The sequence below is a fragment of the Mastacembelus armatus genome, chromosome 13, assembly GCF_900324485.2.
Source record: "Mastacembelus armatus chromosome 13, fMasArm1.2, whole genome shotgun sequence".
In the NCBI taxonomy this organism is placed as follows: domain Eukaryota; kingdom Metazoa; phylum Chordata; class Actinopteri; order Synbranchiformes; family Mastacembelidae; genus Mastacembelus; species Mastacembelus armatus.
Window position 1 is genome coordinate 14,647,813 of NC_046645.1, and position 72,089 is coordinate 14,719,901.

General features: G+C 38.7%; 2 protein-coding genes and 1 long non-coding RNA gene across 7 annotated transcripts in view; 2 read left to right on the forward strand and 1 right to left on the reverse strand.

The window, feature by feature from the left end:
* pou2af1 (POU class 2 homeobox associating factor 1) overlaps positions 1 to 9,252 on the forward strand; it is a 17,111-nt gene extending 7,859 nt beyond the window's left edge. Inside the window, exons 2-5 of the mRNA XM_026331030.1 lie at positions 1,156 to 1,283; positions 5,425 to 5,464; positions 5,575 to 5,861; positions 7,473 to 9,252. Coding sequence (XP_026186815.1) covers positions 1,156 to 1,283; positions 5,425 to 5,464; positions 5,575 to 5,861; positions 7,473 to 7,925 — 908 coding nt within the window. The 3' untranslated portion in view covers positions 7,926 to 9,252. The remainder of the gene's footprint in view (positions 1 to 1,155; positions 1,284 to 5,424; positions 5,465 to 5,574; positions 5,862 to 7,472) is intronic.
* Positions 9,253 to 29,298: 20,046 nt separating this feature from the next.
* Positions 29,299 to 32,620, forward strand: LOC113125721 (uncharacterized). Its single transcript, XR_003295172.2, has 3 exons — positions 29,299 to 29,635; positions 30,861 to 31,613; positions 32,307 to 32,620. It is a non-coding gene; the product is annotated as an uncharacterized LOC113125721 (long non-coding RNA).
* Positions 32,621 to 33,450: 830 nt separating this feature from the next.
* On the reverse strand, positions 33,451 to 53,143 carry pou2af2 (POU class 2 homeobox associating factor 2). 5 transcript variants are annotated; one of them, XM_026293140.1, is made up of 7 exons: positions 53,017 to 53,143; positions 51,156 to 51,232; positions 48,642 to 48,735; positions 42,803 to 42,903; positions 37,502 to 37,541; positions 37,026 to 37,330; positions 33,451 to 35,126 (listed from the first exon to the last, which is right to left on the reverse strand). In XM_026293140.1, the coding sequence occupies exons 2-7, from the start codon at positions 51,198 to 51,200 to the stop codon at positions 34,707 to 34,709; spliced, it is 1,005 nt and encodes a 334-aa protein (XP_026148925.1). In that variant the 5' UTR covers positions 51,201 to 51,232; positions 53,017 to 53,143; the 3' UTR covers positions 33,451 to 34,706. The 5 variants fall into 5 exon arrangements, with proteins under 5 accessions (XP_026148925.1, XP_026148906.1, XP_026148915.1 ...); XM_026293121.1 differs by having other exon boundaries at positions 37,463 to 37,541; XM_026293130.1 differs by having other exon boundaries at positions 37,463 to 37,541; positions 51,156 to 51,226; positions 53,017 to 53,100.
* Between the last annotated feature and the right edge of the window lie 18,946 nt (positions 53,144 to 72,089).

The following is a 72,089-nucleotide window of genomic DNA, read 5'->3' on the forward strand; positions in this document are numbered from 1 at the left end:
TGGGAGAGGGGGGACGCTCAGATGAAATTTTGTTCACTTTATCTGACTTCACCTAAACAATTAAACTGATCAAATAATGTCCTGAGGACTCAGGGATTCAATTGTTAAAGTGCATAGATAACCCTCTGTCTGCAGAAAGCCCACACTGCTGTAGTGCTGTGGAGGAATTACTGCCATTACCCTCTTGCCTTTGTAGCCTCAGGCTGTACTGACTGATTGCATCGTCTCCAGTTTCATGTGTACAGTAATGTTGTTTTGAATTCATTCAATAAAGACCATGCTGACAGATCAGGGTTGTAAACATTTTCTATGTACTAAGAGATGATTTAGCTACATAGAATATTCCACCATGTATATCAGTAAAATATACAAATAGAAATAAGGGCATAGGTACAGAAAATCCTTATGATGGTGTCATTACCAGGAAAAGTCATTTTATTTTTTTTCTTTAACAAATTTCACAACTCCACTCAACACTAACCACAGCTGGTGCCACCATAGACATGAACTCGCAATCAACTAAATATACTAAAATATTTTGTTAGTCGTCCCACATTCAAAAATGTTGTAATTGTTTTAATATTTATATTTCATTAATTTAAGAATTAATCCCATATATACTATATTACACATTAAGTATCTAATGTAAAACATAATACCACATACAGTGTTGTTATTACCCTTCATAATATAGTATTATGAGGCTCTGCAATAACAATCGTAGTATGGCATTGTAATGCAAGATTAGAAAAATAAAACGGTTACAAGTGTCTGCAATCATTCTAGTCACAATGCACAAAATTTGTACAGTCTAATGAGTGTTAATCATTTCCATGCAGTTAAGGTTAGAGGAGATAATTATGACTTTGCATTTCACAAAAGATTTCAAAATTAAGATTAAAAGATTTAACCAATAATAATAATAAATCACAATGTGTTTGTTTTTGGTGTAAATTGTGCAAATGTTATAATACCTGAAAACACATAAAACAAATACGCTAAGAAATAGTTTGTTTCATGGGTTTATTCCTCTCTCGTTTCAAGCTCTTTTCACTGCCTTTATTAATGAACTGTGTGAAGTCCAACATAGAGACTGTCTTAAGACAACTGAAGGTAAATTAATTAATAATCTCTCTTTGTGTTTGGTCTTTCAAGCACCCTCATCAGCACTGAACAGATCCAGACCATACCAAGGTGTCCGAGTCAGAGACCCAGTCAAAGAGCTGCTGAGGAGGAAGAGGAGCCTGGAGCCGCACACCACCAAGATAGCGCCTTCTACTGCTGTGAGGACACTGTGCCACCTGACATTATAACAGATTTACATGATGCTTTTTATCAGACACTTTGAATGGATAATAAGCATTTAGTCATTATTACAATTATCATTATTCAGAGATCATTTTTAACAGATCATTATTATATCAATCATTATTACATGTAAGATTTTAATTTAAAAAAAAAAAACATATATCGTCAACATCCTCAATTCTTAACAGACTTTTACACACAGTATGCTTTCTATACATAGAAATGCAAAGTTCCCTACATGTTTTGGAAAGGTTGGTCCTCCACCCTTACCAAAGAAAATCACTTTCCAAACAGTGAAACCACATTCTTCCCAGTACTATTATCAGTTCATCATTAATCATTAAACAAACAAGGAACATGTCATCCTCTATAGCAATATATAATGATTACTCATAACCATGCACTGCTGGATTAATCAAACATTGCAATTCTGTGTTATATCAGATTATTATTAGCTATTCCTTGAAGGAGTACTTGATTACTGAAAATAATCAGAATTGCTTTAAAACATTTTTGCCTTGAAAACAAGCCTACAGTCTTATCTTGCCAGGGCTCTGACAGTGACAGCTAGTGTTTAACTATCAAGTTCATTAGCATACTTACATAGACAACAGTTGTGGAAATGGATGCACTTTGCTTGCGGCTGTTTACAGCACATTTGTTGCAGTTTTCTTTGCAGTAGTTTTAAAGATGATGAAAAGTGAAAACAATCTGTCCTGGTTGTACCATGCCTCGCACTCCCTCTGTCGTCTGGGTTAGGTTCCATTCACAACGAGATACAGGATGTGTTGTGTAAATAATAGATGGGTTTATAGTGAAAAAAAATATAGTGCTGGTATTAGCAGTGTTACTGTAATTTATATTACAATAGGTGTCATTTTTACTCAATCCTATTATAGGATTATTGTAATCTTTATATTATCTGAATTACATGCTTAGTGTAACGAGATCATGTTACAATAATCAAAAGTTATTTATATAGTACATTTAACATGACATTAAGTCAACCAAAGTGCATAACATATGGCAAGAAGAACAGATAAGAACAAAACAGTATGAAGATAGTAAAAAAGACAAGACAATGAGACAAACAACAGTAGGACAGTATTATGATATACAACCATCTAAAAGCTCTGCTAAAAAGAAAAGTCTTTAATTTAGATTGAAATATAGATCTGTATGGGAGTGAAGTTCCAGAGGTAAATTAGTCCGCTTCTTCATGGGCCACTATAGCAAAGGCCCAATTACCCCAACGTTGGGCCCGGGATACTTCCAGAAAATACTGGGAGGTTGCCTGCAGTACCCCATATAAGGATTTAAAACCAACAAAATTTTAAAATCAGTTTGATCAAGTTCCAAGAAAAGTTGGGCTGCTGGAAAGCCCAAACAAAATGCACCCAGTTTAGTCATTGTTTTGACAAGGGGGTGTTTTCCAAGAAGGGCAACGGAAAGTAAATCAGAAGGTTGTCTGCAAAACAATGAAAAGAAAGATCATATTTCCGTATAATCCAACCAAAATTTAACAAGTAGAAAAAAGGATCGGACCAAGTGCTAAACCTTGCAGCAATGCACATGAATTTATTGCTCTTAAAACTCCAGAAATGATATACAATTGCAGTACCCTAGATATCATCAACATCAAATTACTGTTGAGCATACAGCCATATTACAACAGTATTATATTAACATTTTGACAGTTTGTTCTTTGATGTACTACTTTAATTGTATTCTGATGATTTATTTGTCTCTTCAGGCATTTGACTGGACTGTCAAAGATAAGTGAAGTCAGTGCTTTTTAGGCTGTCTGCAGCAGGGAGGTTACTGTAGGGAAATGCAAATGAACTGAACCTCAAAACCCATTTGGTGTTAAAAGTGAATTCTGCTAAGGAGAAACTGTAAAATGACACACCATTATTGTTTAATTTTGCAAATTGCAACATTATGGTTTCCTCTGAGCTGAAAGAACAGGGCCTGGATGGAAGCAGTGAGGAGCCAGGGCCTATCCCAGAGCAAAAGGGGGATTTTGTCCTTATATATTCCAGGTGTTTTTCCATGACAGTTAAAGCCATTCCCTGCATGGCTGCAGGGCTGGGCACACAGCCCTATGCAAAGTAACTTGGAGCCTTGCCAAAGAGCCCTCCCACTTTATACTTATTCCATCTAGCAGACCCGGAGAGGATAGATAGCAATTGCACATGCTCATAAACACATATATGCAAAAACATCCTTTGTAGAGACCTTGTGATAAGAGAAAATTATGGAACATCACTCAATTCGAAATTGTTTTTCTATGCTTTATTTCCAAATGCCTGCATGAAATTGATACTACTCTTTTTTCACTGAGATTACTTCTGAGGAACAGGGAAGCAGATTTTGATACTCCTGCTGGAAATTATCCAAAAAGTTTACTCCATTTTTTATGAAATTAATTTGTCTTGTGTATTTTTGATCTTTGAACGTCCTCTGAGTGTCTTTCCAGGGATAAAGGTTTTGAAATTAATCCAGTTGTTTCAACCACAGTGGTATCGCAATACTCACTGTCCACACACAGTTCACCTTATTTTAATAATAGTGTCACACTGGGGAAATTTGTCTTAGCTGCAGGGCTGGACTGGACAAAAAACTGGCCCAGGCATATTTTGTCCCGGACAGCCCACTGCAACTGGTCAACTGATATACTGCTGCTTCTTGTTTCACACACTGGAAACTGTATGGCTTACATGAACAATAAATTAACAACAACTTAATTAGTTGGATGGAGCCAAGTTAGATGTTTCCCCTCGTATTAGTCTGTTTGCTATGTTAAGCCAACCAACTACAGGCTTCAAGGCTTCATACACAATATGAGAGTGCAATGAATCCATCGCCATGTTTTCACTGGTTCAAGTTTGAACTATTGCTCTGAATAATCTACAACTGTGAAGCACTGCAGGCAGACATATCATGCAAGTGATAATTGTTCAACCAGAGAGATTTGGTTTTAGATCCGGGTGTTTGCAAATTTGTCTTTTTGAAATGCACTCACCCAGTTAATGCTTACCACAGTCGGCGGTAGGTTTGCTGATGCTTTAGCTTTACATGAGTGTTTTTCTTGTTGTTCTTGATTGAAGTATTGTTGCTCACTGTTTGTTCCTGTTGTTCATACTGATTACAAAGAATCTAAGTAATTGGTATAGTAGTCTTTGTCTTAATACTGGTTTGATTTAGTCAAGTCAGTGTTTCATTAGAGAGAATATCCACAATTTAGACAGCAACAGCAACACTTTTAATGAACATATAGATATGAGGAGCTATATTTAAGAGCTTTTGAAAATTCAGACTTTCTTCCACCTTAAGCCTTCAAATCTTTTTTAGAAGTGTAAACTTTACTTATCAGATCTTAGTATGTTCCGAGAATCGTTAATAGTCCTTCTAATCTACTTCCGTCTCTGGGTGCAGCCCTACTCCACCCTCACTCTTTGAACAACTTCTGCTGGTGTAAGACAAGTGTGTCCGTTGTGCCTTCAGGGAATATTATATCCACTTACGCAAGCTGATCGATTAGTAAGTTGCAGTTTAAAGCTTTCCACTAAATTGTGGCTTGTGGAAGATACTTATCCATTGTTTTTATCTTTGTGAACGTGTTCTACTATTTAATGTTGTAGCTCACACTTATGTAACTAATAACATCTATTTCTAACACAACACAGAACTGCAGTTAATAACTACACAATAAATCTATATGTGCAACTGACAGTAATAAGTAGTTGTATTGCAGAAGCTTTAATGTTAATGTGTTCAGCCTTGAGGTCTTCTATTTTATTTTATTTTGCAAGGAAACAGGTCAGTTCATTTGCATATTGTTTTTCATGCCAGGAATCTCAGAAAATTGACCTTTAGTTAGCGAACTCTGTCAGACCATGCTTATATGTGAATACACTAATAAAATCTTGCACACACACGCTTATTATTACAATCTTGGCTTCCTTATAATCTTGGCCCACCTGCAGCTTACACCTGTACTTGTCGAATCTAAGTATAAATACTATATATTTATATATCAACATTACAGTCTGGTATAGTTCTGCTGCAGCAACATGCTCAACTCACTTTGTTGTTGATATTCTTTTCTTTTAGGATGTGATTGCACATAACAACCAGTCATCATACACGCAAGGTACTTGTTCATACTTAACAGCTGCACAGTTACCAAACCGATTCCAGCAAGTAAAGCACAAATGTCATGTGTTTTCAAAGACTCACACTCCACTTCTTTTTGAAATTTAGCTCTCTTTGGCTCTGATGTTACCAGCAGCACCTCAACTGAATCTGCAGCTGGTGATGGAGGGCTGCAGTACACTGGATGGAAAGCCCCACCCCCTGCCACCAGTGCTGGCTTGCAGCCTGCCATGGCACCATGGTCTTCACCTGAGTACAACCAGCAGGAGCCCTCAGCCCAGACTCTGGCCTACCCAGCCACCCCCACCCTCACTGCAGACGTGTATATGCAGACTCTGTGCCCCAGCTACACCATGCTGACCTACACGCACACACCACTTCTAACTAATTTTGGGGTGAGTATGAAACTGTGTGTGAATAAAATAATGTTTTAGCAGACACAGAACATACATTAAAAATTACAAATACAAAAAAAAAAACAAACAAAACAAATCAACAATGATGAAAGAAAAATCAATCAATCAATCAGCTATGACCAGCTACTCTGCATTTTGGCAAAGGTAGAAATTTGTGCCAGCTTGCATGAAAATTCTACTTTGTAGATCACATCCTGTTCCTGACCTTAGAGTCATACTCTCTTCAAAATATCAATTCTATTTTTTCATTTTATCAAACATTGTCCAGTAACCCTAAAACCAAAATATTGGTGGATATTTGGAAATTACTCCTACAGCTTTGTGCCATTGTTAAACTACTGTTTCACCAAGCTGTGCCAAACTTTAACTAAACCTTTAATTACATTTGAACTATAGGTTCCGCAGAGATCAACCAACATAAATAGTTTGCCACACAAACTACAGACAGAGGCAGTCTAATTTGTCATTTTTGGTCAAAATAGTGTGTTTGTTACTGTACCAGTCTTAAGGAGAGGCAATGCTTTCTTTTCAGTAATTCTAATAGATTAACTACCTTTCCTAGCTTGTAGGTAGTTTTAGATACTTTTACAATCACAGTAACAAACTATTTTTTCCACTGGTTAGCACAGTTGCATAACACAAAACTACACTGCTACATTTTCTCTTGAGGTGAAAAGAAGCTTGCACTGAATCTCACAATGTGTTTCAGCAGCTCCCAATCTGGTGATTTAATGGAGAACTCAATCCATTTTAGATATCAAAGTCTATTCACAGTACTACCACAATGTAAAAGTGGGATTTGTCCCCAGTCTTGGTTGTAGCTAAAGAGTACAAGTTTAAAAAGGAAGAAACACCCATGTTGAAGAAGCAGAAGGATGTGGGCTTAGTGGAAATATGTAGTTCATTCCTCCACCCTTGGTTTGAGTTTTGCAGCTTGAGGCTACATTAACCACAAATCTGTCTTTAGTTGAGTTGCATTGTGAGTAATGGTGCTTAGTTTTGAAAAGAATACAACATTTCTGCATCAGTAGCATTAATTTGATCATTTAAGTGTAAGCAATAATAACAATTCAATATGTAATCAATGGCATACACTTGGAGTACTGATGGTTTAATGCTTTGGATTAGAGATAGCTGGGAACTACCCCAGTTCGATTCCAGGGGACACACTCAGGAGGTGCTCAGCTAGTGTGTGGCCCCAGTGAAGGTACTATAGGTGAAGTGGTTTTGATGCTTTTTCCAGTCAGTCATTATTGTAGTGGATTGATACCGACATGAAAACCACCACTGTTCTCACTGGTCTCAGCTTAAAAAGACACTTTTCAAATCTCCAGTGAGTGGGTCCTAAATAACAAGACAGACATCACTAAGAGGATTTTGATTGGTTGAATTCGTTGCTTAGTGTTCCTCACAACATCACTCTAGCTGTACTGCTCATTGTAGTTTCCTATATTTAATTTACTGCTGATGACAGAGTTGTGTGCATTGTGTAATCAGAAAAAATGTTCACCTAAACAGCATAAACTATTGAGGTTTCATGTTCATGTCCTAGCTAGTTTTAGTCTAGTAATATTTTATTTCCTTATTCAGACCATACCAATGGCCCCTGCACCAGGATCCCTCCCTCAGATGGAGCTCCCAGACTCAGGGTTGACCTATCTCCCCTGGGCCCAGCCTCTCACCACTATATCTACCATGCCCAACCCAGGGGTCCAGTTTGCTCCCACCTCTGCAGCCCTACCTGGGTCACCTCTGGTGCACATGCCCTTGTCCATGTCTTTGACCACCATGATCCCTCAGGTGGAGGCGCAGGGTGTAGACCTTCAGCCGCAGATTCTAGACCTCGCACAGCGTTCAGACCACCAACTACACCATGAACCACAAGGCCAATCTCTGAATGAAGATCCAGAGTCACAATCCCCAAAGTATCCAGAGTCGGAATCACCAAACTTACTGGATAAACTCCTGGAGGATCACAAGGAAGACGGTGAAGAGGAGGACAAAGACTCGTACAGCACCTCACTGTTCATACCCAACGTCTAAAAATATGAGCTCATTTTGTCTGTAGAAAGCAGCATTTTTACTCTTGTTATCTCAGAATCCATGCTCTATTAGATCTTTTGCAAAAATTTTTAATTGTTATTGTTTAATGAAAAAAGATAAATCCAGTTTATTATAACCTGGGTCTTGACATTGTTAACTGTGGATGCAGTAACACAGTAATACAGTAATACAGCAATCCTGGATTGAACAGGTAGATCAGGCAACTGTCCTGGACCCCCAGAACTTCTGACCCTGAAGCCCCCAGTTTTTCATTTATTACAAATTTGTCTAGTAATATTACCACTAAAGGACAATAGAAAAGGAACATTGAACACACCAGTGACACATTGTAGTTTTAATATGTTTATTTAAATTTTCTTACTATGCTTATATAAAGCATATTTTTAGACAAATATGTGTTTAATTGAAATTATTGCAGAAAAGTTGAGAAGAAAATAAAAAAAACAAGCTAAATGACCTAGGATTATTGGTTGGTTTCTGATATTATGGGAAAATAGGTTTGGGAAACATGCATATAACGTAAGAGGATATCATCTGGCCCACAGGTCATCTGAGACTGTAGTAACATTGCTTCTGTGATTTTGGCCAGGGTGTAAACAAGCCCAGGGGAAAAACAGTGGTTAGCTTGCAAATTTGTGCTGGTGGGAAGGAGAACTGTTGACTGTGATCAGAGAAGTCATTACATGATAGAAGGATAGAAAAATTTTAAGGCTGCTCAACCGTTAGGAGTCTGGTGTGAACAAATCACGACATCCCACTAGACTTCTAAGGGTTAACCAAACTAACATCTTCTGAAGAGAGGGCAGTCTGAGGTCTCATGGGAAGCTTCACTCCTATCTCTGGCATGGGTCACAGAGGTTGTTACAGGTGATTCCGTCTTTGTATAACTGGAACCAGACACATTTCCATTGTTGTTGCTCCCTGTTAGGTTTGTCCCTTGTCACTGATCCTGTTTGGGATTTTCAGGGGAAGGCAAGTGTCCAATTTGGGGACCTCAGAATTGCTTCTCTGGTTTTTGCATCTGATTCTGTTGGCTTCATCAGGCCATGACCCAGCAAATAAGCCTTAGTTGCATTGAACCAGAATTAACAGTTATTAGTTACATTTCTCCCTTTTCTTCTGCAAATATGGCAAAAATGCCTTCCTCTATTATTGTTTTTAAATATGTATATAAAGATACAGCAAAGAGAAAAACCACCTACTCTTTTATTTGCTGAATTAAATTTACTTTATTTTTTATGCTTAGAAACTATGGTGTGTATGTTAAATTGAATCAGACTGATTTTTAAAATGTTTCTAATTTTTATTTGTTTTGCTGATCTTGCATTAGGATAATAATATGCATAAAAGTGTTTCCTTTCTAACCTGTATTTGATTAATATTCTTTTTAGTGGCTGTTTACAACACAACTGCCACTGGAAAGCATGGGGAAAACAATGGTTTCTTAATTAATAGGACTCAGAAACAGAAGTGGTTGTCCATCTACACCTGAGGTATTTACTTTTTATAAAAACTGCCATGAAAGTTGTCAGTTAATACGAAGCTGAAAAAAGATTGCATATCCTGCACTGCTAGTTTTCTTTTATCCCAGAAAATAATTTGCATTGAATCAGAAGATGAGCTGGACAAATGCTTGTGGAGACATGTTGACTCAGGCAGAACAATAATTAGCTCAGGTACATAGTAGCAATATGTCTGCACCATTCCTGAAAATTGTATATTTAAATGTGAGGAGATTTTCATAGCTGACAGAAATATTATGTTTGAGTCCTAGAAGAATATATGAAAAAGATGCTCATGTGCAGAGACTAAAAATTGTATATGTTCAAAATGTGTACCAGGGTGTCACCCAAGGTCAGTGAAACCAAGTGAGTCATTTTAACTAACTTTAAACTTACCCTTCAGGGTTGGGGGCAGGGGTACACCCAGGACAGATCATCAGTCAATCACAGGGCTGACACATACAGAAAGACAATCACCTTCACACCCAGAGGCAATTTAGAGTCACTAATTAACCTAACCCCAAACTGTATGTCTTTGGACTGTGGGAGGAGCCAGAGTACCTGGAGAGAAGCCATGTAGACATGGGGAGAACATGCAAACTCCACATGGAAACAGGAATGAAACCTGGGGCCTTCTTGCTGTGAGTCAATGGTGTCAACCACTGCACTGCTACACCACCAACTGTAAACTTAAACTGCATTTTTCTGTCAAAATGCACCCATGCATGTAAAGTACCTACAGAAAAGCTTCTCCAGTGTTTAGTAATAAAGACACTGCACATTAATCATCTAGATAGACTATTTTTTGATAACATTTAACAAGTATTTCTCAAAGGAAACTGTTAGTGAAACACAACACATTACATTTCCCTCTAGCATATGATGTGTTAACACAGCAGTGCCATGCATGGTGGAGAGGGATATAGCAGGATAGTAGTATTGTAAATCGTAAGATATAGTACAGATGCTTTACCCAAGACAAATAAAAAACAATTTCGTAATTTTGTTTAGTATGAAGTGTTCTGTTGCAGGTTTTCTTGGCATCAAACATTCTGTCATTTTGAGCTGTCAGTATGCTCACTTACTTGGATCAACTTTAAACTTCAGGAAATGTTTTACAAACCTTTTTCTATGGGCAAATGGTAATTTAAGCTTTCTCATTCCCAAGGCTTTTAATTTTTTGAATACAGCATACTGGACATAAGCTGACAACTCTGCCCCAGTGCTTCTGCTTGCTCTTGGCAATGAAGGCCTCTGAGTTTCAGGGGTTTTCCCCCAGGGGAAACTGACATTGTGAGTGGGGCTGTAACTCATCTGTCAAATTTCACACCTGGAAACACCTGAGATCGTATCACATGAGGAGAAAATGTGATGGGCCTTCACCCGTGATGGGACTATTTGGAGAGAAGTTCAGTTTGCCTGTTGTCCCATGCAGAATTGCAAAATATGAGAACAAAACAAAAATGCTGAGAGAATACACTGACACTCCAATGACCATTGACAGATAACAGTCATGAAAACAAGACAAAGAAAAGAGAAAATGATTCAAAATAACAGAATGTAAGAAAAAAATTGCATATTTCTCATGCAAAAGAGGATTTATATGAATTGAAGCAGTGGAAGTTATCAGAGTAAATATGGAAATATGCAAAAGTTAAAAGGATTTGGAATTGAAAGATGTTTTTTTTTTTTACAGTTCATGTTATTGTCAAAATCTTTGCTTTTGGCTGACGGAATTACAGTAATGTTCAGTTATGTTGAATGTTATGTATTGAAACTTCCCTATATATCATAAGAGGGCCCCTCGGTCCTCTAGTGCCTTCCTTCCTGATGACAGCTGATATACACATATCGCTTACAGTGCTTCAGCAGGTACAAGAATAATAGTGTTGAAAAATAATGTCATGTGTGACAGTTTGCTTGTAATTACCTGTAGGTTCTCAGATTAGCATTTTCTTTCTCCTCCTTCTTTCAGTGTATCAGCCTAGTTTTTTTTTTTTTGTCAAAGGCAGCGCTGCTGCTGTAGTGGGTTGTATCATATAGAGTCCCTGTAAAGTGCTCTATTATAGGAAAGGAGGTGTAAACATGTCTGTACACCACACAGGTGTGGGACATGCTCTCACAAGGCCAAATCATGAAATAGCTCCAGAGTCTCTCAAATCAGCACCCCATGAAAAATACACATTTCACAGTTCATCCAAATTAGAATACTCATTTCATTCTACACTATTACAAATTTATATCTTGGTAGTACTTTCTACTCAATGGTCATTTTTAATGGCTGCTTTAGGCATCAGCACCAAGTCATTGATAAGACCAATCTTTGAATAGCAGCTTTTATAAATGATAAATAATCGAAGTTTTCTCACTTTCTCTAATAAGAAAGTACAGTGAATACAGAGATGTACTGGTTGACTATTGTCGACTATTGTGCTGGCTAAGATTCACTGGCATGGTTAATTATACTTAGTGGCAACAGGGCAGCTTCTAGCTATTCAGGCTTATGCAAAAAAAGATGTTACAACTGAACTCAAAATTGAGTAGTGTCCACATTTATGTACGTGTGCCAGCCTAGTCTTTGGGTATTGAAAAGTTCAATGGCTTATGGGAAAGAACTGTTACACAATCTGGTTGTATGGGCCTTAATGTTTTAGTACTTTTTTCCAAAATGCAGAAGGGTAAAGAGTGTGTGTGATTGGTGTGTGTCGTCAGCCACAGTGCTCATGGCTTTGTAGCATGTGGTGTAAATGTCTAAGACAGAAGAAAGAGGATCCCTAATGATCTTCTCTGCTGTTCTCAATATGCACTGTAGGGTCTTGCAATCCCTGATGGTGAAGTTCCCAAACCAGGCAGGGATGCAACTTCTCAGGGTGTTCTCTATAGTCCCTATGGAGAAGGTGGTAAGGATGGGTAGTGGGAGTTGCGTTTTTCTCATCCTTTGCAGAAAGTACAGGTCTACAATTCAATTCAGTTCAATTCAGTTTTATTTGTATAGCGTCAAATCACAATTCAATCATTTCAAGGCATTTTACAAAAAAGAAAAAAACCCAACAAATCCCTTATGAGCAAGAACAGTGGAGAGGAAAAACTCCCTTTAATGGGAAGAAACCTGCAGCATAATCAGGCTCAGTCTGGGCTGCCATCTGCCTAGACTGGTTGGGGTGAGTGGATAGAGGAGAGAGAAAAGAACAGCAACAATAAACAACAAATAGACACTGCAGGTTGGTGGGGCCAGTAACTGCACATCAGCAATATACAGTTCCAGGACCAGGGACACCTGCAGAAGGTACACAGAGAGAGAGAGAGAGGACAGAGAGAGGGAGAAAGCACAAAATAGGGGAGAAAGAGAGACAGAGAACAGAGAGAGAGGGAGAGAGCACAAAGTTAGTGACATTCAATGGTGGAATATACATGTGAGGGGGATGAGATGAGGAGAGGGGAAGGGAAGGGAGGGGAGGGGAGGGTTAGGGTAGGGTAGGGGAGCTCAGTGCACCGATGGAGAGTCCTCAGGCAGTCTAACCCTATAGCAGCATAACTAAGGGATGGATCAGGGTTACCTGAACCAGCCCTAACTATAAGCTTTGTTAAAAAGGAAGGTTTTAAGTCTAGCCTTAAAAGTACAGAGTGTCTACCTCCTGAACCCAGACTGGGAGCTGGTTCCACAGGAGAGGAGCTTGATAGCTAAAGGCTCTGCCTCCCATTCTACTTTTGGAAACTCTGGGAACCACAAGTAGACCTGCACTCTGAGAGTGAAGTGCTCTATTGGGATAATATGGTACTATGAGGTATGAAGGAGCTTGATCATGAAGGGATTTGTATGCGAGGAGAAGGATTTTAAATTTTATTCAATATTGTACAGGGAGCCAATGAAGTGAATCTAGTATAGGATAAATCTGATCTCTCTTGCTAGTTAGGACTTGCTAGTTGTCAGGACTCTGGCTGAAGCATTTTGGACTAACTGGAGGCTTTTTATGGAGATACTGGGACATTCAGATAGTAACAAGTTACAGTAATCTAGCCTTGAAGTAACCTCAGGTAAGTGAAGTAACCTGACGGAGGTATTCAGGCCCAAATACAATAAATTCTGTTTTCTCTGAGTTTAAAAGTAGAAAGTTACTGGTCATCCAGGCCTTTATGTCCTTTAGACACGCCTGAAGTCTGGCTAACTGGTTTGTGTTATCAGGTTTCATAGATAGATAAAGCTGAGTGTCATCTGCATAGCATTGGTAATTAATAGAGTGCTTCCTAATAACATTGCCTAAAGGAAGCATATATAAAGTGAACAGAATCGGTCCTAGCACAGAACCTTGTGGAACTCCATAGCTAACTGTGTGCACATGGAAAGTTCATCATGGAGATGAACAAATTGGAATCTGTCTCATAAATCAGACTGGAAACATTTTAAGGCTGTTCCTTTGATTCCAGTCACATGCTCCAGTCTCTGTAATAAGATGCTGTGGTCGATGGTGTCAAATGCAGCACTAAGGTCTAGCAGGACAAGTATAGAAATGAGTCCATTATCTGAGGCTAAGAGAAGATCATTGGTAACTTTTAACAGTGCTGTTTCTCTACTATGATGTGCTCTAAATCCTGATTGAAAATCTTAAAATAGTTCATTTTTGTGTATTATTTCTGATAGCTGCTTAGCAACAGCTTTTTCAAGGATTTTAGAAATAAATGGTAGGTTGGATATTGGTCTATAATTAGCCAAGACTCTTGGCTCAAGACTAGGCTTTTTGAATGGGGGTTTGTTTACTGCAGTCTTAAAACCCTGTGGTATGTAGCCTGATACTAGAGATAAATTTATCAAGTCTAATAGAGATGAGCCAAATAATGGCAGGATGTCTTTAAGTAGTCTAGTCGGGATGGGGTCTAAGAGACATGCTCACGATTTACATAAAGAACTGCAGACGTGAATTCAGAGAGATCTATTGGAAAGAAGCAGTCTGAACATAACTGAGGTCTTAAAGACGATTCAAGAGCTATTGTAGTAAAAAATTCATTTATGGCAGCTAAGCGTCTGATAAATTTTATTTCTAATAGTTATGATTTTATTTGTAAAGAAACTCAAACACTGGGCTCAGCAGAGCTGTGACTTTTTGTCAGCCTGGCTACAGTGCTGAAAAGAAACCTGGGATTGTTCTTATTTTCCTCTGTTAGTGATGAATAGTATGCAGTTCTGGCTGTATGGAGAACTTTTAATGACAAGGCTCAGGGTATTAAACATGCAAGAAACTGCACAACACAGGTAACAACTTTTCAGCCATCCAGGAAACACTTGGTAGAACTGACACATTTTACACCTGTAAATGACAGAACAGTTGAAGAGATCATCTCCAGTCTGGGTTCATCCACCTGCCGCCTCGATGTTTTACCCACTAGATTTCTGAAATCAGTACTAAGCAGTTTATTACCACAACTCACTCAATTCAACAACTTACTGACTTTCTCCTTTTAAACAACTGCTTTGTTGAGTTTCAGTCAGGTTTTAGGCTCCATTACAGCACTGAGACTGCACTCATCAAGGTGACAAATGACATTCGTCTGGACACCGACGTTGACAGAGTCACTGTCTTAATACTGTTAGATCTGAGTGCTGCATTTGACATAGTGGACCATGTGATCCTGTTACAAAGGTTAGAGGACTGAATAGGCATTTCTGGTACGGCCCTTAAATGGTTGAAGTCCTATCTTGAAGACAGGAAGTACTTTACTGAAATTGATAACTGTGTCTCAGACCAAATGGCATTGACATGTGGGGTCCCCCAGGGGTCTATCCTGGGACCCCTTTTGTTCAATCTTTACATGTTTCCTTTAGGCCAGTTAATACACAGCAATAATGTGTCCTACCATAACTATGCAGATGACACTCAGATTTACATATCACTCACAGCAGGTGAATATGGACCAGTCAATTCACTGTGTAACTGCATAGAACAGATCACTCAGTGGATGCAAAATAGCTTTCTACAAATAAACAGTGACAAGACTGAAATAATCATCTTTGGGCCACAGAAACAAAGAGAAACTGTCAGCAGTCACCTCAAGTCTCTTTCTCTAAAATCTAAAAATCAGGTTAGAATTCTAGGGGTAATCATGGACTCAGATTTGAATTTAAACAGCCATATCAAATCTATAACATTGTCAGCTTTTTACCATCTCAAAAACATTGCCAGAATCAATAATTTTTCACTATTTGCTGTTTCCTGTTATGATTTTTGCATATGTACTCTTAACTTGTCTTTTATTTCTGTAAAGCACTTTGAATTACTCTGTGTATGAATTGTGCTATGCAAAAATAAACTTGCCTTAATAGACTGTTTTTCCAGTGGTGTTGGTGTTGATGGACCTGTTGTGGCCCTCCATCAGGTGAACACCAGGTGAACCATCAAGTTAGTACACTTGATGATCTTCAGTGGAGGAGCTGTTGATGTTCAGTGGTAAGTGAACCTACTGTACTTCTCTGAACTCAACAATCATCTTTTTGGTTGTGGTCCCATTGACGGACAGGTTGTTGGTTCTTCACCAGTCCGTTAGCTGATCCTACCCTCTCTGTATGCTGATTCTTCATTCTTGCTGATGAAACCCACCAAGCCCATTAAAAACACAGACTCTGCGTCTATGGTCTATGTTGATGAAGGAGAAATAAGTACAGCGGTTTTACCTGGGGCTGTACTAGTGACCTTTTGGTTACAAGCTTGCTTTTCTAACCTTTAGGCCACCACTCCCCTATGTAGAAGAAGCATTACTTATATGAAAACCCTTAACATTGTAGTTAAGAGTTTATTATTAGATATTCACATCCCAAACAAAGTTAGCATTTATTAACAATTATCAAAATTATGACCAATTGCCATGCTACTCACTGACTCACTTCAATGGCAATGTCTGTTTTCTCTTTTTGTGGTTTGTTATTATTTCATCTTCTTTCCACTGACAGTTAAAGTGGATAACACTTATTATCTTGTTAAAGTGGCACCAGTGAGTGTGTGAGGTATATTAGGCAGCAGGTGTTAAAAGCAGGAAAAATGGGTAAGTGTAAGGTTCTGAGTGATTTTCAAAAGGACCAAACTGTGGTGGCTGGATGACTGGGTCAGATCATTTCCCAGACTGCATGTCTTGTTTGGTGTTCCTGGTTTGCAGCGGTTAGTGCCGACCAAAAGTTCTATGGGGAAGGACAAACAGTGAACAGACGACAAGCATTCAGCAGATATAGTGGTGGTCTCAAAACTAGAGTAAAGAGGCTGTTGAATTTGTCTAAAAAATGATCTCTAACGTTTTTCACTGGTGTGTTGCTCTTTCTGACTGACACAATGAGCTGACATGAGTGCCAACTAACTGCACTGACACATGTGGAGGAAGTGTTAGGCAGGTGATCATAGTGCTATGGCTGATCAGTGTTTAGGACATAGGATGTTAAGATTAGATAAAATTTCATCACCAATTTATGCAGAAAACCAGGAAATTGCAAACACTGCTATTGGTTTTTCTTGCAACTGAATGTGGTACATTGACAGCACATAAAGGCAGCCACACTGATCAGGCCTTTTATCTTATGTGTGGAAAGAAGGACAACAAGAGAATATCCAAAAATGCAATTTTTTTCCTTTAAAAGACCAGTATTGAGTGTTTTACTGTGGATACAGAAAGTCTGTTAACTAATCTCTAAGAAGTGCAGTACAGAAACACCAATGTGACAACAGAGACAACATTTATATTATAAATTTACGTATTATTAGTACGTGTGTTTTTGAGATTCTATAACATCTTATCAAAGCTCAGGTGACTTCAAAGTACTGCACATATTGTACAGAAAGTGTGCTGCTATGATGACTGCTTTCACTGCTTGCACATCAGCTTTATCTCGCTTTTCATCTGTGAAGAAAAACAGCCTTTTGCAGGAGCCACAACAACAACATAAAGATGAGTGGTACTGGTACCAGTCCTGCCAAGGCCTGTTTTCCCTGCTCTGAGAATATTTAATTTGAAGGTTATCCTTAAACACTCTAAGTGCCATAGATCAAGATAGCAGGTCACACATGGGAGAAGGAGGAGGTCCACAGGAGCCAGCATGTTGTTGTTTTCTCACATTTTTCCTTTCTTCAATTGTTCTCACATATAGATATCTCAACAGTTATCTAATAAGAGGGATGATGCAGGTAGGGTCTTAATGCCAGGAATGCTGTGGTTAAATAAGTAAGGGGTTAATGATTACCTCACATTGGTGTTTTTTTAAGCTCATTCTAAATATTATGAAAAACCTGACTGGCTTTTCCTTTACATAGAAATTCCTCCATGTGGTGCTTCCCTTTCTGTGTGGTCAGCGTCTATCTGCTCTGCCACATCAGCTATAATGGATCATGGCAGGTAAGAAAACAAACTATGATCATAAGTGTTAACAAAGACCCAATAAAAAAACAAATAAAAAAAAAACATGAGCTTTGATGAATTTATTATAGGCTGAATCACCTTTTTCCTCTTTTTTGCAGTAATAGGTTTTTATAAAAACTATGACTTCAGTCCACTTCCCAAATAAAAAAAACACTATTACCTCAGATGGGGTGTGTTCAGACTCCACTTATTCTTCTGTTTGATGTGTAAAACTGTCACTTTCTCAGTGTGGTGCACAGTGTGTGACCTGCCAACCCAGTTTTGTTATCAGGCCTCTGTGTGTGTTTGTGTTATATGCAGAAATCATGAATCAGTGTAAACAGCCCTTGATTTACTCAATAATTTCTCTGATATGAATATACACAGATGAACTGCTTACTTATCACCTGTTGTGCAATGCAGTGTGATGTTATTTACATTGTTTTCCATCCACTTTTTCTTCCACTGTGATAACGCTGCATTCACTGGTTGTCAAAGTTAAACTGTAATCTGACATTGTAAATGTTTTCATATCTGACCTATCCAGTAATCAGAGGACCATTGTTACATGGCAAATATTTTTGGGATTCAGTAGAGAGTACCGTTGCTTAAATATTAACAAGGACCAAAGGCGCACAGTTTCTACACACAAAGGATTTGTCTCAATAAATCTCAGCATAAAACTTCAAAGGAGTCTCATAAAAGTGTGCAATACCATCACTGTACAGTGCACAATGACCAATTTCATTTGGAATAGATAGACAGTGTCATGGTAGCTATATAGACACTAGTCATCACTGTTCCTCTGTATTGTACCATACTGAGAGTAAAAAAAAAAACTGCCTGACAGCTAAACATTTTAAGAACACATATCTTTTTCTCAAGGAGTAAATTAATTGTAACACAGATTTCATGATTTTTTTTTCAGCTGGTCCTGTTAGGGGTTGCCACAGTGGATCAATTGATCCACATGATTGATTTGGCACAGGTTTTACACCAGACGCAACCCTCTCATTTACTCAGGCTTGGGGCCGACACTACTGCACTGGCTTGTACCACCTAAGGGGCTGAGTCTGGCAGCCCCTGGTCTTCCAAGGCAGTCTCTCATCCAAGTACTAACCAGGTCCAGCTGTGCTTAGCTTCCAAGTTTGGATGGTACCAGGCATTTGCAGGACGGTATGGCCTCGTAACACAGATTTTATGACATTATACTGAAATTTTAGTTGCTCTTCCCTTTATATATTGTTTCTATACTGATTTAGCATTATGCGTTTTTAAGAAAAAATGTTGCCAGAGAGGCAGATTTTTCTTTCTTGTTAAAATCTGGTGTCTACTTTATCCATAGTTTGTTTGGAGATTCTGGTGTGTTATTCTGGTACTGACCACTTTTAGCCTTGTGCCTTCATAGCCTGATCCGGTGATCAGCAGGCTGCACCACAATAACACCACACCCACAGATTTGTCTTAAGGTTTAATCCATAAAACTATCCATCTGTATCGTTTCAGTATATTTTTGACCTGACAAGTGTTGTGGTAGATATTTTGACACCACATAAAGAGTTATAATTATTATGTGTATCAGTTGTATGAATGCAAAACAGTGACCGTCTTTCCCCCTCTGTATCACAAAGAAAATTCAGCCTCTCCACCCACACACATGCCAACGTTGAAGTTCAAGGTCTTCTGACCAGCTCATCTGATACCGCTGAGCTACAAAGCTTTCAGATAACCCCGGACTTTTATGGGCCTGGCACGTTATTAATCAGTAGTGGGCAAAGGGTTGTTATGACAGTTTTTACTGGGCATGCTCACTAAACATTTTATTGGGATAATAACCAATGGTTTTTGTGACAACTTGAACTCCAGCACCTTCGTTAGTGAACTCTTTTTGAACACTAAATCACTGATAAGCCAGACAGTACACAGGTGCGCATTTTTAATGCGGATGGGGAAAGTCCTGAAAATCCCTTTTAAAGTCCCAGGTGTAAACTGCTGAAACATCAAAATTAGGGGTATAAAAATAGCCCCAAAAAGTGACAGTGTCAGTTAGACCTGGCCTGCAAGACTTGGTTTATTGTCATTTTTGTTCAAGGAACACAACAAACTCTCCTCACTTCTTTAGGGGAGGCTGTGGCTCAGGAGGTAGAGCAGGTCGCCCATGAACCAGAGGGTTGGTGGTTTGATCTTTGGCTTCCTTTGTCCACAGGCCGAAGTGTCCTTGGGCAAGGCACTGAACCACAAGTTTCCACCAATGTGTAGGTGAATGGACAAATAGTATAAAAGCACTTTGAGTACTAGCACTATACAAGTATAAGACCATTTGCCTCACTTTGCTAATGCTCCAGTCTTTTATTTTTGAGAAGAGTCTTTTTTAAGTGTGGGCACAGAGACTCCTGTACAATTCAGCAACAACCTGAGTTTTTCTTCCATACAGGCTATGTAGCAGTGTGATTTTGTTGGCATTGCATTATTAATACACACTTACACTGACAGGTACAAGCAATTTAGAGCTGAACCAGAATGCCTAAACTAGAGGGGAGAGGAAACTGCGGTACTCAGGGGAGACCCACACAGAAAGGCCCCGGTTGGCTGCCATATTTGAACCCCCTTGCTGTGGGGCGACAACTGCCACCCCTCACACCCCTCACATTACTGCAAATCAATAACCAAATGAACAATGGTCTGCTTGTAAATGAATAAAAAAAATTTTTATAGTTGCAAAATCTTCCTATAATGGTGTGTAGAAAAAAAATCTGTCAAAGTATTGTCTTGTCAGTATGCTTAGTATTGACAAAGACAACAGTGCCTGGAAATAAAAGCTGGCTAAGGAGCTCTGCTGAGGCCGGATTGTAGGCATGCTGCCAGTCCTCTGCAGGGGGATTTCCACACGTGTTAGTTGAGCAGAAGCAGGAGGGGAGCTCGCTAACAGGATCTGTGGAGTACACTATGTACACACACACCTTGCAAACTTTGCTGTGACCAGTGTCAAATACTCAGCAAGCCTTTTCAATACCCTGAAACTCATCTCAGTCCAGAGGTTAAAGTCACATTTTCTTAGGAAACTAATAGGGCGTCAGTTTTCATAACTTGATTCAACTTGCCATTTGACATAAGACACCTGTAGAAAAATATTTCACACGTTTATCGTGCTGCTTTATCTACCTGAACGAAGGCCATGAGCCATGTTTTAGAGTGGAACTTGCAAAGACAGGTAATAATCTATTCTTAAAGGAGCTCTGCATCTGGTTTGGCTTTTTTGCATTGTTAGCTAAATTAAGATTACATGACATAAGAAAAAAGTAAAGTAAAATATAAGGCTGGGGTGTTACAATAAATTTCAAAGTGTATTTACTTCAGCAAACAAACTACAAGTTGTTTAAAGAACAATCTGGGTAAATCAAAGTATGTTTTCACACACACACACACACACACACACACACACACACACACACGCACACACACACACACACACACACACACATTTCTATCTATCCATCTATAGAGAGTTGGTGGAAAAGGACTCACTGGTACTTACTTCCAAATCCAACTAACAAACATGTACATGAACATTACATTTTAAAACTGCTGGTTATCTTGTCAATGAAGACGAATGCCCCTGACGGTCCTGGACCATGAGGCAACTGAGGTCTGTGGTTTCACCGTGTGGCAATTACTTTCTAATAGTCCTCTGCTTAAAAATAGTTTCCTAATTACCTCTGAAGTTAATATAAAACAGCAACACATGAAACAAGTCCAGAGCATTTTTAGTATGCACAGTTCCCTGTCTATGTTGTAATCCATCCTTTGGCAAGGCAAGGCAAGGCAAGTTTATTTATATAGCACAATTCATACACAGAGTAATTCAAAGTGCTTTACAGAAATAAAAGACTAAAGTACATAGGCAAAAATCAAAATGAGAAACAGCAAATAGTGGAGGATGAACTTGAAATAAAACACTGTCAGTTGTCATATGTTATATGTCGTTCTAAAAAGAAACGGTTTTAGCTTGGACTTAAACATTGCCAGAAATGAGGCTTGTCTAACATCATCAGGAAGATTATTCCAGGTTTTAGCTGCATAGAATTGAAACGCTGCTTCTCCCTGTCTAGTCCTGACTCTGGGCACGAGCAGAAGGCCTGTCCCTGATGTTCTCAGAGTTCGAGATGGTTCATATGGCACCAACATGTCAGAGATGTACTGTGGTGCTGAGTCATGAAGAGACTTATACACAAGCAGTGCTGTTTTAAAGTCTATTCTCTGAGAGACAGGAAGCCAGTGCAGCGATCTGAGAACTGGAGTAACGTGGTTGTACTTCCTGGTTCTAGTCAGGACCCGAGCAGCAGCGTTCTGAATGTACTGCAGCTGCCTTATAGCTCTTTTTGAGAGCCCCGTGAACAGGCCGTTATAGTAATCTAACCTGCTAGAGATAATGACGCTCAGCAAGGAAACTATTTCTGAAGAAGCACATCCAGCTCTGTGACAGTTTTACCAGAACAACTAGTGCATGGTCAGTGCTGTACCTCAGCACTGACCATGCACTATATCTGAGAAAAAACATGGATGTGGCTAAAAAATCTATAGATTGTAATAGCCACAGTTTTCATTTCATGCACTAGCTGTGGTTTCTGGAAGAGGGACACTCAAACATCAAGGGTCACCCAGTATTACAGATTAGTTAAGTTTACTCATCAGTTTTTGTGGAGAATCTCCCAGCTCTAAGGTATAATTTGGAAATCCATGGTGTGTGATGCTTGACTGAAAACTTACAACAGCCTAGACAGTATGAACCTCTATCGTAATTCCCTGCTTTATCATCAGATGCTATTAGAGCCTTATCAGACACCTGAAGGGATGAAGCATGTTAAAACACACACATATACACACTCACACACATCACCCCGCTTCTGCGGCCTCGTTGAGCCACTTGCCAGTCTCAACAATGCTGCAAGAGTGACCCTGGAGGTAAACTGGGGGGACTTCAGCAGAATGCAAACTTGTTTATAGTGAGAGATTAGAGTGACAAGCTGCAGACAGATCATATCTTCATCTGTTCAAACTCTGTTGGTGTCAGTTAGGAGGCCAACATTCCCCTGTCCTTTGACTTTAATGCCTGAGAGCCCTAACCTTGTCTCTGTCTGCAGCACCTTAAGGTATGCCTTGCAGGGAATCACAGCTTTGACATTCAGCTGTCAGTTAGGCTCAGTGGGGAAATACTGTTACAATACTGTTGTTAACAGTTTATAAGTGTTTATATGTATGTCTGAATTTCTTGGAGGTAACCTCAAAAAGTCTTGAAGAAATAGTGCAGCACCATAAACCTTAAAAGTGTTTTTAAATCATTGTCTTCTGTTATATATTGTAAACCTCTCTGAGGCATCTTCCCACATATTCTGCTGAGGCTAGGATACTAACACATACCAAGAAGAAAGCATAGCATATGCATATTATTCAATTCTCATATCTCTATATTGGCTTCCAGTTAAATATAGAATTGAATTTGAGGGTTTGCTTATACAGGTTTCTCAATATTCTGGGCCCCAAACGCTTCAGGGATATGTTTGCAGAGTACAAGCCTGTTATTTGTCTCAGATCTGCAGGGACTGATCAGCTGGTGGTGCCCAGATCATGAAACAAAAAAACAAACAAAAAAATAAATAAAAAAACATGGTGAAGATTATGCTACTCACTGAAGGCAACAGCTCCGACTGTAGCCACTTTTAAACTAACTGAGTACAACATTTTTCCACAGTTTTCAACTAATATGTCACTTTAAATTCTGGTACAATTTGATAACTGCTTTTAAAACTTATTTACATGTGTTTCTATCTGTTTTATTTGACATTTTCTCTTTTAACTCTATCTTGTGATGTTTTTTTATTGCTTTATGTAAACCTATTTGAATTGCCTTTTTGTACGAAATGTGCTATATAAACAAACTTGTCTTGCACTGCCTTGCCTAGAGTCCAGGGCAACAAAAAGCTACGCTCCATCAGGTTTGAACAGCTCAGCTACGGATCAGGGTTTCACACTCAACCCATCTGAGAACATCACTTAAAATTTGTCACTTTCAATGATAAATTTGGTATTTCTAAAAACAAAAAAAACAGGAGAACCTATGTGTGAGAATATCTGAGAAAAAACATGGATGTGGCTAAAAACGTTCACGTGCCATTTTAACAGAGGTGGAAGTACTTAGATACTTATGCAAAAATAGCTGTAAGAGAACTTAAGTACAAAGGTATTATTATCAGTAAAATGTACTTTACATATTAAATGTAAAAGTCAGGCTTACAATTGCTAATTGTTAATTGTGGTTTATGAGAGGGCACATTTATGATTTGTCAGTGAGTATCAATCTTAATTTATTGCCATTGGTGCTAATAAACTAATATTTCAGTTTCCATCTGTCAAAGTCAAAGGATTAACTGGTCACTCAAACGTTTTTGTTGTTTACACCAAAAAGTCTTAAGCTGGTTTAAATTTCAACACAAACATTTTTTGTATTTTGTGCTTATACAGACCTACAGAGGTAAATCATTACATTTGATTTGGATATTAAAACTATTCAGGCCATGAAGTCATGTGAATGTGATGTCTGAGGTTAATGTTTTTTATACTTGGTCACTGAAAAATAAAATTTAACCCCAATGACCAGTCCTGGTGGCATGGTGATAGGTGCTTGGCACTGTCGCCTCACAGCAAGAATGTTACAAATTTGAATCCCCTGGCACTTTTCTGTGTGGAGTTTGCACGCTCTCCCCATGGCTGTTTGGGTGGTCTAGTTTCCTCCCACAGTCCAAAGACATGTAGTTTTTGAGTTAGGTTAGGGTGACTCTAAATTGTCCGTCTGTGTGAATATAATTGTTTGCCTGTCTCTGTGTGTCATCCCTGTGATAGACTGTGGATCTGTCCAGAGTGTATCTCACCTAATGTCAACTGGGATTGGCTCCAGAGCCCCATGACCCTTAATATCACTAAAATTGAATTTTATACATTTGATTTTCTTTTAATCTGACCTCACTATAAATATATTGTTTCAAAACAATTCAAGCCAGAGTGTGTCCTCACACCACTGAGTGCCTGACCTTGTGCCCATACTGAGGATGGTCTTTTTCCAATGATTGCTTCTTTCTTTTTATCTTAGTATCATCAGCAATGCACTTTGGAAGTCAGTTTTATATTACAGATGTCATTAACACTTTCAGATTTTCAAGAATTTTTATGATGGTGGTAGAAATAGTAGAAAGCAGACTGAAAGCAGTTTTGCTGTCCTTCATGTACATTTGTATTGCAATAATATTTTTTGATAATGCAGCAATGGAAACAAAGTTAGAAATTAAGACTGACCTGCAAGAGTAGATCAAGTACCTTCTAGATCAAGTAGCTTGATGAGCCAGACAGATATGATGTTATTACAGAAGCTGACTAGAAGTACTACAGCTTTTTTTTTTGGAACTGTCTCTTGTGCCTGTGAAAGTGTGTAGTTTGTCAAATGAACAATGAAAAAAATAAAAACAATCCTTCAGACTATCCAGAATGGATATGGTACTATGAATATGGTTCATTTCATCATGTTTCAAATCTAATCCTTCAATAAACATGCTTTACAGATCTGTTCTCCACTTAGCTCTCTTATCTTTGATTCCTGGTGAACTTTCTCTTCAGGTCAAGTTAACACTTTCAGGATTCCTTCTCTTGAATGCAAAGAACTTAAGTGAAGGGCTGCCACAGTTTAGTCCCAACATGTTGTAATGACTCTCCTCCCACATTTTTACAGCTTTCTCTGACAAACGTACAATAAATGAAGAAGGTTAAGCAATATGAAAGGTAACTGCAGTGTAATTCAGAAGAAACAGTGATGAACTTGACCAAAATCACGACTTACCAGAAACTGTGACCAGTGACTGGTGCAGTAAACTATACCAGTGGATGTTATACTGAATAATAATGCACATTATCAATCTGTATCGTTATGGCTCTACATTATTATAGCTGCCAAGCAGCAAGTCGTGTTGCATTACATTACAAATATTTTGCACTGCCTGGTTTTGCACCTTGTTGCACCTTATTCACCATATCTGTGCACTGCACTGTCCTTAATTGTCCCCTTGTCTTGCACATTGTCTAATGTACTGTCTGCACTGCTTGTACACATGCACTTGTGCGTGTCTATTATTTAGCACCATGGTTCCTGGAGGAATGTTGTTTCACTTCACTATGCACTATATTATGCACTGTATTCAATGTACATGGTTGAAACAACAATAAAAAGCCTTTGAACCCTGAGCAGTCGTCACAACATGTTCTGCTTTAGACTTACGTCTGTGAATCCTAAGTAAAAAAAAAACAAAAAAAACAGTATGTTAGTGAGTTTGACACATTTTTATTTAGAATAGCAACAAGTTATGTATATGAAAATAAACTTTGGTACTAAAAAAAGGTAATTAATGCAAAAATATCAGCCTTTCCATACATTCAGCATTCATCATATTCATTCAAAAAAAAAAAAAAAAAGGCCAAAGCACACTGAAATGCAAGGGAGGGGGCATCAAGCAAATAGTCGTACTTAATACTTGAAACGAATCATATTTACAGCGAGAAGTCAAAACAACACTATTGAAGGTCTCATCATAGTACATTATAACACATTTCAGAGCTCATCTGCAAATCTCTCTTAAAATAGGTCTCTTCCATAGGACAGGCATATGGATAGTCTGTGGGGTTGTAGTAAGGTGCATATTCGGGGGCAGAGAAGCTCTCCTGCTGGCCCGGCCAACAGTGAGACATGCAGAAACAGTCCTGGAGGTTGCAGTGCTGATAGTGGTAGTGCTCTGAGGCAAAGCTGCGGTAACTGGTCTCCATCCTGGTGGGCGAGTCATAACAGGAGGAAGAAGAGGAGGAGAACGAGTCCTGCGGCGAATAGCTGTTGTGATCCATGGGGCTGCAGAGCTTCAGCGTCTCTGCTGGGGAGCAGGGAGCCTGACAGAGAAGAAGACAGGGAGGATGATGAGCGTTATTTTTAGCAGGAGTTTACAAATACGTCATGGGACGTGATCAAAGTGACACTAGACCACATATGCTCACCATGGATGCCTGTGAGTGGGGTGAATTACACTAATTATTCCTTTCTATTAAAGCCTCTGAAATGATAGTGTTCCTCCAGTGATGTGTGTCTATATTGACCTATGTGAGTATTAGCCTGTTCTATAAGCCCACTGGATGAAGTGGATTTTATCAAACAAAAATGATGTGATTACAAGCACAAAAAAATAAAAAGTCTTCTAAATGTACCTCGAGGCCACACAAACATACAGGGATTACTACATTCTTAATTCAAGTGTCGACACAGGCCTCTGCTAAGGACAGGCAGCGATGCCAAACCTCCATCCAACAACCATAAACTCTGACAGTGCCTGAGGTGCTAAAAACCTTCATTACTTTAAGATTACAATTTGGAGCGTTTACCAATGATCTGAAACCACTCTCTCCTATTTAGGAACACATAAGAAATATTTAATTTCCAGTACAGTTTTGTTTTCAAAATTTTAATTTCTAATACCAATAATCATAGAATAACACATTTTATATCTGTCAAATTGTTTTTTTTTTCATATTTATAACACACAAAATAACAAAAACTTAAAAACACACAGTTTAACGGACAGTTCGGTCCGTGTCAGAAACCTACCATCTCATGCCCATAATAGTCCGCATCTGAGGAGAGTCCGTGGCACCAGGACAGCGGGAAGGTGGGAGGCGGAGGCAGGGAGGCGTTGAGGCTGCTGCCGCCGCCGATGTTATTGTTGCTGTTGTTACCACTGTAACCGTTGCTGGGCAACATCATGTAACCAGCCTGTTGATGGATGTCGTTTAACGCGCTCCCCTGCATCTGAATGGTGCACGAACTGTCAGGTACCGGGAACGAGGCGGTGCGTAGCTGGAACGCTCGCGTGCCACAGCTGCTCGCGTCCTCTTGAGGAATGGAGGGAGGAGGGTCCACGTAGCGACCTGATGGAAATAAATATATAAAAGCACTGAGTGCCAAAATTCCACAAAAAGTAGTATACTGAAAAAGTGAAATCGTATATGCTGCAGGTGAAATATTACAGTCCTGTGATAAATGTTCACCGATACATGCTGGGCGAGCACAAAAAAGTTAGAAAAAAACAGAGCCGCACAGGATGCATGTATGCTTTGCAAATGAAAAGTTAAGCTTCCTCAAAGGCAAACGGAGCGATTTGACAAAGGTGCACGCCAGTCTCCGCGTGAGAACAGAGCACAGGAAGACCTTTAAATAGGCCTATAAGTTCAGAGAGTGATGTCACGACACCATCAGCCAGCACATTTGAATGTAGCCTACGTTTATAAGAAGGGACCCTGCACTTCAAGAATAGAGCTGTCAATTGTTGACTAGAGTTGCATTCCAAGTACACTTTTCTGAGTAGAAGGGCAAAGCTGGGGCTTTCATATTAGTATTTTATTCCTGCTGTGTGTGTGGGAGGGGGGTACAGTAGGTACTACCGGTCATCAAGGACTGCTGACTTTACTTTTACACAAAGTCAACGTCAGTATTCGCTTTAGCTGCTTCGCGTCAACCAGTGCGGATTGGTCCAGCCGCTTATTGTGCACTGGGTATATTACATTGTGCCATGGCTGGATTTCTAATGTGAATCACTGCGCGCGGCATAAACATACAGACCTTACTTTGCTAATTGTGCATAGAAAATGTAGGTGTAGTAAGTCAAGGCTGGTTTCAAATATTGCAGTAGATCTTGGATTGGATTTTGTTGCGTGGGTAAACTTACTTGAAAATGTGGATCCACAAAAATCTTGAAGATCCGCGCAAGTCTGGGGTATGCAGAAAGAAGAGAAAAGATGTGAGCAGGAGGGACAAAGACAAGGATATTTTTTATCAGAACATTTGGTTGTGACTTTGAAATACACTGATTTTGTTGTGAGATTTTTGTGTTTTCTTCCAAAGGTGTGTGTCTGTCTGTGTGCAAATGTGCGTGTTTATGGCTTGGATGGATGGCCAGGACATCATTTACAGGGGCAGTTTGATTTTAGTTCATTTTGACAGTATATGGACCTGATGAGAGGGTAATGTGTGTGTGGGGGGGGCGGTGGGTGGTGTTTACCGTTTTAACTTTTTTGCTGTTGGCCTCCCGGGCTCTGTGCCTCTGCAGCAGCTCTTTGACCGTGGTCCTCACTCGGACGCCCTGGTACACCCTCGGCTTATCTGCATGAAGAGAACAGCATGTCCCTCATGTTTACTAAACAGCCTGCGCTGGACAATAGCAGATAATGACTCCTTCTTCTCTCCACCCAACACAGCTCCGCACCCCCTCCTCTTCTCCCCCTCAAGCCCACAACATGTTCTTCAATCAAATACACGAAATACATGTTTTTAAGTTTCAGGCATTATTGATTATTGATTTTCATTCAGTTGCATTCTCTGCACAAAGTGACTATATCAATATATTGTCTTATATACTGTTTATCTAAATAGCTTTAAGGTAGAAAACTTTAGTAACACATGTAATATAAACACAAAAGTGCATGGACTATGTGCAGTGCTTGGTCCTAATAATCGGTGCGTAAAGGCGCATTGGCAGCGCTGAGCTTCCAGGTATTTTTTGACCGCCTGCCTCGACCTTAGAGCTCCAGGTAAGGGCTCCATCTTTACTGTAACTCCCGGCTCGGCGTTTCCTATTACTCCGTAAGCAGACACTTTCAATGCAACTTGCAAGCGTTTCGCGCTCTCGAGCCACGACGCCCAGACCAGGAACTAAGGAAAACGGCACAAAACGCGCTACCGTAAGTATATATTTGTGATCGTAAACACGGATATAAAGGCGTAAATGTAGAAATCCAAGCATGGGTCGATCTAGACGACGATATACCTGTAGGATCGTTTGGTAAAGTTAAATAAAGTCGTCGGGCGAGGCGATAAAAGCACAAAGAGACGTTAATAGTGTAAAAAGAGATCAGTGACTAAAACGTAAAATATTTGTTAGTAAACGCGTTGGAGTTGTTGATCTAAGCTCCAGATATTTACAGTGGTCGATTCCAAAGTAAAGTTTGTATCGTTAACGCAGCTAAAACCAGTCAACTCTTTACGCATGTGAGCGCTGAGTTATCTGTCCGGTGATTTAATGAAATGTTCAGTTTGGGTTTCACTTTGATGAAATTATTGTCCTATAAAAATGCCGACAGCTGCTGTTTATAATTCAAACCTACAGTCTACTCCAACCCTTTGTTACTTTATTCAAATCACCCCTAGCCCAACATGGGCTATGTGACAATGAAACACTACGGCGTAGCGAATAATTAGCCGTATTTTCCCTATAGGCGAAGCTTGATTAAGGAACCCAGAAAGAACGCCTCGCATAGGTGCACGTAAATTAGGCCCAAAGGCGTAATTTAAAGCATTCAGGAGTGGTGAACCGTTTGGAAAAGGCGATTTGATAAGAGATTAAGCCTCGACTGCAAAACATCATCTGATAAATATTCATACAGTTAAATGCTACTTCATGATTTGTCTTAAATGTGGCAAATAGTGGCCCAAAATCACACAGCAGACACATCCCACTCTAACACGGTTACTCACAACGTCCTGTTACGCACAAGCAGCTAAGGCAGAAAGACTAGTTACTGAAATTTTAGTTTCAGTAACTAGTCTTTAACAAAAAAAAAAAAAAAACTCAGTACAGATCATGCACTTGTGACGGCTCGTATTAATAAGAATAAACTGTCATAAGAATTAACCATGAAATCCATTCATAAAAGTCGGTAAAGCTCTACAGGAGTGTTTGAATGCAAACAAACGACTCGGAACCACCCATCAGCAAGGAAGCTGATAGAATTAAACTACAATAATGTATTACTCTAAGTTTAATTTTGGGCTTGCTATAGAATATTTGGCTTCGTGGTGAAATGAACATCTGTAGGAACACTTACTGTACAAGTTACATTGATGTGCTTTTAATTTTGCCACTAAATATTTCTTTTTTTTTTTCTTCTTCTCTTTTCTGTCTAACAGGACAAATTGCTACAAAAAGATTTCAAGCTGAAAATCCGATATAATACTCACCAGACATGTTGGCAGAGATGAAGGGAGGCTCGCTGGAGAACACCTGTGGGACTCCACAACGTCCTTTTTTGCCTCAGCAAAATGGCTAAGAACGAAATTTGTGCAAAAGTCACCAAAAATCTCAACACAAATGTCTCAGAGTAGAGTCAGAGCATACAACAATATTGTAATATACCTGGGAACATATTAGTTTGAGATTTTCACCCTCCATGCCTACTATTTAAAACCCCTAGAACTCAATGATTTGACAATGATTTGATTGCGCGTTACTTTCAATTTGAATATTCAGAGGCAACGGAGTTATATCGATTTTTCAATAAAAATCACTATGCATGGACATTGTATAAGCCCCACTTTAATGTAATATATTAACATTTTTCAATTTGACCAAAATAAACCACATTTTTATGAATTTTATCCTCCTTTTGCAATATCAGAGCATCACACCCCCTCATTAAGCACTGCAGAACTGGATGCTTCATGTGCGCAACCTTTAACGCCGCAATTCCCCAAATATCTACCATCACATGTTTATTGGGGCCACTTTGCCTTAGAACAGTGTGTTCAACCATATTTTTATGCTTTATTTGAGAGAAATAACACATAATAGTGTGAAAGAAGTGGGCGTGGCAAAGGGCAGCAGCCATCTTTGGCATCGCAGGCCTCTGACAAGTGCTCTGTGAGCACTGCTGAAGACTGCAGGTAAAATACTCCGCAGCTTTTAGTGTTTATAAATGTATCTATTATATTTTATTAATTATGAATAAGAAACAATAACTTTAATGTGGTGAATTTTTTTTTCCCAACAAAAATCTACAGTTTGGCAAAATCCATCTGAATATAGACTATCTTCTTTATTCAGCACTGAGTCACATCATAGACATTTACCAGAGACGATTAAAACTTAAATGTATTAATGTATTAATAACCTACAGAAGCTTTAGCAGCTCTTCCTGTGCATCAGTCAGGGCCTAAATCTATTCACATCAGAGTATAAAGTGCTGCAACAAGCTTTTAGTTGTCTGTAGAATGGGAATCATATATAAGTTCAAGAAATATTAGAAATTACAACAAATATAGTGTTATATAGTGTTAATGTGTCATTTTCAGACAGCTGTTAACATTAGGAGCAATTTAGTCTCTCACACTGGTCAGATGTTATTAGTTAGACTTAATGACATCACTATAATTGTTGCAGTTGTCGCAACTATTATAATTATTATTAATACATCTATTTATTCATTATTAGTTTATTAGCTGCAGTCAGACCAGCAGGAGTAGTGGTAGTATTCCTACTAAGTTAAGAAAATGTAAGATCATGACCAGTATCACATGTTTGTGTGTCAGAGAGTTCTCAGACAGTTTTCACAAAGTTTCCTCTTCACTACATTACAGCCGTCAACACTTCTTCATCCCTGTCCTCTGGTCTCCATCACATCCATGTTTTATCTCCTGGCTCTTGCAGCTCAGCGGCTCCTCGCCTCCTGCTGCTGCAGCAGTGCTGGGCCCCCATCTAGTGGTCAAACACCAGCACCTCATCTCCTCGTTGCTCTGCAAATCAGCTTTTCAATCCAACCCAAACAGGATTAACTGAATAATGTCAAAGTCTCTTGTGATGTTTCCAACAACCTTTATTCCTCACCAACAAATACAATTCCACAAATTCTGAAAATGCAAAGTTTGCGAGTGCAATAAATGAATGTGCATCAGTTTGGCTGAGTTTGCTTTAAAAGCTTGATGAAAGTAGTTGGTGCTACATTATTTTGACCCCAATATTTAGCATTTATAAACAGTATCTTTATTTTGTATAGTTTCGACACTGCATAGATATGAGAATATTTATCTTTGTTAATGTTTTTGTTAAGGATTGTAACAAAACTGATGTATAAACAGTTGTTTGCATTGCATCACTGGGTGGATGTGAAACAACTTTATACAAATAAAGTGACAAGACTGAAATAATCATCTTTGGGCCACAGAAACAAAGAGAAACTGTCAGCAGTCACCTCGAGACTCTTTCTCTAAAATCTAAAAATCAGGTTAGAAATCTAATCATGGACTCAGACTTGAATTTTAACAGCCACATTAAATCAATAACATTGTCAGCATTTTACCATCTCGAAAAAATTGCCAGAATCAAAGGGATCATGTCTAAATCAGACTTGGAGAGACTCATCCATGCATTTATCTCTAGCAGGTTAGATTACTATAACGGCCTGTTCACGGGGCTCTCAAAAAGAGCTGTAAGGCAGCTGCAGTACATTCAGAACGCTGCTGCTCGGGTCCTGACTAGAACCAGGAAGTACAACCACGTTACTCCTGTTCTCAGATCGCTGCACTGGCTTCCTGTCGCTCAGAGAATAGACTTTAAAACAGCACTGCTTGTGTATAAGTCTCTTCATGACTCAGCACCACAGTACATCTCTGACATGTTGGTGCCATATGAACCATCTCGAACTCTGAGAACATCAGGGACAGGCCTTCTGCACTCATTCTCTTTTAATTTGATTTATTTACTATTTGCTGTTTCCTGTTTTGATTTTTGCCTATGTATTTTTAACCTGTCTTTTATTTCTGTAAAGCACTTTGAATTACTCTGTGCATGAACTGTGCTACATAAATAAACTTGCCTTGTTGAATGTTTGATACTATAGTATATCATTTTAATCTTTTTATCTTTTTTTTAGCTTCAAATACATATATCATTTTTTAATTTCTATTTGAATGGTTTGTACCTCTGTACATAGAATATTAATTGTAGCACACTTAAAAATTCAATGTGTAAATAAACTGTTAGAAATTCACTTGTTAGAATAAATTTGAAGTTAGCAATAATAAATAATGTTCACATTCAAAGGACTTTTTTATTTGCTACAAGTTATAGGGTGTTTGTAATAGTGTCTTTATGTGTATTGCGTTTTGAATTCAACAATTGGTTAATGCATAATTGCATTATCAGCATTGGATCCAATGGAAATCAAAATTGTCATTGTATCATATGGGAAAACTGAATAAGTGTTCTAAATGTATTTTTCAGGCTATCAGTTTCTTCGCTTTTTCCACTTAAATTATATCCACATATGTGGTTCTGAAATAAATTATATCTAACAGTTTTCTTCTCAGTGAGTCATTTTATTTATTTCATACTGGATATTTTAACCATTTCTTTAGCTAGTTTTCTAGTTTTTACAAATTTTCTAGCAAGCATGTTGTCTCATAATGTTTCACTGGACTCCCCTGTCCTGTGCATTTGGTCTGCCATAGTTGATATAATAAATATACTAAAGATCAGTCTCACAGCAGTCTGATTTCACAATTTCTACAGATAGATTCTACACACAAATATGTGGGAGTATAGATTTTACAAAATCATAATTTCTACTACTCCACAACCTTGCCCCATACCTAATGGTAAAGATAGAAGGATCCTCTGTGGTGCAAGAACCATGGACCACAAATTCATCACCATCCTATTTTATGAACTTTACTATATGATTGTTTTATTTATTTTTTCAGGTTTAAGGCTTATGATTACTTATGCTTTTCTGAACAAGTGCATACTTTTCACTCCCTTTTCATACAAATCAAAGAAAAAAGACACACTTTTTACACATTATAGAATTTCCCATGAGACCAGGCTGTGATATGGGCATCTTGGTCTTTGGAAACGCATTGAAAATTGTCCTCTTAACAAATCATCTTCCATTGAATCTTCTCTGTACTGTCGAGTGTTTGTTGAGTTTGTTGTTTCACTGTCTGTGAAACCTACAACTTCCTCTAAACTCTATCATCCAGTCAGTAGGCCCTCCTGATCTCATAGGAGGACCAGGGGCTTACCCCATCCTCTTTAGCCCATGAAGCGTGGGCGTCGCCATTTGGCGCAAGGCTGCTGTGGCCGTTGGCCTCCTCTGTCACCATCTTGGATACCAGGTCGCTGACGGGGCTGCTCATATAGGGTGGACAGGGGAAGGAGGAAGAAGGCACAGGATAGGAGCTGCTGGTGGTGAGAGAGTGGTAATGGGAGTCCTCCAGGGAGTGCAGGGTGTAGGGCTGGTTGCTGGAGGAGCCCCTGCTAGGGGCACGATACTGAGAGGGACTACCCGGGGCTTCTGGGCTGGGCATGGAGGGCGGGACGCTGATGGAGGGCAGGCTGTCCGGACAGAGGGCCTCCACCTGGGATATGGGCTCTGGAACTGACTGCTCCCAGGAGTCTCTCTGAAGCAGGAAGAGAAGAGAGGACAGGATGAATCGTTCATTCATTTATTTCCTCTTCTGACTAACGGAAACATTAGCTATCAGATACTGACATAATGGCAGCTTCAGATCAGAACAGGAGGTCTTTTGTAATGATGTGATGCAATTTATATTGTCTGAGACATCACACAACTATGTTCCCCAGAATGTCCAGAAAGAAGAAAAGTGAAGGGCAGCTGATTTTAAAAGCTAGTTTCACCCAAATAAACACAAATTACAATGCAGTGATACTAAGTTAATATTTGTTTTGTTTGCATAGATTTTAAGATATACATTTAAAAAAAAAAACAACAACAACAAAAACAGAATTATACTCATGTCCATATTTCACCACAGCGGAAATGTAACTCCAGCAACTCATTACTGGACCTCTCTCAAATTGAAGGTAACTCATGAGAAACATTTAAGGTGCATCTAAACAGTAACAATAATGCATCAAGATATACAATAGACATACAAGAGCCAAAAACAGAGCTGAAAGTGAGTAAGTATGAAATCAGGAGTACCACTTCACATGAATGCCACTGTTAATCCATTCAATCAGCACTGTAACTAAGACATAACTTGCTAACAAGCTGAATATCAGCCTAAAAGACAACAACAACTGTAACAGGAAATATCGTTAAGATGCACATTGCAACCTGGACCTGTTACTCATTCAGTGGGAGCACACTAGTGTGTGTGTGTGTGTAATGTACAAGAACCAGCACTGCCAAGTTTAATAAAGTTCATTGCACAGTTGGACTAGAAAAATAAAATACTCTGGAGTCTTCATCTGAGAGAAAGATGAGAATATAACAACGACTTTCGAAACAGCGTTTCTGTTGGGTCACATTTTTTCAAACCCTAGTTTAAAGGTGCTAACAACATATTGAATGTGTAAAACAGTACCAAAGCCAAACAAAGAGACTGCCATAGCGCCTGTCCATGATCGCCCACCTTTTCAGCTCAAACTGGTAACAATAGGTTTCTAGTTTCCATATCTTAGTTTCACTTTTCATACTAACACAACACCCTGTTTTGGCAGGATGGCCATGAATATACATAGATAACAAATCAACATAGCAGCTAGACAACTGAGCTGCAGTCCAGTGGTTTGTATTTCAGAAGTCAACTGGAAGTACTCTGTGAGCTCCATTGTGCTTCTCCACAAGCTAGTATGGTTAAAACCCTCAGGGCCCTTCCCAGCATGCACTGGGTTTAAAGAAGAGGTTCATAATATTTCAAGTCTCTCTAACAATAGTTGGGTTCCTGTATAAACACTGAAACTGGTTTTCCTCCTGTTCATGCTGCTCATGAAGAGAGCCCTACCTGAGGCACTTTCAGTGGGAAAACAAAATCCACAGTCTTTGTTTTGTGCAAAGATTTTTTGTGAAGCTAATACAGGGCTTTAGTCTCTGTTAAGACTATTCCCAGTGTCTTTAGCATGAAATTCATTCTTTGTGTGGACAGTGAACTTGTGTTATGCTGCAGTTACACAAAGACGGAACTTGTACTGAGATTTCATTTGACCGGCTCAAGCCTCATCATACTGGTAAAGTCTGGAACAGAATCAGGACAGTTTACTATGGGCCGAAAATAAAAGAAGAGGTACATTAAAAGGAAGGTATACTATTGACTACAAAACAAATAAAGTATGTCATCAAAAATCTATTATAGTTTCATAGAAAAAGTTTGTTTTTCTCCCAAATCTATCATTTATTTTTATAAATCTACACTATATGATATCAAAGTTAACATTTCAAATCAAAAACTGGAATTACCCTTTAAGTAAATTCCTGTCAATCATGCATGTGACTCTCCACCCATTCAATCACCTTTGCCATAAAGATAAATAGAGATGCTAATCCTGAAACCTACCAGAAACAAATGCGAGGACTCTCCGCTGAAGGAAGGCAGCAGGGATGAGAGGGCTGACGAGGACAGGAAGGACCCTCCAGAGCTGGAGAAGGCAGTGGCGCTGCGGTAATCACCGAAGGTCTCTGGGTAGTAGCTGTCAATGAGGGAGGAGTAGCTGGTCATGGTGGATGCCTCACAGCCCAGAGGTTTACCACTGAGGGTGGAGGAATAGACGTCAGGGGAGAACTGCTTGGTGGATGAACAGAAGTCTGAATCGGAGATGAAGGGACGCCTCATGCCATAGTAGCTGGGCAGCATATGAGACCCTGCAGGGAACAGCATAGCCTCATCATGACACTGCTCACTGGCATCAACCGCGAACCTCACATTCTTCAAATGTTAATGGGGGTCCTCCAGGTATTAAATATAGTAATAGTGCTGACTGAGAACATACTAACAGCTGTATCCTGCATGCAGTGAAGAGTGCAGAGTCTCACCTGGCATCTGCACAAATGAAGGCGGAGTGGTCGAGCCTCCCTATGAGAGAGAATAAGAGATAAGAAAAAGCAATCAGTCATTTTAATCGTGTGTAGATTTTGGAGAAAATATCAGAAGAAATTACAGGAAAGTCATTGTTTTTTTCTTACATGCCACTCTGTGTTGACTGTTCACATTGTAGCTAGTTTATATATATATATATATATATATATATATATACAGTATGTCAATACGGATACCCACCATTCATATTATGACAAGTAAAAATGCAGTTTCAGATATCCACGAGTGTATTGTCTGTTAATGGGTTGAAACTAAATTTAGGTTTTGTAAAACTGGATAGCAGATGTGTGAAATGGGTGTTTTTCCTATCAAGACTTTCAAGATTTCCAGGATGGCAAGTCAAGTCATTTGTCCTGGGAAGAATGACGCTGTGGATATATAACATGTTCTTTTGGACTAGGGAGAACTGAATTATGGGTATCTGAAATAGGAATTAGTTTTAATTTAGTTTTGACCAGTAACATCAGTTGTATATATCATGAAATGCAATTTTGTGAGTACAGTATCACATTCTAATTTTTAATTACCAACTAGTGAGAAATGATGAATTATTTCATTTTTGGATACCTAAAATGTACATGCAGACAGGAGTGTGGTTCCAAAAAAAATGCCTGAGAAAAGTGTCCAACAACCTAACCATCTGTTTATGAATCCATGTAACCATGACAACCAAGGTCCTGTAACCTTAAAGAATAAGTTTTAACATAAACCACGATCCTTTCCCAGAGTAGTTTCTGTTCCTGAATCTAATGAAATCATGAAATTTCCAAATCACAACTGCGCGTTTTCAATTCTTACCATGACCACAAATGTCTTATAAGTGTGTTGCTGGAAAAATCCCATGCCACACACAGGTAAAGGATATTTTGGAACAAGGATTTCCAACATGAAATAAAGATGAACACCTATAAAACTCTCATTATGAAAATAATAATAATGAACATTTTATATGACTGAGTTGTGTTTCAAGCTCTTAAATTATTCCAATAATATTGTTTCATTGATTTATTTTACACATTTTTGTCATATGCCTATTTATTTAATATTTAGTATTGAAAACTTTGGGAAAATTTAAACAAATCCAATTTGCGCTATTATACATACATATCCTACATATGCCCTACATTTGGCCACAGAGCATGGATACAGCACGCATAATTAGACAAACTGTAGATATGTAAATTCACCTGTTGCCTTCATATTTCCATATACCCAACTGCTACTCATGTTGTATTAAATTTATATGCATTAGACTAAGTACTTTTGCATTCAGATGGTCAAATTAGAAGACAGGCTGTCCTTCAGGATGAATTATCTGATAAATTTGTGAAAATATTCACAAATTGCTGCACCCTATTATATTTTGGGCTTCTTATAGAACCAATTTTGTTTTTTTTCTCTGAAAAATTGACAAAATAGTGGACCCTGTGTTTATGGGATGGCTCACTTTTCACAAAATCTTCAGTTATGAATAATATTAGTATTAAATGTATTATATTAAATAATATTAGTATGAGTATTAAACAAATATGATACAAGAATACTTAATAATTGAATGACTTTTGAAATCTGAACCACAAAATCAATCAGCATGAGAGAATTATAGAAATTAACATATGGTCTGATGAAGAGCATTATTGTACAAGAAACAACAAATGTAGTTTATAAAAATGTGTTGACAGTAAGAAGTTTATCCACTGCAACTAAATTATCACACAGGGGTTCCCAGCCTAAGGGGCATGACCCACACAGGGTCACAAGATTTAGCTAAGGAGTCAAAAGAAAATCAACATGACAGACAAGCAGAAACTGTGCTATGTGTACTGAACATATTTAAGTCATTCACGATTCTAAAACATCCATGCATCGATTATCTATACCTATCTATCCACTCTTTACTTGTACCTGCTTATTCCTAATTAGGGTCACGGGGATCTGAAAGGTAGGGGTACACCCTGGACAGGTCACCAGTCCATCACATTGAGACCAACAACCTCATACACTCACACACTCACACTCACTCCTATGGGCAATTTAGAGTCACCAATCAACCTGACATACATGTTTTTGGACTGTGGGAGGAAACCAGAGTACCCGGAGTAAACCCACACAAGCACAGGGAGAACATACAAACTCCACACAGGAAGGTCCCTGACGGGTTGTGAACCAGGGCCCTTCTTGCTGTGAGGCAAAAGTGTTAACTGCCAATCCACCGTGCTGCTACATTCAAATAAAATAAACAACCCATATTATCTATTATGTAACCTACATTAATATATTTAGACATGATGAATACATTAGATATGTTTTTTTCACAAGACAAAGTATAAGATTACTCTGCTGAAGACTGGTTTTATTCTGAGTGTATATCATGTGTACTGCATATGTTATTCTTCTTTGTCTATATAGCAAAGGTAGATGCAGATTTGTGAAGAGTCAGAGGGAGCAGAGTACACAGAGATGCAGCACACAGGGTTTGACAGGACAGGCTTGTTTACATACTGCTAACATGAAAGAGTTGATATTAAAGCCGAGTTGGCTGGAAGGCAAGCAAATTTTGAGGGCAGAATTTGAATGTGATTTGCCAGAGCCAAGACTTCCTCATGTGGCCCAGGTACGGCTCAGTGCATATCTGAAGGCTGCATATGGAAATCAGCTCGCTCAAGCTCAGACAGTCAGACAGGGTACATATGCATGTGTGTGTTTGTGCTGGAGGCCTGGGGTGCTGGGGTAATAATGATGGATTTATTTTACTTTGTTTCATTCTAATATTTTATCTATGTTATAGGTTATTACAGGAACACATGCCCATATATATTGAAGAATATTTCTACATTACATGTATTGTTCTTTCTTGATCTCTTGCTTTAAAGGTAGTTCCTTTACTTACTCTACTTAGCATGTCCTTAATGTTTCAGGACTTTATTTTAAAATGAGCCACATTTTTTGCAGGTATTACATTATTTGTTATTTTATCTGTATCCATATAAATTTCATTCAGATTCAGAATTGTGAGTTGTTGCTGTTTACTCAGACTTTCACCAAAGGAAAAAAAAAATCATAAAATTGTCCCAAACTGTCCTAAAACTACATCACACACTTTCTTCTCTCATTGTCCTAGATCATTTATGTAATAGCAACAAGTTTGGGCAGTCCACCTCAATGGAACTGTTCTCTGAAAAGAAAACCTGATGAAATCAAATGATGTAAGATCTTTATATATTTACTGTGTCTCTCCATGTTCCGACATGTGGAGACTCACTCTGCGGTCACTGTTTGCTCTTCTCTCCTAATGGCCTTTTATTCTCACTGATAAAAGAGCAGCATTACAGTAACGAACATAAAGATGTGGGTGGCTTTAGCTGTTGTGTGTCTTTTTGTCTATTGTGTGTGCATCATTAGATCTTCAATGCATCATTTATAAACACACAAGTAAACCTCCTTGTATTGAAAAGATATTGCATGCAGCCCAATGGAGTGGAAGAACAGCCTGAATGTACACTATGTGCCAAATCGATTAGACTTGTTATATACAATATGGAAACAGTTTATTATAAAAAATGAAAGTTGTCCATTTCTCATTTCAAGCCAAATGTCATTGTTGTTGCTTTTAACAGTTAGCATTTCATACTTTTGTCTGTTTATTATTATAACAGTGACTTTAGTTTTACCCAAACCATGATCTTTCCTTAAAGCTGACTTCTTTTAGTGCCTAAACCAAACAACAGAGACCTAAAAAAAAAAGCTGTTCAGGACTGTTTCCATGAAATGTTCTTGTTGGAATGGTCGTCCTGATATGATGACCAAACTGTGTCCATAATGATGAAGAACCATGTATGCCTGCTGCCATTATTTCAGTATGCACATTTAAACTGGATGAAGAATTTTGAGGACTTTCATTCTTAAAGAGGCTGTTGCAGCCATTTTCAAAAGTAACACACACAGAAGTCAGTTGCTGTAGCTGTTGGGTACTCAGTTACCCACGGCAGAGAAACTTGTGTCCTCTCCGACCAACTGATGCTTCCACATGTAGTACATCTCTGAACAGTGGCATCATGTTCAAAAGAAAACAGGGTTACAGCATTTTGGCTTTTTGCACCATTCATGCCACTATTTAAAAAAGTTTGCAAACTATTTTGTAATGTACTATATGAATATTGTTATACAGAATTATTTAAGATTTCAAAGAAGTTCTTCCTCCATTGAATATGGGTTCAAATGAAACTAAAACCTTTCCCCAGCACAAGGGTTACAATAACTACTGTTGTTTTGCTGTCCTCTAACTCAGAACTCTTCAGCCTACTGGTTGTCATCTCTTTGCTACATGCACTGAAGCTCTACATAAAACCCTGAGCTGAAGAGTCAGGATGAGCATCGTGTTACAGAAGCATCATTGGTCTTTGTTGCATCTGATGTATTTTCTCTTCAGTCTTTCACAAAATCCCATCATTACCTGGGTCGTTTGTGGCCTGAATATCTATAGAGTGGACATGCCAACACTGAACAGAAAACAAACAGTTCAGTACTGTCCTGTAAAAGTCTATTGACAGGCGGTTTGTGGAAATTGAAAAGCCAGTCTTGCTTGTGCATGCAGACGTCTAAAGTAGTCTAAATTCCCTGACTGCATGTGTGTGTGTGCTAGCGTCTGTTTTTGAAACAACAATAGAAGGTTTGTCTGCAGCCCATACACAGCAGAGGACAATGTTGGCTGGCAGGTGTGCGAGGCTCAAACTTTGCATAGGCACCCTCCTGCACGGTCTTTTTTTCTGTCTCTGTGCTACATGTCCACCTCAGTCCTCCCAGCCTGCCTCCACCTCCACCTCCACCTCCACCTCCACTTTCAGGGAGTTTTTGGGAGATCGTGGCCACAGCCACGATCAATGCAGCATTGTGTCTGCATTCTTTTGTGAGGTAAGGATGGAACTTGGCGCTTTGTGCCTCTGTACATACACATCATGCTTAGTTATTTACAGATAGGCTTTGCGTACTATCTAGGGCAGTGGAGACAGAAGGGGGGGGGGGGTACAGGTGGTCAATCATTTATCAGCCATGGATTGTTAGTGCACAAAATAAGCCAAAATGTAAACAAGGAGAAGAGGTTTTTAAAAGACAACTACTTAATTGTGCGTCCAACAGAATGTCAACTGTGGTTGCCTTGTGTGGTTGGAGAGAAAAATGAAGTGGGAAGAGACAAGACAGGGACAAAAGCAGAGCAGTTTAGAGTAGAGTCTGCTTACACTGTATCTGGGCCCATTTGTCTGTCTGGATCGCTTCTCTGCCAGCAGGTCTTTGACCGTATGCTTGACTCGAACACCTTGGTACACTCTCTTAGAATATTCTGGACACAGCAGAAGGACAGTTCGTGAATACACATTTGGAGGAATATCTGCTACAAATTCAGAAACAGTTCGACTTGTTGCACAACTTCATACAAATTTTCATCGATCCCCACAAATGTGTGTTCATTTGAATGTTTCACAGTTTTATGCATATAGGCGAATGACGCTCTGGGATTGCTGTGTAAATGTCATGGAAATTGCCTTTGGTTTGGTCAATGCAAATGGACAGCTAAAAAGAGCCAATTTACTACAAACACTTGAAACCTCACAGTGAAGGACATGAGGTTGTGATGGTTTAAGAAACAACATATAAATTAGTAACATCTAAATGGTGAAAATTCTGCATGCATACATCATTTTGGATATAAAATTGGTTTTCTCAAATCTCAAATGTGTGCTGGTGTGATTTTGGGGACATTCCTGGGAGGCAGCACCATAAACTCAATGAAAATGCAAACTTTATTATGCAAACAGATGCAAAAAACTTTATGTAAAAGACCCCAGCTTTTTGAACGTATCTTTTAGATAAGCCCCAACCTTTCTCCGTGGAGTGAGATTCTTAAAAATATTAGATGTTGTTATAATTAGATCAAATTCAAAAATAATTTTGAGCATTTTTGCTTTGATCAAAAAGTTACAAAAATGTATTTTCTAAACTCTGATTCCATATTCAAACATATGTTATGAATGAATATATTAGCATAAAAGTGCTTGATGTTATGTAGCAAGTTTTCAAATGTAACAGATTAATGTAATCTGAGTACTTCCTGTATATTTCTTGTACCAAAACATAAAACACATCAGCAAAGGAAACTACTAATAGGAGCAGATGTCATTAATTAATAGCCAAAATACAAATTAAATTGTCACACACATTAAAGGGCACCTACTGAATTTCTTCCCAAAATTTACTTTTGCCGCAAACATTCTGTCAAACATTATTTACAATACAATTGTAATAATAGTAATACAATAGTAAAGACAGTAGGAGTAGTTGTTAGTCTGTACATAAATGAATGTGCCTTACCTGTGTCCATGATGCTGTTGAGCAGTCTGACACACACACACACACACACACACAAACACATACACACAGACACTCACAGGCCTCTCTGTTGTCCCTCTGCTCTATTTGCTTACAGAAGTTAAATCCCAGAGCGCAGCACCATACTGAGTGCTGTGGCGTGCCACGATGGGAGCTTTAACCACAATGTCAGGAGGGCAGGGACACATGGAACATGCCACCTCACACTGCAGTCATGAGGAGGCAGCTTTTCAAAATGACCTTTATCTATTTGCTTAAATGCAAATGTTTGGTATGGACGTTTTTTGGACTATTTGCATGTACAGTCAAGATTAGGGATTGGAAGCATTAGGAGCATGGAAGAGGGACTGGGAAGCTGCATGTCATTCCTCCCAGACACCCACTCATCATCCAAAGTTAAAAGGATATATTGTTTCCAGTTTTTGATTTGTAGCTGCAGGAGTCTTCTTGCTGCTGGTTTGTGGTAGAGAGTGTGTTTTTGTTTCAGTTTGAGCTGCGGTATGTTTGGAGTAAAGAAAACCTACAGCAATAAAAGTACATAAGCAAAGCAAAGCATCTTCTTGTGTCTGTAAGCTGAGGTTTGGCATCTCAGGTCAGACTGCTGATAAATGACTTTAATTGTCTTTTCTAAAAATTATTACAAACACATCTGAGGCATTGTTTGCATAAAAGAAAATTATTGTGCAGTTTTCTACTCAAATCGACATGCTTAACTTTGTATAAAACAAATGAGTCATCTCAACCTTGTTTTCAAAGGAGAGGGAAGAATAGCTGGGGGCATGCTTCGCTAAAATAGATGTGCCTAAGGATTAAAACAAAGCTCCTGTCGGACTTTTTAATTGTTTCCTGGGCAAACCTCAGAGAGCTCAGCCTTCTGATTCAGACTCCTCTGTTTTGTTCAAGTCAGTAAAAATTTACATCAGCTTCACATACCAAATGATGGCAACATTATACACATCGACAAACACTATTTCATAACGACACTGAAACCGGTGGGATAAACTATTAAATAAGAATATTAAAGTGTCACAATTAATGCTTGCTTGGCTTTGCATGTACAGACCCAAGCAGGCATAAAGTCATACAGCAACACCAAGCTGTAGTCAACAAGTCAACAAATTACACGCACTGAACATATTTAGCTTTTTATCTCTTCCACAAATCAATACAAATGATGTTGGCATGTGATGAAACAGCAGCAGTTCACAGGAATAGCAAGTTGTGAGACAGTACTGTTCTGTACTTTCAATAAATACACTTTATACACAATTCAGAGCATTTGAAACTAAAATATATATATATATATATATATATATATATATTTTTTTAATACAATACTAAAAATCATGTTTTGTGGTAGATTAATCCTGCAAACTCATGGGTTAATAGTCATGAACAAACTTCAACACCAAGCTTAGGTTTTTGGTATTTTACCAAGTGACTACAACTGAAGAGTTGAAACATTTGAAAGCCTTTTATTTTTCTGACAAAAGAGTCAGAGTTCAGTACACCGTGTAAAAGAAGTTGGGCATATGAACCAGACAGAGATGCTCGACATGTTAAAGTGTTTTTAACTGACCATGAATTTAGTGCCTCCAAATGGTCAGCTGAGGTTTTACCATAGAGAAAATACTGCAGGCACTCAGCATGCAGACTCTTGTCTTGCACGTCTCACTAACTGGAAAGAACCAGGGCAATAAAACAATACTGGTTCAATCCAATTCAATTAAGAAATTTAAAGCCCGAACCTCTGACTATGCAAAATCAAATCTATCATAGCTCTGTATTTACAGAGTATTTACAGTGTTTAGCTGGCAAAAGTATTTGCTGTCACTCCCTTGACTGAGTAGATGCTTTAATTTATTCTAGTTGGCTGATGTGTAACAATGTTTGCAGTGGTTCCACTGTGCAGTAGCTGCAGCCTAATCTTGTTGCACGTTATAAACGAAAAGCAATCAGGTTGAGTGATGTAAAGGAGAACTCAAACAAATGTAGGTCTACACATGAAATGCATATCTGAGAAAAGTAATCTTTTGTGTTTCCACATTGGAGATGTGTGAAGTGTGACAATGTCCTCCAGTACTGACACTTGTGGCAGTGCTAGTTTGGTCCAAAGACAACAAGTGTAAAATTGAAATAAATCTCCGGTGTGGAGCTTATTGGACGTTTGAGGCAAGAGGTTCCAGGCTACAGTAGCACACTAGCATCACAACAAGCCCAGATCTCCTCCTGTCAGCAGTCAAATTGGATGTGGATGATGGATAATGTAGACTCCAGGTACTGATGAAGAAGGTGAAATAAAAGAGATCAGAGAATCTCTCTGTCTATGCTACATCAATTTTGGAATCTTTTTTTAACTGTCCATTGACACTGTGACAATGTTATTACACAGCAGTGTTATATCTGTGGAAAGTTTCCAGAAAGCCTACAGGGAGTATCAGCAGCTCAGTGTGATATTCCTATACAGAACAGCTTTGCACCAACCTAAAGAATGTCCCAATATGTGCCTGTAGACATATATCCTTTCTTTGCAATTTAGTAAGGCCAGCACCTCAGTAAGCTCTGTAACAGTGGTGCTTTGGGCTAAATGTTAACATGTTCACATTGATCAATTTCTGCCTTACTAAAGTGAAAATTTAAAAACATTACATTTGCCTGCAGGGATGTACGAGCAAGCTCAGTGTTTTACCTGATTCCGGGTGGAGCCAGCTCCTATCAATCAAAAGATCCCTGAAGTGGTTAGACTGGACTGAAGAGACTAATTATAAGCAAGTTGTAAAACTTTTCATACTGAAGCAATTAGTCAATAAATGATTATTCAGAAATAAAATTCATCAACAACAGATGAGGTAATGAGTCAATAACTTAAGTGACTTATCTAGTCAAAAAGCCAACTATGAGCTAATTATCCATTGTAGTGTCTCGGTTCTGTAGGGACTAATGCTGCTGAGCATCATCAGTCATTTTATCCGTGATGTTTCTGAGGCATAATGTGAAAAAGCAACATGTATAAACACACTGTGGCACCATGAGGCTTTCAAATTTTGATAAACTGGAATATCTTGCTGTTAAATGCCATAACTATGTTATGGTTTAAGATTCGGTTTCTCATGTTAAGCAAACTTTACCTCTCTCTCTGCATCTACCACTGCATTTCTGCCAGCAAAGGCTACTTTGTCTAAAAAATTATAGGCATTATAATAAAAAGTTTAAAATGTCCAGAAACAGTGCACTTGTGTTGGTTATTGACTTGTCCAAAGGGCCCATATAGTGACACATGAGCAAAGACAAAGTGCCACTATTAATATATGATTTCAATTTTAGTTCTAATTTAAAAATTTGTGTTTAGTCACAAAATTCCAGATAAAACTATAAATGGGTTTTTTTTTTTTTATTGCACAAAAAACGGGTTGTGTTAAATGGAGGCATACAGAGTCATTTGCATTCCAAATAATCTATTTTGCATTATCCACATTTACATTTGTGTTCCAATTATTGTTTTTTTAAATTTGGAACTCTAGAACATGTAAATTCACTGCTGATATTAATTTATACCCTTTACTACCTAAAATTAAACCTAGTAAAATATTGTGTCTCTTTGTACCACATTAGCATGTTTTAGTATTTCTCCATGCTTTTTTCATGTGCACACAGTCAAACATGGTGGTTGTGTAATAAAACAATTTCTAAACAGGAGATAAATCACTATTTACCAAATGAATTTTCCTGGAAAAAGCAAGGGGAGGAACTGGACTTTGTTTACCTGATCAGAGCGCATTTAAAAATATATAGACATGAGAAAACATCAGGGCAGTCAAATTATTGCAGTCCCATCATGTAGATTGGCAAAATGAGACACTGTACAGATCAGCTAGCTCTGTACAGATCAGCTAGCTCTTTTCCTTCCTCTTCCATCCCAGACGTCCGTTGCAGAGGTGAGCTATACATCTCTGCTATCTCTGAGTCATTAACTGATAAAAACTCCACACAGGAGTCAGCGCATATCACATCAACTCATGACAAAAGTACAGGGAGCCTCAGTACTGCTGTTGACCAGGAAGTTGGCTCTCAATGGATTTGACACAGCTTTATATCTCCTGCATGGACAGAATACTGTAATAGGTTCATGGAACCCAAGACCTTCTGGCTATGAGGCCACAGTGCTAACCACTCAGCCACCGTACTGTCAAAGGAAACGAATATAATTTATAACTTATGTTAATGACCTTGTACAGATCTGTTTCCACTTTAGCATTATAGGGTCTTCATTGATTGTTCTCAGAAAAGCTAAATAGAAATAACTGAATTGATTGTAATTAAAATTCTGTAAAATGTCACCGATGACCCCTTTTAATGTCAACGATAATATGTTATGTGTTGCGACATGGTCTGAGCCCACCCAAACCCTGCGCACCTCCCTGACTTTATCACCACTGTTTACATCACAAGCCTGACAGGGTGGGTGGGTTTACACATGCATTTAAATACAATAAGCCTTTAAAGTAAATATAAGCTCATATTCATTATAAGATTTAAGAAGTAAAATCTTAGCAGTTCCTTGGTTGTTTTTTTTTTTTTTTTGGCCTGGTTCATTTCTCCCATTATTATGTTACAATGTTTGTTATGTCTTAGGTGTAAAGGTAAAATGATGATCAATGGTTTAAAAAAAAAGAAAAGGAATAAGGTTCTTACTAGAGTAGTTTCTTGTGTATCCATTAACCAAATGTGTGTATTTGTTAGCTGATCTCCAGTGGAATCTTCTAGTCATGCCAGCTGACTTTATCCACTAGAGGGCAGTAAGAGACAAGTGAAGACAAAAAGAGTCTGACAATGACACTGCAGTGACAGGTGAACAGATGGACTGTCAATATTCTAATATGTAACAATTAGACAGTGTTCAAAAATGAAATAACAGAATTGTCTGAGAAATGACTTTTAGACATGCATGAGTATATACATTAACCACACACAATAGATCAGACAGCCCTTAGAAAGCAACTGACAAGCAGCTAGATACAGTAGGAGGGGCAGAAGTACAGTTTCTCTCATGTCTCTGTCATCCGGGCTTGTTCAAACAGCTTTTGTTTATCATGCTACACTGCTGAGTCATGATTTATCACAGGCTTGGTCTGATCCCACATCTCCTCTGCTGCTATTAGTCTCCACTGTCAAAAAAGAACAGACTGTGCTCAGTTCAGGCTGATATATCAGCCTGAGTCTTCTACTGGAAACTGGATTTCAGCCAGTGGCTGTCTACTCATACAACTGCTCTTAATATTGCTGTTGCTGCTACTATACCACCACCACTACTACTACTGCTTCTAATACTACAATCATCACTAATGTTACTACTCACTTTATTACTCATAACAACACTGATAACGATCATAACACTGTCTAATGGTGGTTTTAGGGGGTAATGATGTTGGAAAGTAATAAAGTACATTTACTGAAGTCTAATGTTAATGTGATGATCTAATACTAGAGGGGAATATTGTCCTTTTCCGCCAATTGTTTGACAGTTTTGGTCATTTGTGCTTTGAAGATATTTTCAGATATTTTGTTTTCCATACAGTACTCTGGTTGACTCCATTCTCATGTCTGAGCCAACTTTTGACGAGACCAGTAAAAACAAAACCTGACCAGATGGGGTCTGTCAGTTTAATGTTTGTCTGTGTGGAGTCTGTGATCAGAAACGTTAAGCCAAACTAGAAATATCAGGATAGCCACATTTCATAACAAAAGCAGCAGAACCTTGGACACTTTAGAACATCAATTTGGAGGTTCGATGTCTTAAAATCCCAAACAGTTATTTTCTCTGTCACCATCAGCAATAACACCCTTCTTATCATAGGACATGGTCCTGGAGCGCTGAGTGGAATTTTCCAAAGGACGGAATATTCTGTCTCGGACAGAGGAGGAAGTTGTATTGGAGCGGATTCCTGTGCGTATCATGCACATATAGGGATTATTCTCATAAAACTAAAGCCCAGCTTGTAAAGCTTTGGTATGTCTCTGAGTCTTGGCCACTCTCTTGTTCTTGGAAATTGTAGTGCTTTGTCACACATGGGAGAAATACTTTAAATTCTTCAAAGAGTCTGGAATATGTATTTTGCTGAGTGGGGTAATATAAATGTTTATTCAAGCCCTGCCTCACAGATATTCACTTTGGCACAAAGGAGTATAACTCCTACACCAATCAACTTCTTTTCCATCTCAGTCATTTGGGGAGATGGTGAAAAGCTGCATCGTATTCCACCTCTGCATTATTTATCTAAACCCATCACTGTTACAATGGATACTTTCACCAAATATGGGGAAGCATATGAATCTTCCTAAAAATATTGGAGACAACTCAACAGACATGATTCAGCAAACCATTACAAGCTGAAATCAACTTTCACAATCAATAACCCATTTTATCACATTATATTAAAATGGAAATGGACTCATTAAACCAAATTCAATAAATACAGCTCTTATATTAGAGCAAGTGATATATTACACTATCCAGCTCTTGGGAAAGCACATGGAAACATATTAACATGAGGGGGAGTCTAATCCTTTTTTTTTTCAGACCTTTATAAACTGTCTTTAAGTGTTCAGGACTGAGAGGCACAGTGCACATTATTCAAGGAGTGGAGAATGAAGCAAGAGATGGAAATATGAAGTAAACTAGACCGTTGGAGAAACCCGCTGAGGTAATACTGACAATACTGATAATGCTTTCCAGTGTCATTGCATTTAAGGGGAATACTGATGAAGACATAAATCAGAGTGTGAAGGTAAATACTGGCCCTGTGATAAATTACTGTCTGTTTTTAGTTTTACTTCCTCCTTCCATGGAAGGAATCCTTTATAATGATGAGCTGTGTAGGAGTAGGCAGAGTAAATGCTCCACAGAAAAGGATTGGATTTTAAGGAAATCACTATAGAGAGGCAGCTACCTGAGGCAGTGAACACAGGTCCAGTGAGGCTGAAACTTCTGCTGTCCAAGTGCAGGTGCAACACGATACAAAAATAAATAAATAAAAATTTCATGCATCAAGAGGAAGCATCTGGAGCACAGCGGAAACTCTGTCATTTAGTCTAATATGTCTACTATGTTCAATATCGTCAGTCTAAATGCCTGAAGCCTAGTCCTTCTTACCACAGAATCCACTGAAGGTGGTGAAGTCCAGTCCAACCTGCATTTGCCAAACTCACCTTTGTGTTGTTTGTCCACGTAGGGGTCAAAGTGTGGTGTCTCATCTTCAAGCCAAAAAGGCTACTTACACCTGCAACTGAACAAAATGTGTTTTTATTCACAGTTAACCACATTCTAACTCAGACAGACTCAGACAATTGTAACAGGTTAGGTTATCAGATGTGTTTTCTAATACTAAGGACTGGTTTTAGAGAGAGAGTGTGTGTTGAGGATGAAGACTAACTGGTTTGGCAAATGCACATTTGGTTAATCTTGATTCCCTATATGTCTGCATACTAATCACTGAGGACTTCTTTCATGGTGTAGATGGAGGCAGAAGACAATGTTAAATAGGACTGTGTTCAATTAAAGTGAGTAACGTTTTTGCCTAAATATGTGTAATTTGACTTAAACATGGTTTGATGTAGTGCTAGATTTAGCTAAGAAGACCTAGATGAATCACCTTTAAAGAAGATTAGAATTTCTCCAGTTCAAAGGCCTGACCTCAGTTACTTGTTGCATCTGATTTAAATGCTTGTTGGACCTGAATCCCCCTCAGAATATATATTATTATTTACGTTATTTTGTCCACCAGCAAAGTGCTTAGCTGTGACTTGCAACACTCTGGTCTTCTCATGAGAATTCCTGTGCCTACTGTAGATCACCAGGTCCTGATACCCCCAATTAGGCCTAATTTGGGGATTAACAGCAGAAGCAAATGTTTACATTCACCCCGTGGCTCCTCCTGTCTGGGTCGCTTTTTGCAGTACCGGCTATGCCCAGTTCACAAATTCAAGCTGCCATCAGTTCACAGCCTGGCCAACATGCTGTCTGGCCCAGAAGTTGACATGTGGTATGGCTAGACATCAGCAGACGATACTGGTTCAAGCAGAAATAATGGGTTTTAATTGAGTGTTATTGTACCGTGTGTTGGGACATCTTTTTGCAAGTGAAAACACACTTTAAATGAAACTGAAACTGAAAATGTAAGAACTGTAGGAATGTGTGTGAGGGTGAAAGTTTGTAGGTGCTGTGTTGCATACATAAGAAAGAGAGCAAGTGCAGGAGGGAGGCACAGAGAGGGAGAAAGTGCACAAAGCGGTGCTCTGACATACTATAAATATTGTCTTTTCACGGTCTGTGAATATGTACCTCTTTCTCACAGCTTCTGTGGCAAAATAGTTCTCACTACTTCAGTGTTTTTGAATGAAACAACTCACGACTTGGTGAAAGCCTTTGAAGTTCTGATCCACATGCTGTCCATAGTGCCATGAGGTCAGACAGTAGCATGAATACTGAGTTCATTAATCTGTCAGGCTACCCAGTGTTCAGTGTTAAAGTAGACATGGAAAACAAAGCCAACCCTGATCTGTAATCCAAAACTTGTTTCCACTCAGACTGTGGAAAAGAACTAAAGCACCACTCACGAAGTTTTACTAATGAGGTGATCACAATGACTGTGTTAGTTTGAAGTGCTCCATATCCATCTAAAGTCTTAAATGAATTGTTTTGTATGATTGTGTATATGATTTTCAAAGCATTCTAATGGTTTTGGACTTTGTTTTCCTTCACTCAATATCTTGATAGTCAGTCAGGGATCATCGTTCAAATTGTATACATATTGGCTTCAAAGCTGCATTAATCAATATTTTTATACAAACAATTGGTCAAACAATTATGTGTAATGGGAATAATGTCACTCATAGTGAAAAACCAACAGAGAATAATCACTCAACTCTGCATTTCTATATGGATCAATTCACATTTTTGATTTTTTTTTAAGACCTGCAACTTTAGTACAATGCTATCAGGACCTTCATTTGCAGGTGCAGCAGGCAGCTATTATAGTACAAAACGTTTGATAAAGGCAATGCACATTACCTCTGCAGCAGCAAACAGATGAAAGGTAACGTTAGTGACTAGATGGTGAACACAGAGGAGCATTTAGCAACGGCAGAGTCAGATATTTCCCTTAGTATTTCATGGAGAACTAAAATGAGAGTGAAATTTGGACTCATCAGTTGGACAAACACAGCTCCAGGGGGAATGTTAATGTGTCTTTGTATTTAATGATTGTGTAAATGAGTAATTGTTTGCTAAGATATTTGCTATGGCAACTAGATGAGATCAATTCAAAGTTGTTCCCAAGTGACCAAAAAAAAAAGAAAAAATAAAATCAGTTCATACAGCTTTAAGACAAATAAACATTCAACTTTCTTGGCTTTCACCCCTAATCTTCTGTGCTTGTTGATTTTTTTTTAAAATACCAGATGTTACAAACAGAAAAACATATTCAGTCATATACATATACCAATGCATGTTGCCCAGCTTTTAACCCTTTAAACTTCCATTTGAGAGGGCACTTTCTTGTTGAAAAAAAATCAAAGGGCCTATACTAAAATAACTTTAGGCGTGTGTTGTTTGTAATTGATTGCTGCTATTATTGCCTAATGTAAATGTAAATGTGCTTTTATTTTTAAAGAACTAATTTAATGTTGTATTGCTTTTATAGAGTCACATCTGTTTTATCCTTTATTCAATTGTCTAGATATGTTTACAGCTACTAATTTTGCTAAACTATATGACATCATACAAGAAGGTGTTGATTCCCCTCCTGTGTAATACCATCTACGTAAGTGCTGAAACACCTGAGGCAATACTAAAGCTAATAGTCTGTCAGAGCAGCTGGCCAGGACAGAAATCAAATATGGAAAGCAATGATATATGAAGTGAGGCCTGCAAGACTGAAAAAGAATATGTCCAAACCAAATTAATATACAGTGTGTGGTCCGTTTGTGAAGCCTTTTGCCATAGGTACCATGAGGCCTGATGTTGGATGAGTTGATTTCCAGATGTGTCCTCAGACCCTAACATTGTAACATAAAATGTCTGCTAAACTGGGGGCAGGCATTGGCTGCCCTCTTGATTGAAAGAGTTCAAGTGCTGATTCATTCTCAGCACAGCACTTCTCTTTTTACTGTAGCAGACATCATTAACCTTCTCCTTATTCATTTCTCTCGTGTGCAAGCTGGGGTGTTTGCTTTCCAGACAGAGCTCATGAATGAAAATATATAGGTCTATAAAGACTGTGCTTCATAACTTTTTGGCTGACAGAAGCAGGCCTGACAACTTCAATTCATTTAGACTGACATGAAGAATTTGAAAAATAAAAAACTGAATGTAAACGTTGCTTAAATCACTCCTTTATGTACTGTGCATGCCCGTGGGGCCCAGATATGTGACTTTGGTTTGCTCACCTGTGTGGATCTGCAAAGTTCTTCTCAACAGGTGCTTTTTAGTGTAAGTTGTGGTTGTTACAGTGAAAGCTGGTTTCTTAAATAACACAAGTGTGTGTTTGTACATGAAGGGGGTTATACTTGTTTGGTTACACATTGTGGGAACAAGTTGAAGGATTATGCCAAGGGAATGAGGATAGTTTTGAAAAATGAGGATATTAGGGCTGGTCCTTACACATCGAAAGGGTTGAGTGTTAATTCCTGGTTTTATAACTCAGGTTAGAGTTAGGTTTAGGTTAGGATTAAGGTAAAGGTTTTGGTTAGGCATTTACAGTAGTTATGTTAGTGAAGGTTAGGGGAAGGGGCTATCAAATGCATCATGTCAGTAAATGCCCTCACAAAGATAGTTGTGTGTGTGTGTGTGTGTGTGTGTGTGTGTGTAGCTGGGTGGAGCTGCTTAGCTCCTGAGCATTGAACAGTAAAAATCTAAAATGACTCCAAAGTCAACATTACTAAGGTTCATTTATCACTGTTATCTTTATGTAGAAAACAGAGTGTGGTCCATTTGACAGCTTTAAAGACTCTTTCATTAATTTTATTTATTTATTTATTTATACAACCTAAAAACCCCCAAAATATTTTTTTTCATGTGAAATTATAAGCCCTTTGACTCCTTAAACCCACTTGGGTCTGTCCCACTTAATATTAAAAATAGGCACACAAAAGTTCAGTCCTGGATTCTGGCTGTTTCAAAATTTAACCCTTTATCTCCTGTGAAATGCTTCTCCTTCAGCAACAGAATTTCGTTGATGAGAAAGTACATCACAGCACCATATTAGTACTACTGCTATTTTGGTGCTTTTTAATCTTAGTGGAACATTTTAAACATTTTTATTTCATGTTTTAAAAAGTGCTGTTCCTTTCAAGGATCTGTATGGTACCCCAAGGAGCCGAACTTGGACCCATCCTTTTTTCTTTACACATTCTTTATTGTGAGGACCATATACATAAATATGGCATCACTCCATAAAGTCATTACTGAACAAAGGCTATTTGTGAAGCTTGGTTGTTGGTGGACTTTCTTTGGTCTTTGACTCTTTTGGATCTGTTGACTCTTTTGGTTATTGTGACAGTTGCCTTGCTGTCCGCTGTAAACTGTTTTTCATTAATCTGGGTGTGCTAATTAATGCAGCCTTTAGATTTGATAAACAATGAATGGAGTTGTCAGATCCAGCTTCTTTCAGCTACAATTCATGGCTGCAGTTAAGGAGTTTTTCTTTTTTTTACTGCCTTTGAGGAAGTGACTTCATGCCTCTTTTTCATCCTGGCTTGATTACTACAATATTTTATTCATTGGAGCCAGTCAGTCTTCACTCTATCGTCTATAGCTTGTCCAAAACCCTTCTGCCAGTCTCTTGAGTGGCATATGTGACATTTAGTATTTAGACACATAGTAACATCTTTTCATTGGCTTGTGGTTTATTACAGGACTGATTTTAAATTGTATGTTACTAATTTAATGTTGCTAATAAAATACCCTTCGGTATTTTATGTCCTATATTGCTTTTTTTATGTTGCTTTGCACTTTGGGCAGCTACTGCTGATGTAAATTTCCTCATAAAGAAATTTACCTTATGTAACTTATTGGGAGTAGAGTCACAAAAAGGAGATTACACCCAAATCCACCCCAGATGGACATCACTGAATTACTGTGCAAAAGTATTCAATGGGAATTTTCTAAACTCCAAAAATACAAACTTCTCAGTTACAGGAGCGTCAGTAAATGTCTTCTACCACATTACTACCTTTCATCTAACGCTATTAAAATATGTACAGAAACTTAAAGCCATTGTTCAGGCTTAATTGAATTAAATAATATAAATCAAATAATGCTCAGTGACATTTAGATTGTTTGCACAAGGAGTTTATTAAAGGATATACTTAAGTGTCGTTCTGAAGCCATAAAATGGCTCTGCTATAATGGACTTACCTGAGCTGAGTGTTTAAACAGATCTCTTTATAAACGGGCTGTTTTTAATCCAAGGCCACTCCTGACGTCAGCACTTTTGGAGACGAACTTGCACGCATTCCTGAGATGAGGAGGGATCCAGACCCAGACTGAGCACCCCTCCTCCTTCCCCCTCTACTGCACTTTTCAGCCAGGCCATCACACAGAGCTCTCTGCAGACACACTGATTGATACTGTATATTGTTCTGCACAAACTTATAAGGATTTTTGACATGATGTATTTTCTGCAAAACAGCTATGACAAATCTTTTGATGGACAGCCAGTGCAGACTGACCTGTGTAAATTTACCACAGGAGGAAAAGTTTATTATTTATGAGATGCATCTGCTGACACAGACACCCAGGTACAAACATGGTTAAATCTTAGACCATGTGCACAATGATTTACACTATTTACTCTGCAGAAAACTTTCAACTAATTCTGATTCATATTACATAAAACATTTGCACATTGCCAATATAAAATACCTGTCTTGGTAAAATAGGACCTTTTCCCACAGCAAAGGCTGTGTAATTAGATTTTATTATTTAGGGCTTTTTTTGCTTACAGAGAGGCAGACAAGGGGAGACATAGAGGGGAGACCTGCGACACAGATTGGCGGACAGACCCGAACTAAAGACATTGTGAACTGTGCTCCCTGGGGATGGGCTGTATTTACTATAGAGTGCTGTTTACTCAAAAACACAAATCAGTTTATGTTAAAATACCTTCCCAGCACCACAGAACTATATCGCTCTTGGACATGTCCCATATTGCCTTTAGGAAATAAGCTATTAATGTGCTCATTTCACGCCCCTTAAATGTGCTAGTAAATACTTTCGACATACCTCCACTATCTCCAGGCATATATATTATCAAGTAAAATTAAGCAGTTTGTTGTAAGGAGTGAGTCATTTAGAGTTAAGTCATGTAAAAATGACCAACCGGGTGAATAACCACGAGAAGGTCTGAAAATGCATCAAACCTGACCTGTGATCACTTAAAAACTAAAGTGAATAACATGTTAAAGTAGAAAAAAAAATGTTATTTTATAGGTGATGATTTAAATGAGTGTGAAGAGGTTAAAAATAACTCAAAAGTACTTAGACTTAATACAGTAAAATTTTACTGTATTAAGGTATTGAATATTAAAAAGCACTGAATACAAGTTTCCTCATAAAAGGGTTCTGCAGCAATCTATGAAAAAATATAGTGTTAGTGGTCAGAACATGGGGCTCTCTGCTCACCCCCTTGACTTGCAGGGGATATCAAGTGGCCTAATTACTACCATTATACGCTGGTGACGCACACACGTACAGACACTGTCAGTGACTTAGTGACAGATGTGTGAGTAATATACATTCTTTCCACCTACACTGAAGACAAATTCGCAAAAATAAAAGGAGGCACATTTGTTTTTAAAAAAATGATATATATACCTGATGTGTGCAGTATGCAGAAGTACTGTAGTTTTAAGTCCTGTATTATTGTAAATACTGTATTATTAACATATAAATGCAAGAATATCAATGCACATTATTGAAGGCCAGTACAATAACTTCTTGAGCCAGTTTTTACCCAAGAAATTCCACTTGCTCTTTAAAACTGATTAAATAAACTAAACATTATTATTGATACATTCAAAAATATGTGGATATATTTTGAAGAAAAATGTAACTCTGTGTTCCATGAAAGTCAGAGAAATGCAGTTTCTAGCCTTCGCAAATTGGCCACATGTGCTGGCTGACACCAGGACCACTGGAAAATGTCACAGGTGTCATTGGCGTTTTACTGTCACTGCTGTCAGGGCAGCTGTTCCATGACTTCCCCGAAATGCAATGGAAAGAGTGTGCTGTGAAAGAATGGAAAAAACTGCTCCAGACCCTTTTCTGATGGTTGGTTGGTGGGTTGGAAATCACTGCATCACTTAAAGAAATCCCCCAGTTGCTCCAAATATTGGTCCTGTTTGTCTGATATAAATATCAAGCTTGTCTCGAAATGAAATGCAGTCACTGCAGTCAATGGCTGCACACTAATGAGGGAAAAAGTGAAAGCATGCTTTTAATATCGGCAGCACGTGTCTAATCTGTCATCTTAAGAGCCTCTTTTCAACGCATATACGAACAGGTGGAGTCACTCACAGCTTGGGTAAGTCAAACACGTCACAGAGCGAGAATGAAATGATGATGCTACAGAGTGAAAAAGCAGGCCTTCACTTTGTCATACAAGCCTGCACTGTCCAGGCAGTAAATGTGGAGATCTCTGGGAAGATAATTTAGGAAGATGAGACCACTGTCTGACATTAAGGTTCCTTGTCAAGCGGAGATAGTGTCCTTAGCAACAGCTGTAAACAACTGATCATGAATACAATTTTGTGAGCAGCATAGCCAAGGACATCCCAGGACTGCTACAAGAATAACATTCTGGGAAAATGAGTTGCTTTGTCTTGAGTCATCATTTCAGCCCTTATCCCCATCAGCAACCTTTTCTCCCACCCCCAGGCAAACACTGGACACCTCTGCTGATCTGATCGCAGGTTCAACTCCAGTGAAATAGACAATGATTCATTTTATTGAGTTCTTTGGAAGCATGCTGTGATATCATTTACTGATTCGTCAGCTCTTTCTCTTCTATTGTTCCACAGACCAAAAAAAAAAAAGAGAAAAAGAGTAAAAAAGTAAAAGTAAGAAAAATAACATACTGACTGGACAAATGAGGTTGACATAACAAAATTATGCATGAAAAGCAATATAACAACACTATATACAGCCCTTATAAGGGTTACAGGGAAGAATACACAACACAATCATTTGCACTGGTTAATAGCAGATACTCAAAGTTACTGTGCAGAAAGCAGATTTTTGTTTCCTCAGATCTCCACAAAATAAAAATGTATGGTTGATTAAAACAATGTGCTGTATTTAGGCACAAATACAATTCATTCTGGAGAGAGTAATAGAGAGAGACTGAATAGTAATAAATAAATATATCTGCAGAGCAGACAGGTTGAAGAAATATGAGGCGTCTTTGGCGATGAGTACCCATCAAGCTGTCATTGCAGAGCTGAGGAAAATTTAACAATGACCAAGCTGGATCCGAGGAGTTGTGGCATAGTCTGATTGGTTTAACTAAAAGAGTGGACGCTCTCATCCAGCCAACTGAGGTGGAAGATAGAGGGGGGTGGGAGAGAGGACGCACTGTAAATAAAAACTAACCTTTCACTGAGATTAAATATCCTTACACTGTCACCACTGTTACAAATGATTCAAATGAGCATTTTCTGATTTGCAGACTCCAGACGCCAAATTTACTGTAGCTGGTTAAGTTGAGGGAATGTTCATCAAATCTAGTTGGATCTCCTTCCTACAAGGAATTTTCTTTTTTTTTTTGGCTTTATAATGATATGCAAATTTGGCCCTTGTGCTTGACAGATAATAGTCATAACTCACAGTGTAGATGGAGGCACTAGAAGTTATGTCTCCTCATTGTCAGCATTTAAAAAAATGAGAGGAGAGTCTCAGCATGGGGATTTGTTTGCAGTTTGTCAGATTGTCTTCTGTATCACTGAATTTCTTTCTAGCAACATAACTGTACTTACATTTATCAGTTGTCATAAGCAGCAGAAACCAAACCTTTGACAATAAGATCCTTGTTATAAAAAGTGAAGGGGATACAGGTAAAAACACAAGACATGATCATTTTTAAAGTTTTCTAAGAACAATATTTTCTATATTTTTTAATAATAGAATAAAAATGTGTCATTTTTATCTCAGCAATATACAAACATGTATGTCTGTAGAAAATAATGAGTATGTATGAGTATGTTTTCAAAAAAAAAACAAAACTAAATTTACAAATCTGCAGGTGAATCAAGTACATTACTGCCAGCTTGTACCTGCCTGTATACATATCAAGTCTAATCTCAGTTTCATTGGAATTTCATCGAACCAACATCTTCAATTCAGCCTTGGTGTGGATCCCAAGGTCCAGGGGTTTGGATGAGTTTTTCAAAATTAATATTTCTTAACTAAAATCTAATTTTCTGGTGAGACTTTCTATATCATTAAACATGACAAATGTCAGATTCAGTAAGATACCTATAAAGAGTCTTACCATGATCATGCTTAACATTAACATATCATTGACAATTTATTGATTTACTGTCTGGCTGAACAGACATCCAGCACAAAAAGAACATGTGCTGCATGTCCAGCACCAAGCTGAACCTCCTCCCCCAACTAACCAACACAACCACACCTTCTCTCTATAAATGCACATCCATCCTTTAATCAGGAAGATCTTAGTAGAGACCTCGTGTTTCAGGGCATCTCTTATCAGTACTGTGTTTTATGATATGCACCTCTGAAACTATTTTAGGGCAGGAAAGTGCAACAAAAAACTTTGAAAAGTAGAGGAACAGAAGCCCAGGACCACAGATTTGGAATACAGTGTTGTGTAACCCACCCCAGAGGTCATCCTTGTCTTTACCACAAACTCTGAAAGGAACAACAGGACTGATGACTTTGGATTGTGAAATGAAAGAAATCTGACCAGTGGGTGGACAATAGGCACAATAATACACCTGACAATTGGCTCCAAAGAAGGTGTAAATCTGACCTGACATCTGACCAGAGACTCGTATGAAAAGTATTAATAGGTAACAAACACCTCAGGGTGAAAGAAATCCTTTCTTTTGGATCAAATGTCTCATGTGCTAACATGTTCCAAACAAAGAAAAAAGGCCTTGAAAAGAGAACACTTCCACTAGCCATTTTCCTGTCACTCTATACTTGAGTCCCTTGTAGCGTCGGCTTGGCTTTTCATTTATTACTCTCATTTCTGCAGCATCGTGTTTAATGTTTAGTTAGTGTGTTTTGTGCTCTTATTATGTTTATGTCACTGTAAAGTATGTACTTACAATAATACACAGAAATAAAACTCATTTTGCCATTGTCCTAGTTCACAGTCAGTGTGTGATTGAATTTTTTTTAATCTTTTTAACGCTTCCTCAGAGCCTAGAAAGATTATTTTTTGTGACATCATTACAAGTGTGGAAAGTGAGCTGGTTTCCGCTGGGGCCGGAACCAGCGGGGGATCGCACAACACAGATGCAAACTCTGGTCAAGACCTTTGGGTCATGAATCAGATGAGCAATTTATCAAGTGACAGAGTTTGGTATCCTCTTCCTATAACATATCCATGGCATTGTCACTGATAAGCCCCACCCACAAAGTGGTGGTTGGACAGTTGACTGCTTTTCATTTCGGCCCTGATGACGTACCTGCCCCTTTAAAATAAACGTTTCCTGGAACTTCAACCTGAACACGAATGCTTTGCATTTAGTGTACGTATAGGTATACGCTGCCCTCTGCTGGAAAACACTGAAAATATTGCATCTCATCACTGTTTTCTCTCTTGTGATTTGACGCCATACAGGGAAAGTAAATATAAAATTTGCCATAAACAATCCTCCATAAGGGCGGCCACTGAAACAAACTCCCACTGACACAGAGGAGTCTGATCGCTGACATGAGGCAGGAATTTTATGGTGTTTCCACATGAGCAGATGTCTTGAAAGGGCATGAAGTGAATCTTTTATATGTCTCTATAGCCTACAGCCTTTCCTCTTAAGCTTATGTAACTTTATGGTATTTGTAATATTCCCCTCTCTCTGAAACTCACTTCTCTACACAAAACTTAGGATTGGTGGGATTTTTTATTTCCTTAATTATCAGCAATGCCCTCGAGTGCTGAGGATCTCCCAACTGTTTTTGTTTTTTTCAGGTGAACTTGCCAAATAAGAAAATAAATGTCAGTGCTCTTTTTGCATGGATATGGCTGACTATATTTATACTCACATGGACAGACACATGCCAGATACAGTATCTCTTGTAGTGAAAACATGAGTCATTCTCTCCAAAATACAATTTTATGTCGACTGCTTTAACTTACCATTAATATTCTTATAATTCTTATAATTGTGTGTGTATGCTTTCTTTTTATTCAGTAAGCCTATTAATACAACATTTATTGTCAAACATTCAACAATGTGTTGAAACATGATTCCATACAAAGCTATTGTTGCTTTACCATATGTGTAAATAAGCTGTTTTAATGTATAGGGAAGGCCTTGTAACACATACTGTATATCTTTTATGACTCACGTCAGATTAAATTCTGCCTCTAGGTTTTGCTTAGTTTTCTTTCACATTTAATTTCCTACAGAGAAAAATCAATTTGAATTGATATTCATTTCTTAACAGCTCCATCTTCATTTGTCTTTTTGACTATCTACATACAACAAATGCCATTCTTATGTATCCTGTTGCCCAGGGCATCATTGACCATAGGCTGGTTCCCTTAACTCACACTGCCAAAGATCTATCCAGATAAAGCTAAAAAAATGTTCTTTTAACTCAGAAAATTGTCTTTTCCTAAACCTGACCAAGTGTGTTTATGAGAGTGAAGTATCACAAACCAAAAGCTACTAATAAACCTTATTTAAATATAAAGTATGCTAAGTATAAAATAAAGTATAAAAATTAAACATCAGTACAGCACCATACCACACACACACACACACACACACACACACACACACACACACACACAAGCCTTTATCATGGGTATAGACTCTTAGTTTGGTTTGAATGTACAGTGCATATCTAGGTCACAGTTGTTTAATATTTGTTGTAAACATCTAAAGAAAGAATCTGATAAGACAGAGATGTGACAAACATAGGCTTTGTAAAGGTCTTGCCGAAGTTTACTCTTGGCTGCAGAATCATTTTGCCCATCCTTATGAGGACAGGATTTGGCAAATGCCTAGTGATACTTTTGAAATATGCACAGAGTCAGTATTACTGCACTGACTCTGTGCAGGCTTTAGGCACAATAGCTGACAATTGGTGACGTTATGCTGCAGCATGCAGTCAGTCCAAGTTTTGCAGTGCTCTAAGGTTGATGCTTTGATGCCATGACTGTGTGCAGCCCATTTTTGTACACTATGAGTTGAATAAGCAGGCAGGCCGACAATGAGCCCATCACTTGGTGGTAAGTGACCATATAAGGCAGCGAGCTAAAGGAATACACTGCAGTAAATCCTGCCAGTCACCCAAACACACCCAAAACACATACCTTACACACTTAAAGTTAATGGCACTTCTAAGAGGACTATGTTTCATCTTTAAGACCTGGCTTTGCTAACCAAACTGTACAGCATGACAGCAGGAGTTTACACCATCTAAAGGGGCCCTTAGCCAAATACCTCCTACATAAATCAAGCTTACTTAAGTGCTCAGGATTGCTATTCGAGCACGTCAAACTTTGTGACGCAAGAGCACCACTGTAATGTTCCACAGATATCTGACATACTTAAATTGTAGAAGAAATACAGTAGTGTCATACCATACAAATTTAACATCCAGCTATGTATAGGAATATGAATATTTTTCTGCTATCATAACGCAAGCTTTTTTAGTTGTGTTATTTCATACACAGTTAAATGATAGTTCTGGCTCTTACAGTTGAATAGAGTCAAGGCAAATTTTATTTATACAGTCCAATCTCGCAAATGAAATATTAACCACAGGTTTTAGAGTCTGTACAATATGCAACACTGAGTCTTGTACTGGGAAAAAGAACTCTAAAAATACCTTTGAATGGAAAAAAATTGAGGGAATCTTAGAGAAGGAATCCCTCGTCCAGCATGGGCAGACAGGAAATAGATGTATATACAATAAACCTGCATAACAGATTTAGAATATTAACATTCTGAATGACAAAAATTGTATATGAAAAACATGTAGAGAACATGATCCAAGAGGACCAGCTGAATGACAATATATTAACCTTGGATCATATGGCTGTAATCTGTAATGTGAAAGGATTACTTGTACTCACTTGTAGTAGTCACTGGTAGTGATGAGCCCACAGGGACCTACCACCCAGCTCAGCTCCACACAGGGCTGTAGTATTCTTCAGCTTATTTATTTGCTTTTCTGGGCCCAATCCCCTAGTCCAACTAAAGACCCACCACTTTCTATCAGGGGATCATGGAAACCAAACCAGGTAAAAGAAAGTCACATTGACCAAATCAACTTTATAAGCTGACAATATGTTGAATTGTTGTTTATACCTTGTTGCACTGCTCCTAATTGATTAAAAATCAATTATTGTAGGTGTAAAGTTGAAATATGCAGCACCACATCACACAGCAATCCACTGGTTTGCTGTATGTGAGACGCTGAATGTATGATTACATCGAAAGTATATGGGTCTCAGTACAGGAAACCACTTTCCCAGGACTTAAATAGGAAGGCAAGGTTGTAACCACAGTCCAGTGACCAGTACAATGCAATAAAGGTTGATCGTATTATGTAACTGACTGGATGACTTGCTGACACTGGTGGAAAATATGTTCCTGGCCTAGGGACAGACAGGTGGGTGAATAAAGTCTGGAAATTGTAACTGAAAAAGATTTTTCAAGACAAAATCTGTAACATTTTCATATAAATGAACCATGTTTAACTACTTACTATCACTCAAAAGTAATTTAAATTTTTACATTGTTGCAAATACAAGTTATGCTGTATTTCCTTATATAGAGAAATTGTTTTATGCAATATTGTTCTGCACAGAGAGAAAAGTGGGAAAACTGGGTTGATTGTTGTGAGGTGCCTGCTCACATGGATAGAGTTCTGCTTATAGAATACATATCTCAGGGAGGAAAATCCATCCAAACAGCAATCCTATCACCACAACAACACTGATTTTAGACAATTCTGTGAAACCTCAGAATATATTCAGTGCAACAGAGTGGTCAGTGGTTGTTATATACCATCTGGTTCAAAGCTAAGGTCTGTGATTTGAGAGAAGCAGTGGACTTCATTGGTGTGTTTTTTTTTTTTCAGGCAACAGAGGATGAATTAAGTTAACCTGGCTCTGGACTCACAATCATTATAGTGAGTACATGAAATTAATTTTTGGTTTTGGTCTCTGGATGGGACTTGTGGAAAATTAAAAAACATGTATAATCACTGACCTTATGCTTTAAGCTTGAGAAAAAACTTTGATTGCAGTGAAGGTTAGTTGCCCACTTAGTGTGATTTGTCTGGCAGTGAGCAAAAATGTCAATCAAACTCCGGTAAGGTCTAAACAACTGGACTGCTTGATGGTTTCAGCCTCCTTTCAAGCAGATGTGGTGTGGTTCATTGGTGATCTAAAAGGACCAGGGACACTTGCAGAAGGTACAGAGAGAGAGAGGACAGAGACAGAGGGAGAGAGCACAAACTAGGGGAGAGAGAGAGCATAAGGTTAGTGACATTCAATGGTGGAATATACATGTGAGGTGGGAGGAGAGGAAGAGAGGGGAAGGGAAGGGAAGGGAAGGGAAGGGAAGGTGGGGGGGTGGTTAGGGTAGGGGAGCTCAGTGCACCGATGGTCCTCGGGCAGTCTAGGCCTATTGCAGCTAAGGGATAGTTCAGGGTTGCCTGAAGCCAGCCCTAACTATAAGCTTTGTCAAAGAGGAAGGTTTTAAGTCTAGCCATAAAAGTACAGAGTGTCTGCCTCCTGAACCCAGACTGGGAGCTGGTTCCACAGGAGAGGAGCTTGATAGCTAAAGGCTCTGCCTCCCATTCTGCTTTTGGAAACTCTGGGAACCACAAGTAGACCTGCACTCTGAGAGCGAAGTGGTCTATTGGGATAATATGGTACTATGAGGTCTTTAAGGTATGAAGGAGCTTGATCATGAAGGGTTTTGTATGTGAGAAGAAGGATTTTAAATTCTATTCTGTATTTTACAGGGAACCAATGAAGAGAAGCCAATATAGGAGAAATATGATCTCTCTTGCTAGTTCCTGTCAGGACTCTGGCTGCAGCATTCTGGATTAACTGGAGGCTTTTTATGGAGATACTGGGACATCCTCATAGTAATGAGTTACAGTAATCTAGCCTTGAGGTAAAAATGCATGGACTAGTTTTTCTGCATCATTTTGAGACAGGATGTTCCTAAACAATATTTTGTAAATCAAAATCTTAACATTATCACCTTCATGGGGGATGATTTATTGTAAGTGACCTGGTGGTGCCGGCTGGAGATCACCAAAGTCCTTATAATTTCTAAAATCTTATAGACCAGGGCTGGGCAACTTCGGTCCATGAGAGCCACTGTCCTGCTTGTTTTCCAACTATCCCTACCCTACCCACTGCTGATTATCTGGTTAGGTGTTTTCAGCCAATCAGAAGCTGGAAGATACTATTTCAGATGAGGGTGGAAGAAGTTTAACTTGTACCAGAAACAGTATTATACTACAGAGAGTTGCTTTGGAGTATTTTGATGTTTATGTGTCCTCCAGCCAACTCCTTGTGATCTATACAGACCCTATTCTTCTTGTTTCTCTAGGATGGATGAGAAACTCCAATCAAAGGTTAGTGCAATGGAGTTTATTCTTGCAGGGGTTTAGCTTGAACATCCAACTCATATGGGGAAAGAACTCAGGTGCCCATACAAAGTCAATTTTTCTTTTGTTTTGTTAGTAATAAACTTTTTTCCATAATCTTTCTGTTGTTCAATTCCTCTATGTTGCTTCCCATGACCCAGGCTTGTAAACAGGATGCACTCATCAGAATTCATGGTGGTGCATACGTACTTTTTGCCTCAATACATGATACCCATGATACCCACAATACCCAAAATGCACTGAACAATTACATATAAATGTAATTTCTATGGATACTTCAAAAAGGCATCAAGGACGTTTGACTGCTGGGAGGTACGATGCGAAAACATCACAACAATGACCAACTTGCAAACACATTGGTAAAAAAAGAGAGAAGGGAATTATTTCATTTGGCCCAGAGAAGCATCTGGAATGTCATAATCAGATACAGAGCTCAGACAGCAATAAGAGGTGGTGTGGTGAGAAAGCATGACCTAAGTTTTAATTAGTAGCAGAGCCTACAGTACATGATGTTTCAGTTGTCGTCATTCTCATGGTTGAAATTCAAAAGACAAAGCAGGTTACTTTGATGCGAGGTCTTGTCTGTCTTGTGTGAAAATGATATAACAAGCTTTGGTTTGGCCAGTGTAATGTTAATATGGGCTAGGGGACAATTTGGACTATCAAACAGTTTTCCTAACAGTGATCACAAGGGCCTCCAGTGGCTGCAAAATAACTGGATGTTGAAAACGGTGAAGTGTGCTGTTATTGGTCCTTAACAGCAATAAATACAGCGGAGTGTAGCTGGCCAAGGTATGAGCCATTGGCTAATTGCTACAGAGCATATGGATGGCCCGCTCACATGTTTACCTCTTCTTCCATCCCTGGCACTGAGGTACAAGATGTGATTCAAAGGAATTTACACTGGAATGAAAGTTGGATGTTCCATGTCTGGCTATAATGGAGTCTTTGCCAAAACTAGAGAGCAGATTAAATCCTGAGCTGTAGTGGAAAGAATCAAACATCAAGTGAAGCACTGAGAAGCTCATTAGAAATGAATGGAAACTGACATAATGTTATAGGTGGATGAATTGTTTTTCTTATTGCTCCTATTAGCAGGATTTTGGTACAGTAGAGCTATTGGTGGACAGACATGAACCAAGGCAAAAAGGAGAAATCAGCACAGTCAATACTTTTCAGACAGCTGTCATCACTCTACATGAATCTTGGAAAACAATGCAACAAATGTATTCACTTTACTCCTAACTGCAAGATGTCAGCTGCCGGTCAATTGAAATACACAGTGTCTAGCTATTATTTTCTGTGCATACAAAGCCTAATGAATCTGGCAAGGATGTCATTTGTGGAATATTCCATTGAATCCAACCACTCTATTGATTAGGAATGTGTGACATGTGCATTAGTCATGGAACATGTTTTATTTTTCCTGGCAGGAAGGCTCACCGCAGCATTATCACTCTCCTCTCATAGTACTGTATCCAGTTAATCTAAAATCCCCCTCCAGCCATGCACATCCAACAGATAAGCCCAAAATGTAAACAAGTCATAAATGCATCTGCAAACACATTTTTGGCTCTGCAGTAAAAGTTTACAAGGAACAAAGTATGGGCCCAGCATTACGCAAGGGCTTTGTAATGGAGGCAGTGCGTGCAGGATAAAGAGGGAGTGAATGATGAGTTCCAGCAGCCAGTAATTCATATTCATCCACCTGTATTTTCATAGCAGAGAAGCTGCACCTATGTTTGGGCTTTTATGAGTAAGTAAGATTAGCTTGCAGCTTTTGTAAACAAGTTGTTCTGTCAACAATATGGGCAGAGAGAAAACAGTAACACTATTAGGAGTATTCACCTATATTCATTTCATATATATTTCTAGAAAATAAATAATTTTAAGTAAGTTATAGAAAGTAAGTAAGTAATAGAAAATACAAATCTGAATTTTCTCTGATGGGTCTACAATCTGCCCGAGGCCAGAAGCAACAAAGTTCTGGCTCTGTATGTTGGAATAGATTAGTGTCAGCCTACGTATCAACCCCAGAATCTCAGTGTCAACTAATAGATTTCTATCTTCTTCATTTCCAGGAACAGAAAACAAGCTGAATATGAAACACATACAGTATTTATATTAGAGCCAGATCATGCTCTTTCAACTAAACAGGCCCTCATAGTTCATAGGGACTATATTTTTATGGCCAAAGAAAAGCATTTAAAAATTCTCCCTTTCTATGAAATGCCTGTGACGACAAGTGAATTCTGATCTTGTACGTTAAAATCAGACAGGCTACGTGCTGATCCACAGACCTCCGCACCCTTAGTTTAACAATTACCATCCGGTGCAGGATCATGCAACGTGGATGTTGTTTCTACAGAAGACTGAGCTGAACTATCTCCACTGCACCATAGGTAAAAATATATACTTCTAATATCAGACACAAACTGGAATTCAAGGGTGAAGAAACAATTTACTAAAAAAGTGTTTCACATTGGGGATAGTCCTGTATGACTGCAGACATAACTGTGGGTTATTTGTGGCTAATTACATGGTATAATAAAAACACATTTTATCATTCATTTATAAGAATAAAATAGCTTATCAGTACACTGCTTAGTTATGTGAAATCATTTTGGATTCCACAGAAACTGCTTTAGCAGGATCACTGTGGGGTCTTTGTCTACCTGTCCACTTTCACACTTAGTTCTTTATCTCTTCCAATCACATCCTACATCCTGCTGTTTCTCCTTCTCTCCTTCTCTGTCCTCCTCTCGCCCTCTCTTTCTGCTGTCAACCGAATAACAAACATAACAACCAAACAGAAAATGTATAATCTAATAAGAGGTATCATATCAATTTAAAACATTATCCTAACCGAAAGCCGTGTTGCTGCGGGCAACTACTGTACCGAGCTGTTTATCACCATGACTTTATAATGAATGCTGATTAGTAAACTCTAATAAAGCTAAAATAAAGCCATCTGAATTGCCCCGTCTCTAACAGACATGACTTACTAATAACATATATTTTTTATTTTTTTAGCAGTGTTGAGATGAGATTCAGGTATTCTTGAAGCCTCTAAAATTGTCAGTGTTTTAGTCACACTGAAAAAGCGTAAATGTTTTATGTTCAAATACTTCCTTGTAAAACTAGATTGCACATTAGTGTCAGCCTTCCATTATGACAATGGAAGATGAGAAATAATGATGAGGAGCAATGCAGATGTGGCTAATTTCTTCACTGTGCACTCTGAATGACTTTGTTATATTGGGCCGGTGCCTGCATGGAGTGCAGGATATTAAAACACTGAATGCTCATAAGCATAACAATAATGTTTTGACAAACAATAATTCCCCATAGGAGTCTCAGAACATCTGTGAGGATGCTTATTCCAAATTCCAGCAGACAATGGTCAGATGTAAGAATTTTGGGGTGTCCTGGTGCATTCACACAAAAGACCACACCTGCAAAAGTTGTCAATGTCATTGACAAAATCTCCAGCTTCCCAGTTCACCAACAGAAAAAAAGACTTGCATGGAAACTGTGAGGGAAATTTTCAACAGAATACTTTTGTTCAAGACAGACGTTACATCTGCTACCTCTGCATGACCCTTCTGAATTCTACGAAGACTTTTGACACTGCTTTGTATTTCAGTAGAGAAATGCAGGAAGCAGAACAAAGGACAGGTAGTCACACAAACTTGGTAATTATATTACTGACCACTGTGTATTCGCTTATGTATATGTCATGCAAGCGTGATACACATATGACTGACTGCTGAGAAGGTATAAAAGACTGATGTTTCCTATATTCTGTGTCAATCGGTATTGGACCGTTCCACAGAACGAAAGCTCTGCTTGTGATTCTGTTGCTTTGCCTATTGAACTTGCCATCTTATAACCTAATTTCTGCTTATTTACTTTTTTGCCGCGACAGATTTGGTGTCAGGAGTGGGATGGGCATGCGGTCTGGACTCTGAAGGATTAAGATTGTTCTGACTCTAAAGTTCTGTATCCTGTTTAATCTGAGTTACATAAGGTGGATTCAGACTTTGCTCCCCCACTTCCTCCCCCACCATACCATAAACAAGCTTCACAGCAGAGACAACACATGGGAAGAGAGACTGTAGCCAGCTGTTTTACTTGGAAGATCTTCATACTTACAGACATTCTGCAAAACGCAGAGCATGCAGAACAGACACGGTGACGAAATGAAGAACAGAAAAAAAAAAAAAAAAACAGACGCCAACAGAAAGCTGATCCCACACATTACACCATGTTCAGTACCATGGGCAACCAGACCACTTGTGGCAGAAGACGACGAGGGGGCTGTGGCAGGGGAAACTGTCAATTAGGAAAAACCCATTCTTGAGAGTGAAGGGGATGGTGGGGTGGTACCACCACTCGGCCTGCTGCTTTTCTTGAGGCACAGGATGGGGGAAAACTCATCACCATCAGACCGTTTACCTGGATAATGAGCAAAACGGTGGAGGTCTTTTAGCTTCATGGGCTTGCTGACCACAGAAGAGAGACACATGGTGATGATGATGGGAGAGCCAGGCCAGCCCAACACTGGACAAACTGGGCACCCAGAAAGGGTCTGGTCAGGACAGGGGGGAACCAAGAGACCACAACAGTTAGCCGCTGTCTATGCCTCTGCTATGGCTCACTAGATGGAGAGGGTTGCAGCAGGTAGGTATCCAGAGAGGGGTCAGAGATAGAGGTGGAATTATCTGATTCGAGTACACGGCCCGACTCTTCTCCGAGGATGGAGGTGGGAGGGTTTTTGGTGGCAGGGGCACCAAAGGGAGCAGAGGGAGGAGATGGCTCCTCGAGCCGCCAGCACTCCTCAGGAGAGACACTCCAAATGCTGTTGTAAGCTAACATTAGCTCTTCCAAGGACAACAGCTTGAAGAAGCATCGGCCGTTGAGGTTAAAGGATACAACCGGTGCGCTCTGTCCCGTGCGCCTCATGGAGCGGGGATTCATTCGGAACATACCCGAAGATGCACCCAGACCCACACTCGCCGCCGGCATCACCACTGTCGCACGAAAACCATCTTACAAAAACTAAAAAACTTCAGACAGAATACTCACTCTTAGTGCAATAGCTGAAGAAAGGCAAGATCCTACTCAAACCGCAGGGTTAGCGTGGACATGATGAGGTCACTCAGTTCGGACAGAGGGGCCCCACCCCAGGAGGGTGTAGACGATTTTCTCTTCAGTGCTTAGCATGAGGAATGGGATAAGACCCATTA

Excerpts from the sequence above, each read along its gene's own strand:
- pou2af2 (XM_026293121.1), bottom strand. The coding sequence starts at position 51,200 with ATGAGACACCACACTTTGACCCCTACGTGGACAAACAACACAAAG. Across the intron at positions 48,736-51,155 it reads CGTGGACAAACAACACAAAG|TGGATAAAGTCAGCTGGCAT; the intron begins GTGAGTTTGGCA and ends ACTGCCCTCTAG. Across the intron at positions 37,331-37,462 it reads ACTGCATGCAGGATACAGCT|GGTCTCATATGCTGCCCAGC; the intron begins GTTAGTATGTTC and ends TGTTCCCTGCAG.